Source organism: Varanus komodoensis, unplaced genomic scaffold (assembly GCF_004798865.1).
Source record: "Varanus komodoensis strain SLA01 unplaced genomic scaffold, ASM479886v1 scaffold87, whole genome shotgun sequence".
Lineage (NCBI taxonomy): Eukaryota > Metazoa > Chordata > Lepidosauria > Squamata > Varanidae > Varanus > Varanus komodoensis.
The window spans coordinates 983,537-1,050,831 of NW_025336565.1; the positions used below are offsets into that span (position 1 = coordinate 983,537).

A 67,295-nucleotide genomic window follows, 5' to 3' on the forward strand; every position below is an offset into this window, starting at 1 on the left:
CGTGGCCCAGAGCGGCCCGGGGGAGGCTCCCGAACCGGCGAGTCCACGGAAGAGGCTGGCCTCGCTGTTTGAGCTGGGCCTGCTCCGCCAGCGCCCCTTCGCGGTCTTCAGTGGGGCTGGCTTGCTGATCACCACGGGGTACTTCATCCCCTTTGCCCACCTGGTGCCCCACGCCAGAGAGACGGGCTTCGACGAATACCAAGCGGCGTTCCTCGTCTCCGTGGTGGGCGTCGCGGACATCGGGGGGCGCGTCGTGGCCGGCTGGCTGGCCGACTGCGGCCCCCTCCGGCTCTCCCACAACCTCACCATTTGGACCCTCCTGACGGGGGCCGCCCTCTTCGCGGTGCCCCTGGGGGGCAGCTACAGGGCGCTGCTGGCCATCAGCGCCTGCTATGGGTTCCTCTCCAGCGCCGTCATCCCACTGAAGTTCTCCAGCCTGGTGGAAATCGTGGGCACGGGCCGGATCATGGGGGCCATTGGACTCATTCACCTGCTGGAAGGCACCGGGGCCTTGGCGGGACCCCCAATGTCGGGTGAGGAAGGGAGGCCTCTGGGAGGACGCTGCCTTGGGCCTGTGTGGCATCCGGTGCATATGGAATTCAAAAGCAGGGCTGGAGTTTTTCAACCCAGCGACCTGCCTATATAGGGTTGGGAAGGGGCTGCTTTGGCAGGTCTGATGCCTGGAAAAGGACGTGCGTGTAGCCAGGAGGGCTACAGAGCTGCAGCGAGGTAAGAACAGGCCCTCCGCACATGCTCGGGTCTCCTGTTAGCTTCCCTTCAAAGCTCGAGGGGGGTGGTTTTGTCCCGATACCCTTGAAAGCAGGGACCCTTCTTTTTCCTATCTTTCTTCGAGTCCCTCCTGAGGAAGCTCCTCGTGACGGGTTTGCTCGTTTCAGGATGGATCCGGGACATGACCGGGAGCTTCAGCGCCTCGTTCCTGGCAGCCGGCTCCTTCCTTGTGGTGGGTGGCCTGGTTCTGATGCTGCTGCCCAGGTTCTTCGCCTGCCAGGCCCGGTCCCCAGAAGGAGCCACGCGGGAGGTGCTGGACCCGAGCCAGCCCAACGGGGCGTGCCCTGCGTGACAGAGGTGGACTCCAGTGCCCCCTCCCCAGGCCAGGCAGCATCGTTCGGAACGGGGGAAAATGGGGCAACAGTCAGGAATGCACCAAGCAACTGGTGGGCAGGGGAAACATCGAAACAGAGCGAGTCAGAAGGGGCCTCCCGGGCCATCTAGTCTGACCCCCGGCTCCAGCCGGCTTCGCTCACAACATGCCCACCATGTGGACGTCCAGCCTATCCTTGAACACCCGCACCGATGGGGCCTCAATGACCCAGAAGAGGGAGAAGAGGGGTGGCTTGCAGGAAATCCTAGAGGGCCGGAGAGGGACTGGGGGGGGGGGGGCAGAGTTGGTCCTGGGGCCTGTGGCTGTGCCAGGGTGAATTTGGGAAACAGGGGCCAGGGATGCTGCAGTGCCGCCCCCCTGCTGGGCCCCTGTTGCAACAGCCCCGTTGACCGGACTTTCGGGGACCCGCTTCCCAACCCGGCTCTCCCCAAATGTCTGAGGTGGCTGGGGATGATGGGAGCTGTGGTCCTGCACTCCTGGAGGGCACCAGACTGGAGGAGGGAACTAAGGAACGGAGGTTTTTTCGCAACCGCGAACAGCCGCTGTGCAGGGGGGCAGGCGGCCCGAGCTCTCTGAACCCGGGAGTAGAGCGGTGTCGACAGCCGCGGCAGCCGGCAAAACGATCGGGGAGGGCGAGGAAGAAGGTGCCGGCACAGAGGACGAAGGCTCCGCCAACCAGGGATGAGGTCTCCTGTGACCCCCTCAGCGGGCCTGCCCAGAAACGGGAGGCGGGAGGGGGCCCCTTGCGAGAGGCCACGAGGGCTGCCGCTTGCGTAACTTCTGACAAGGAGGCACAGACATTGGGTGCATTCCAGAGGAGGAGGACTACAGTTCCCATGATTCCTGCTGTGCAGGAGCGGGGTGAGAGGGGATTCCTTGCACCCTTGTCCTGTCACAAGCCGGCAGGTGGGGATGGGCAGGGGGACCGATGGCAGCGAAGGGGGCTGAAGAGCTTTTTCAGCGGCGGACCCGGACCGAAGAACAAAACCAAGCCGGCCTCGAGGAGCGCAAACAGCGGGGGTCGTGGTCCATCTCTTTGGGGGCAGCAGCGCTGCGAGGCCGGGGCGTGTTCCGGCAGGGAGCTGAGCTCGCCTCTGCGAGCGGCTCAAGCGACGCGGCACCCCCGGTTCAGCAAAGGGTGCCCCAGTCTCCAAAGCCCGCTCGGGGGGTCCGTTCCTGGCCGGGGCGCCCCATCCAACCGGCCTTACAGATGGAGGGTCCCTGGCAGGAAGAGGCGCGGCAGCCGGAGCAAGCCCACCTCGCGGGGCAGCGGGCGCCCCCTCCATGTGGATGGCTTCGTAAGGGCGCAGCCCTGTGCCCACGCCTGCCTGCCTGGTCCCAGGGGCACGTACTTCGCGCCACGCCAACTGCCAGGCCCAACGCAGCGCCCGGTCCCCGCGCAGGGCCGGTGGGCAGGGGCTCCGCAGAGCCGTGGGTGGCAGCCGAAGCACCGAGCAGGGCGTCCGCCAGGGCCAGGAACGGGGAGAGGGCGGAGGAGGCGGCCAGGCCGTTGCCCACCAGTGCCAGGCCCGCCTGGGCGAGAAGCACGGCACGCGGGACGAAGGCCAAAGCTCAGCGCAAACCTGCGCGGAGACAAGTGGGTGGATTCCTGTGCGCAAGCCTGCCAGTTCTGCACGCCCGCATTGCGGTGGCTTCTGCACATCGTTCGTGAGGATGCGCTGCAGGGGTGGGGAGCCCCTTTCACCCCAGCGCCAGAGGCGCTCTTGGGGCCACGTCCAAGCCGCCCGACCTGGCACTTTTCAGAAGTGCTGGACTACAACTCCATCACCCCGAGCCAGAGACGGCGGGAGCCAAACTCCAAGGCGACTGGCAGCTGCCCCGGCTGGGAAGGGTTCGCACAGTCCTCTGTAAGAAAAGGGAGGATAGCTGGGCATTTGGAATCGTTTCCTCTCCCCTCCGAGTCCCTTTTTCCTTGAATGACACCTTAGATTGTAATCCTGTGAGGGCAGGGACTGTCTATACGTAAGCACCTCTTGCCAGACTAAAAGCAAATTCCCTTAAATCCTTACCTCTTAGGGGGTTTATTACATTTGCACAAATAAAGAAATTGAATTGAATATCAAGTCTGTGTGGGGTCAGGCTGGAATTTGCGTGGGCGCGTCTGCCCAGAATCCCAGGGAGAGACCCCTGAGCTGAATGGGGCCCCAGGGCCCCCAGATTCCCCGCCCCCAGCCCCCGCCGGCAAAAGTCGAAGCAACTCTGCCAAGGCTCCATTACCTGATGGACATGGCGCAGGCACTTTCGCTCCCACGCCACGTGCCCCTGGGCCACGGCTCCGGAGTGGCTCCGCCACCGAGCGGGGAGGAAGGGGGGAGAGGCGTGCGAGGCAGCAAACTGCAGGGCCACAGACCAGTGGCCGAGGTCTGCTCTGCTCTGCAGGTGCACCTCCAGGTAGGAGCGGGAAATATCCCTCCCAGAAGCCCGAAAGAGAAGCCCCGGGGGCCGTTCCCGCAGGGTCCCCCGCCAGAAGGGTCCCCCCCCCCCGACCCCAGCACTGCCGCTTCCTGCACTCCCCGCTGGCTTTCTTCTCCCTGCGCAACTTTCCCGCAAACCAGGTGCGTGGCCATGAGGCTCTTCCTCTCCCGATTCCGACACAGCGGAGCAACGGGGAAGGGAGACGGGCAGGGAAAGGGCACCCGTCCGCTAGAAGCTGGGATGGGTCAGCAGAGAAAACTTCCGCAACCCGCCGTGCCGTGTGACCAGTTCTTGCTTTTGCGTAAGCGCCACTCCTGGACAGCATCTCACATGCTCCGAAAAACAGAACGACATTCCAGGTTGCTTTTCGGTGCAAGGAAGCGCAAACCTGGTTGGTTCCCCATGAGATGCAAACTGAAGAGACGTCTCCTACCCGTTCCCTCACCCCGTACTGGGGCGACAGGGTGCAACTCCTGGATTTCTTCCGGTGGCTCAGCTGCTAAAGGCCCCCTGCCAGCGACCGCTTCATACAAGCTCTTCTTTTCCAGCCACGCTGTAAATAGGATACAAGCCAGCTGTGCTTCCGGCCCGGCCGTTTCCCTCAGCAGAATGCAAGATCTAACCTGGGATGCACCGAGGCTCAAATGCAAGCCAGGCGTACCAGCAGTGGTGAATACAAGCTCTGTGGAGCATGTACAGAGTATCCTCATTTCATGATGCTGGAGCAGGGTTCAAACTTTGCCCTTCCCTTTGAAGCTGTCGCCGGGCGCCCCTGACTCTGGCTTACTGGGTCCCAGGCCTTTTTCTTCCCCAGTTTAGCTGGGATGCTCAGAGGCGAACATGGGGCTTGATGCAGCCAAGAAGGGGCTCCAGCCCTGACCCACGAAGCCCCCATGCCTTAAAAATAAACCACAGCCCAGGAAAATTAGGTACGGCACAGAAGGCGAGCACATGGGTACTTGGATACATGAACTCGTAATTGGGTTTGGGAGCTCTGTCTACAGATCAGCTTAAATTTTAGGACTCTGCCGGGGCCTGGCATCGATGGGACGAGGTCTGCATCCAAGGGAATCTGTCTGGGAAGCCTTCCCACCACAGCTGCCTGCAGCGTCGCAGCCACCGCAAAGGACCCCTCCCGTCTCGGGGCTGGGTGTCTGCAGAGCACGTGCGCACACACAAGGTGCCCCACTGAACACAACCGGTTTATTGCGTGTCCTCTCCCACGCATCACGTGCCGGCACTGCTGTGCCCACCCAGCCCCCCTGGGGAGGGGCGGAAGTTAACCGGAGCTGGATCAAAGGGGAGGAAAGCACGCCGCCCTTTTCGTATCCGTCCAGTGGCCACAGCCGCGACGCAGAGCGGGCGAAGCCCTCTCCCAGGGCAATAAATTAAAAAATGCGGAGGTGCTGAAGGGTCCCGAGTGATGTGCCCGAGAGGCCGGTACTTCAGCCCTGCTGGGCTCTTTTGCGCTGCGCAGTCTCCCAAGCAGGGTAGGAAGGAGCAGATCTCGGCGCCTGGTCCCTGCTGTCCCCACGGCCCACACCAGACGGCAGCTCGCTCCTGTCCCCAGAGGTTCTGCAAACCAGCGCCTCCGAGAGGTGTCTGCCCACGTGTTCCCATCCGTCTGGGGTCCGTGGGGGCTTCACAGGGTCGTCAGCTTCATCAGGTCTCCGCTTCGCCGAGTCAGCTTGTCCGGGTCGTTGGACGCCATGAGGGAAAAGTCATGGAAGATGTCAAGGTAGGTCTCGTCTCCTGGAGGAAGGGGATGGCGATGTCCAAGACTGTGGCAGAGGCATCATGGGGCACCGCTCCATGGGGGAACGGCCCCTGGCCCGGCCCGATCCCACCCCACCCATACCAGGAACCACCCCTCCAAAAAAAGCCCCCAACGTACTCTCAACCTTGCAAGTACAGCTCTGGGTGGGAGCGCATGAAAATGAGCCGTCAAAAAACTGGCATTGTTACCCTAAAGCAATCTATGGCTGGCATCAGTCACCCTGAGAATGTGCACATTTCACGGATGGAACGAATGCCGGCTCAGGAATGGCCCCGGGCAGGCCGACCCGCTCCACAGCAGCAGCGATGTCAGCTGCCTCATTTCCCCATGCCTGGGGCGGAGACGCACCCCCCGCCCCACTCCCCACGTTCCAGGGCCACCTCTCCATCCCCAAAGCCAGGGGACTCACCCGACTGGCCCTGGGCAAGCTCCGATTCACGCATCTTAGCCAAACGCAGCCTTCGACACGGGCAGCAAGAGACAAGGAAGAGAAAACAGTTGTGCGTTAGAACTGTTCCGTGATTATTTTCATTTCTATACCACCCGCAGCTGCAGCTCTCTCGGTGGAATACAAGAAATGCAAGAAAAATAAAAGACGAGAGAGAGAAACAGTAAGAAATAAAATGCTAAAATAACACAAAAGGACGTTGAAAGACAAAAGAGGATTAAAAAGGCCCGGCCAAGGGTGAGAGGCGCCTGGTGAAGCCCCTGAATGACCAGGGGGGGCTTGGAAGGCCGCCGCAAAGGGGCTGCCTTAACCTGGTGCTGCAAAGACGGCCAATGTGGTGCGAGGCAGGCTGTTCCAAGATGGGGGGCCCTCGCCCTCGTTGCCCCCCTGCGAGCCACCCAAGCAGCTGGGGGAAGGAAGGGCTCGGAGGCTGAGCAGAGCATCCAGGTAGATCAGGGCTCGCAGAGCCACTCCGACAGGTGTTCTGTTCCTGGGAGAGGCAATGTCACCCTTTCCGGATGTGGAAAAAGCTGCAGGGAACCTCGGACAGCACCAAGCACTGGGGGGGGGGGTGCAACGCCAGATCCAAGCCTGAGCGCCAGCACCCCTGAAGTCAGGGGAGAACCATGGAAGGGAGGGTGCAGACGGAGTGGGTGGGGGACTGCCAGGGCTGCTTCCTCATCCCAGTCGTTCCAGGATATTCGGTGCTCCCCACCCTGAGACCCCCATGCCCCAGGGGCTTTCCCTTCACTCGCCCCACGGTCCAGCTCTTTCCCCCCAGGCCCCCGAGAGGCACGGCCCACCCCGTGGCGCTCTGCTCTTGGTGCCCGGCCGGGAGGCGACAAGGAGCCCGGCCGCACTCACAGGGTCACGATGTCCGCGTTGGCCAGATCGATGGCGATGCTGAGCGGATCCTTGCCGTCCCTGTCGACCGCGTTCATGTTGGCCCCGCGCTTGAGGAACAGGCAAGCCAGGCTGGCGAAAGGGAGAACGGGAATGAAGGGCACGGTCCTGCAGGCATTCGGAAAGGAAGGCAGCCTGCCATTCCCAGCACTCCCCAGCCAGTCCTGCAACTGGCTGGGGAATGCTGGGAGCTATAGCAGGCTGGGGAATGCTGGGAAACTGTAGCAGGCTGGGGAATGCTGGGAGCTGTAGCAGGCTGGGGAATGCTGGGAGCTGTAGCAGGCTGAGCACACTGCTGCTGCGCAGCCTTCATGCAGAACCAGGTTCATTCCCCCTCCACCCCCAGCAAGGGCCAAAAAAGACACCCTGTGAACCCCAGAGGGGGGGCTGCCCGATTTCAGCCCTTCTGGGCTTCAAACCCACCTTTAGTTCAAAGCTACATTTAGGGGTCCACTTCTTAATTTCAAAAATGCCATTTAATCATGCCTAATTAAATAAAATTTTAAAAAATAACCTAGTATTAATATTTATTTAATCATTTGTAAACGATTATTGATTTAGTCATGGGTTCTGCCCATCGGTTGATGACATGATGTATATTTCGGCATTTACTGAACTGGTACCCCGTTTTTCCATCAAGAAAACGACACGCATGGGGGCTTGCATACAGAGAAGCCGGTCCCACACTTAAATGCCTGATTAAAGAAAAGCACAGAAGACAAGCCTAAGACGGAATTTGACATGGTGCTTGTGAGGGGGGAGCAGCAGGGTCCCTTCCAGATGTTTGGGACCGCAAGGCCAGTGGCAAGGGACAGCGGGGTCTTGCGTTCACAACATCTGGCTGACTTTTAAGAGTGCTGGTCGCTCATGAGCCTTTCCCATTGCAGATCAGGAATGTTAAATGAACAAACAGAAAGACTAAGAGGCCAAGAATATGTGTTGAAAGGGACAGACGCCAAAAATGAAGTAAGAGCGAGGAAGCGAGAGCCTGCCTGCCGAAGACTCCAAAAGCCCGGGACCAGGCAGGGACCACGAGCGAGGGAGAGCGGGACGGATGCTCGGGAGGCCGTACCCGGTATGGCCCAGGGTGGTGGCGTGGTGCAGCGGCCCCCTCCCCCTGCTGTCCGGCTGGTTGACGCTGGCTCCGTTTTGCAGCAGGAATTCACAGGCCAGCAGAGAATTCTGGGCAGAAACAGAGAAGATTTTTAGAAAGAGCAGCCGGGAAGGTGGGACGGAAGAGCTCTAGCACATCCGTGGCACGAGCCCCCATCTTCCAGACCCAGACTCACTGCAGCGACCGCCTGTAGCAAGGGCGTGCGGCTCTCCTGGGCCATGTTCACCCAGTTGACGTCCGCGCCGTGGGCCAGAGCGTCGGCCATCGTGGGCAAGCTGGGGGGCGCAGCGGCCGCACGGTACAGCAGGGCCCCCGGGTGCAGGCTCTGCAGGCTTTCCGGAGGGGGGGTGGCGCCCGGAGACACCCCCTCCCGCTGGCCTGGGAGAGAGAGATGGAGCGTGTCACTCAAAGCACACCGCTCTACAGCTGCCACTGTTGCCTGCAGGGTATTTAAAGGTGACCTGCCCTTGAATTACACTCTTCTCGCCAGCCAATGGTCAGAGCTGAGGGAAACAGGCCACATGCGGGTCTCCAGGGGCTGCTTCTGGCTTCCCACCCCTTGTCCCACAACACGATGAGCGAGCGATGCTGGAGAAAAGCACGACTTTCGCAAGAGCTGATTTTCTAGTAATCTGGCCTGTAGATTCCGCAGATTCCGCAACGGGGCGGATTTTTCTGAGTCACACGGATACTGCAAACGTGTGAACTGGTTTTTCAGGTCTGGAGCGGATTTTGTGCCATTTCGAAGTAGCTGCGATGCACACAAGCACGACCCTGAATGGATTAAAGTGCACCCTGCTAGCGTGGACGAGCAGAGGCGGAGTGGAATTCTAGATTAAAAGGAGAACGTTCTTGCCAAGGAGCAGGCGACGGAACGGAGGAGGCCTGGCAATGCAGGAGACACGGGGCGACGGAATGGCACGTCCCTCCGTCTGGGGTGCAGCGATCCCCAGAGCGGCCCCCCGCCCCCAGGCCTGCTCAGATGCGCCCGGCAATTTGCCCCAGTACAAAGGCACGCTACTTCAGCAGTCCACCTGCTTGGGACAGCAACTCCCAACAGCCCCAGCCAACAGTGAGGGATGATGGGCGTCGTACACCCAAACATCTAGAGGGCCACAATGGCCATTCCTCAAGGGGAGCCCCCAAGGAAAAGCCCGCAAATGCCCATCAAACCAGGCTCCTTGGCGGGGCCCTCCCCGGCCTCAGGACCCCCTCCCCACCCCATAGAGCCAGCAGGGGTGCAGTACCTCCAGGGGCCACACCGGAGGGGGGGCTCACACGGCGGGGACCACTGCCTGAAAAAGACGAAGCAGTGAGACGGAGCCACTTCGTATTTCCGCTGTTTATCTTGCCATCCGCAGCTACCGATCCGTTGCCCCGTATCCCACAATGACTGCTTTGTCCCGTGCCGTTAGCCACCCCGAGTACATCATTAGAAGACTCTGACACACACATTATCATTAATATTATACTGTAGTTAGTACCTCTCAGATTTGTTAATCTAGTAAAACCTTCTAAGCAGCTCACCCTAAAACGCATGGATAACACAACAGAAAAAAGAGATTCTGTAATAACTGATGGAAAATATTACAATTAGCAGAACGATCAAACTGGGCAGCGATGCTGCTGGAGGAAGCCCAGGCAAGTATGTTTTCCAGAGGAGCCTGAGGTTGGCCGTGGTCACCGCACCTGTAACCACACGTGCAGGGGGAGGCAGTGCCAGACTCCGGGAATATCATCACTAAGGCCCTAAGAATTGCAGGATCAGACAAAAGGTCCCTCCGGTCCCACAGCTCCTTTCCAGCACCCCCCAGCCAGATGCTGTGGGCGAGCCCCCAAGCAGGGCCTCCCCGGGGTGGCTCCCAAGCAGCAGGCGCCTGCCCCCGAGCACCGCTGAAGCTGGAGGCTCCAGGCTTCCAAAGATTTGCTCCGCACGCATGCGGGACGTTCCAGGGGACTGGAAGTCTGGCCCCGTCCGATAAGCCCCGTGCGGAAAGGAACGAGGCGCCCCCGGCCCACCTGCATTCCCGCGGGCCTGGTGCGGAGGCTTCGGCTTGAGGAACGGCTTCGGCGGCTTCTCGGGGGTCCGGACCTCGCTGCCCGGCATGGGGCGCAGCCCGGCCTTGGGGAACTTGGTGATGAACTTCTTTTCCACGTACTTGGCCCGGATCCAGGCTTCCTTCTCCAACCTGCGACGGCGGGGAAGAGATTCAGGGCACTGATGCGTCTATCAAGCAAGTAATGTAGAGCAGAGGTCCATTTTGCACGTGCTCAGAAACACCCTTTCCTGGGCATGGAAGGTGCAAGGAAACTCATAAAAGTAAGAGGCCAGCTCCGGCGTGCAAATTTTGGGGAGGCGGGAGGGGTGCCGCAGGTGCGGTCCACCCAGCAGCCAGAGCGCACAGCTGCCACAACAGCGCCACCCCTTGGGCAGGTGTGGGAACAAACTTATAATACGCATGTAACATGGAACGCGCTCCCCAGAGAGGTCCGCCTGGCGCCGTCGCGACTTGTTTTTCGGCGCCAGGCTAAGACCTTTTTATTTAAACAGTATTTTAATAACTTTCAATATCATCTATAGGTTTTAATTAGCAGCCAGGGTGAATCTTGATTCTATTTGTATCATTCGTATTGTGCTTCTTTATGTCAGCCGTCCCGAGGCAACGCAATGGGACGGCATACAAAAATTCTAAATAAGCAAGCAAGCAAGCAAGCAAACATTCCTCGGCCAGGTGGACGGAAGCGAGTGAGGGTGGGGAGCTGCCGGGTGAGGGGCGCACGGCCGAGGTGCTGGCGGGGAGGGGGGGCCCTTACCGTGAGCTGCTCGGGTGGGGCCGCTTCATGTTCATCTCCTCCACCCGAGCCTCGTAAATCTGGTTGATCACATGATTCCCCAGTTCGCACATCAACTGCAGTGGACAGAGAGAGTCAGCCACGCCGCTGCCCCCCCCCCCCCCCCCCGATTCTCCTCTCCCGCAAGCCCAGCTGCCTGGAACCCAGGATCTGCGGGCACAAGGCGGAGAGGAAGACATCTTTGTCCCTTGAACCCGGGGTCACCCCATGACTGATGGGTGGGAGAGGAGGAGGAGGGCTTCACACAACACAGAGCTGAGCTGCTTGGGATTCTCGCGGCTGCCCCGAGGTCGAAATGGCCCCCTCTTTGGAGGACGTTAAAAGGGGGCTGGACAAATTCTCGGGGGAGGAGGTGACTGGTGGGACTAGCCCTGTGGCCAGCCCAGGACCACCCTTGGCCCCCTTCCTTTGGGGGGGTGTCAAGAACCAAGCTGGGCAACAGCCCGACTCTCTGTGAGTGGCCCACAGTTTGGAGAAAAGCTGCAGCACAGGCATTATCCCCCCACCCCTCACATTGCCAGCCACTGTTAATACCCATCGTTACCATTTCTAAGGTTCTAGTCCTCACTGAGGCAATGCACCCACAGGTGGGCTGCACCACTTCAGACTGTGCTCAGAGACTCACATGACCCAATGCCTCTAACACAGGAAAATACTCCCTGCACATAGAGTCTAGAACAGCTTTCCCCCGACTTTCCAGCTTTCCGAAGCAGAGTTTGGCTTTGCTTGCCACAGAAGAGCATTCTGCTGCAGCCAAGACGCAGCTCGACCGCCTCAGAAGGAGCTCTGCCGCATTTGCTCTGCCGTCTAAGCTCGCTTATCTTCCCCACAAAAGCTCGTGAGGTCGCCCCGCCATCCCCATTTCACAGACTGGAAAGCCGAGGCTCCAAGACAGCAGCTTCCCACACTGCGAGGGGGAGCCCCCAGAGGCCATGCAACTGCCCCACGGGCGCAGCTTACACCCCGCGGACACGACCTGCACCCCTGGCAGACAGGCGGCCCCGCGGCCTCGGCGGCCCCTCGCAGCTCCCCCATGCCGCGGCCCCCTCAGCCCGCCAGTCGCCGCCCCACCTGCCCTCACCTTGACCAGCTCAGGTTCCCAGGAGTCGAGCGTCAGCGATCGTACCTTGGAGAAGTGGACCCCCAGGCTCCTGCGGGGAGGGCGAGAGAACAGGCAAGGGGCCGCCGGACGATTTCCTGGGGCGGGGGGAACGGAAGCCCCTCCCAGGCGCTGCACAAGCCCCACCCCTTGCCCCTGACTCCTCCCCTCCCCTCAAGCCCCTCCCCGTGCTGCCTTCCCCCATCACCACAAGCCCCACCCATTTCTGGTTCCTCTGGCACAAGCCCCACCCCTTTGCCCCCAAGCTCCTCCCTCACTCCAGGCCCCACCCCTCCCTGGCTGCTCACCTGCGCAGCCCCATCGCCTCCAGTTTGAAACTCCACCCCTGGGGTGCTGAATGCCCCCCCCCCAAGGGCTGAGCCACACTGCGGGTGAAAAGGGGGCAAGGCCAAAATGCAGGCCCCGCTTAGCTGGGGGCTCTCACCCCAGGCATTAACCTTCAGAAGACGCATTTCCGCTGAAAACAGGAAAAGCACCCGGAAGTGGGCCTCCAACCTCCGTGGGGCAGTGTATGCACGCCGGGTTTCAGCCCGACCCGTCCCCGGTGCCGAACCCCGGCCTCCAAATCGGTGCAGCGCCACGGACAGCTCCGCTGGGACAAGCCCCATCGGAATCCGCCCCTGCTTGGCCCCGTCTTCCAAAGGGAGCTGACGGGAGGGCCGGGCAGCAGGAGGCCGTCTTCCCCTCGGCCGCTGCAGCTGGTGCAGCAGGGGGTCACGCGGAACCGATCCCTGGCACGCGCCCCACCGACGCGCGATGCCTCGGCCAGGAATTCCGACTCTGGGCCGCTGCCAGGCCGCATGGAGCCCGGGCGGCCGAGCCCTGGTTCCCAGCCCCGGGCGGACCCTCACCTCGGAGGGCTGGCTCTGGCCCCGGCCTGGGGTTCGGCACCCCCGCCCCACCCCTTGCGCCGAGTCCCCTTCGTTCGAGCCCCCCGCGTGGGCGGGCGAGGCCCCGCAGGACCCCGGCGGCAGGGCCGGCTCACCTGTGGATGCCGGAGCACTCGATGCAGAGCGTGACGCCCAGGTTGATGCTGGCCCACTCGGGGGCCGCCTCGCGGCAGTCGCAGCACTGCGCGTTGCCCTCCAGGCGCTGCAGCTTGTCCACCACGTGCTTGTCCACGCCGCCCCGGAGCTTCCGACTGGTCGGGGACCGCAGTCCGGCCACGGAGAGGGAGGCCGTCCGTTCCAGGGGCTGCGGAGAAGCGAGACAACGGCCTGCATCTCCGCCACCAGACCGGACGCTGGAAAGGTGCACCAGGCAGGGAGTTCCCCGCTCTGAGAGGGCCTGCCTTTGTCTGAAGGGCAGCAGCCAAGTTCCTAGCCCTTATGAGGGTGCAGGCAGGCTGGACAGGAAGAGGGGCAAGGCCTGTGGGGGGGGCCACATTCAGCTGAACAGCCCCCTCTGCCCTGGGAGACGAGAGGGAAGGCAGGGCCTTTCCACTCCTCGTCCCCCCTCACCCCTATGTCCTCATGTGCCGTGTCTTTGAGATCACAAGCATGCAGGCAGCGGCTGATTTTTGGCTGACTGCGGTTCCTGGCTGAGAAATGAGATAAAAATCCCTTTACAATTTTGGCTCACACGGAACGTTTCCAGTATCAGAATACAAGAAATAAATACTAAGGGCTTATTTAAAGCTTAGATCATGTGCCTCTGGCATTTCGTTGCCACCTACCTAACCCCCCCTCCACACACACACACACACACACTTTACACCAAAACACACACACCTGTAAACTGAGAATGACCCTTCACACAAACAAGAGGCGTCTCATCCACGTAAACTGATATTGTACTCTCGCCCCCTCTAATGGTCCTGACACCACAGGGGTTAGGTTCAGACAACACGGAAAAGCCAGCGAGGTTTTTTTCACCATTGTTACCCATTGTGTTACTTGAACCCAGTTGTGCGACTTCACCGTGGTAAGACTGGTCTTTAGAAACTGGTAAAAGCAAGGTTTGTTCTATGGGTTCTCTATGCCACTGGTGGTGAACCTGTGGCACGCGTGAAACGGGGGTCAGGCAGAGCCCTCTCTGTCGGCACGCGAGCCAAGTCGGCCCCGCACCGCCCCAGCAGCCGAGCATCAGGTAACAGCGCACACAGGGGCCGTGCGCATGCTTGGAAAGGAGTAGCGGCGCCAGGCGATGACATCACAAGGCACAACTCATTAGCCACGACTCATCCGAGCTTTCGCATGGCTGGTCAGTGCACTGCCAAAGATATATATCTTTTTTATTGTTGTAAGCCACCCCGAGGCTTTGGCGAATGGGGCAGCATAAAAATGTTTTAATAAATAAATAATAAATAAATAAATATCTTTGCTTGGCCTGGCTGTGAGTTGTTTTTTCTAGACTAAAACCTCAGTTTTCAGGTTTGATTGCAGTGTTGGTACTTTGCGATCAATAAGTGGGCTTTGGGTTGCAGTTTGGGCACTCGGTCTCTAAAAGGTTCGCCATCACTGGGTTAGGGTTAGGAAAACGAGGCGTCCTGGCAGGGTTTGATGTGTGGAACGTGTTTAGAATGGGCAGAAATGATGAGCTGCGCAGAAAAGGCTACTCAGGGAAGGCTTTTTCAAAATTGCCGTATTTTCAAGGGAACTTCTGCCCTATTTTAGGGTTAGGGGTGTGCACCAGGGTAGGGTTAGGGTTAGAAAAACGAGGTGTCCTGGCATGGTTTCGATGGTTGGAATGGGTTTAGAATGGGCAGAAATGATGAGCTGCGCAGAAAAAGCTACTCAGGGAAGGCTTTTTCAAAATTGCATTATTTTCAATGGAACTTTTGCCCTCTATTAGGATTAGGGGTGTCTATGACGGCAAACCTATGACATGCAAGCCAAGCAGCCCCAGCATCCCCCCCGCAGTCGAGCATCGGATAACAGCGCACACAGGGGCCATGCGCAAAGAAGCAGCGGTGCCAGGCAATGACGTCACAAGGCACAACGCATGAGCCACGACTCACACGAGCTTCCGCATGGCCGGTCAGTGCGCTGCCAAGGATATCCATATATTTGCTTGGCCTGGCTGTGTGTTGTTTTTTCTGAGCTGAAACCTTTGTTTGCAGGTTGGATTGTCCGCCATCACTGTCCTGTGCCATCGTGGCTTGTCGTGCCACCTGAATGCAGGTGCTCACGGAGTGGTTAAGCGTGTGGGACTGGGACTCAGACAATCCGGGTTCGAGTCCCCGCTCGGCCATGGAGCCAACCGGGTGACTTTGGGCCAGTCACAGACTCTCAGCCCAACCTACCTCACAGGGTTGTAGTTGTGAGGATAAGATGGAGGAGGAGAATGATGTAAGCTGCCTTGAGCCCTTTGTAGGAAAAAGGCAGGATATAAATTCAAAAAAAAAAAAAAAGACCGGCCAGCCCTCCAACGTGTGTGCCGACCCAGGAGCAAGAGGCCGGCAAAACAGACAGGTGTGTCGTGTGAACGCAGCCAGGTTCCTGGTTGTTTCTGCCACAATGGCCTAACAAAACTACTTCCCCTCTGCCTGAAATGGGAGTCGAGGTTTATCATCTAAGAAACCTAGGGTGAATCTGATTTATATACAGGGGAATTGATCTGAAGCACGTTGATCTGCAGTTGTCTTGTACTTCAACTCCCAGCAGCCCCTGCCAGCATGCACAGTGGACAGGAATGCTGGGAGCTGCAGTCCAGCCTGAGCTAAACAATTACCCCTTTTCATATGACCCCCTCCCCGCAAGCCCATCATTATATCATCACATTTGATGCTTTCTGAGTCAACGAGACTCTGAGTGGCAGCACTGGCGCATACATATTAAAGATGTGGGGGGAAACGCAAACAGAACAGCCTCGGGGGCAGAGATCTGGGTGGCCACGGTTTGGACTCAATTTTCTTTTGGAGTGTTGTGGCCTGACCTGTCCCTGGAACTCCAAGCGGTCCTCGCTGTAAGCGGAGGCGATGCTGTTTTGAACGGCAGTGACCCAGGCGTTCTGGTGCTTCTCCGAGTCCGCTTGGAGGAGGCAGCTCCTGCAGGGAGGGAGAGCGAGCGCTGCACTCCCGGATCCGTGCCGTTCTTGCGCGCGCACCCCGTGGAGGCACGCCAAAGTCAGAGCTCAACACTCCTCCAGAAGCAACTTCAGCGGTCATCGTACGCCAAGCGACGTTCTGGTAGGGACAGGCCCTTGTGCCCAGACCCAGCTGCCTTTCAGAGGTGTGGGACTACCACTCCCAGCTGGCTGCATGATGCTGGGAGTGGTGATCCCACACCTCCAGAGGGCCCCTGCTGGGAAAGGCTGCCGGAAAAGGATGGGGGATTTCAGAGGGGAGCGGGCTCACTTGGTGGGCGACACCACCTCGAAGCAGAAACGGCGCTCGTGGTCCGGGCAGGGCTTGACCGTGCAGAGCCGGAGGTCCTCCATGACCACCGTCACAGCGACCTGGACACGGACGTGGCGAGAGGAGAGGAGAGGAGAGGAGAGGAGAGGAGAGTGAGGCTGGGAGAGGGAACAAGCTAGCCGGGGGCGGGGGGGGGCATTTCTCCTGCCTTTGTCCAAGCCTGGGCAGAACCACACCCTGATTTATTAAGGAAATAGTCCCCAACACCGTTTTCATCCCGAAAGGGACTTCATTGTGTATAAAGTGACCCTAAACCAGTGCAGTGAAGTACGGAAACACCTTGAGCTGCAGGGTCAGAGCTAAACGTCGGGAAGGGGCGTCAAGAAGGGGCGTCAAGAATCACGAAGCTATTTCAAGCCTCTCCGAAGGGACACGCGCTTGAAGGTTCGAACGAAGGTGAGGCGTTCCCCCCCGCCTCCGCGACGGGGGGCTGCACGCAGCCCCCCCCAAAACCCTGCCCCACCCCACACACAAGCACCCAAAAGCAAATCCATCCCCACCTTGGCCTTCTTCTGGTACACCAGCTGGTTGCTCTGGATGGAAAACCAGCGCCTGCGGTTTTAGGAGAAATCACACAAAGGACGGGGCTGAGGAGCTGAAAGCAGCTGCCGGGGGGGGGGAGGGGGGAGGCAGCACCGGGGGAGCGCTCGGCACAACCTCCTGCTTTCATTCGCCCCTTGACAGGTCTGGCTGGAAGAAGTGGGGCTCACGGGGCCCCGGAAGTGCCCCTCTGCCAGCGAGCAGGACTTCAGCCCCGGCAGGAACACGGACGGCTCCTCCACCCATGGTGGAAGCCGAGCAACGCAAGGCCAGGTGCTGGAAACAAGCTACAGCAGGTTTCCCCCTCTTCCCAGGTCGGTAGCCACAATTACAAGCCTGTAAGAATGACCTGGGGAGGAGACTTCGCAGCGGCTGCCCCTGGGCCTTCTGGTTGCAAACACCTTCTGAGGACTCAAGGATCGGTCCCCCCACAGAGCCCCACCAGGGGCTGCACCCCACCACCAGCGTTGCCCCCAAAACTCAGCGGCACGAGAGCAAACCCGGCCCCCCCCCCCCTCAACCCCCCCCCCCCCGTCCAGCTCTGTACTAGCCCGGGGAAAGCGAAAGCAGGGGTGGGGGCACAGCTCACCTGCTCCACGTCTTGAAGGCGTTGCTGGCCCGTTTGAACAAGTACCCCTCCATCACCGCCCTGCCTGGCTCTGCCCGGGCTTCGGGAAGGACGTCCTCCTGGGACAGGTCCTGGGACGAGGCGGGAGGGACAGCAGGCGGTAAGGACCATCTCGACTTGCCCGCAGAGGCAAGCAGAGGGGAGCCCCCCATCTCTGCCCCTAGGTCCTAGACCCCTCCCCATTGGAGCCCCTCTCCGTCGTCCTACCACAAGCCCCTCCCACACTCTAAGCCCCACCTCCTCACCAGCTCTCCTACTAAACCCAGGTCCCTGCACTGGAAGCTGTCATTTTTAGCAGGAAAGCATCGGGGTGGGGGGGCAGTTCCCGGCTTCCCCGAGCCCCCCCTTCTTACACACGCCACCTCACAAGCTCAGATCCCTGCCGCCGTTCCGGGTCCCCCGTGTGCCGCATATTCCAGGCACGGCCTCGCAAGACAGCCCCCCATCGCCGCGGGGAAAGCCCACCTTTTGCTTGATCATGGTGTGACGCTGCTCCATCTCCCGCTTCTCTCGGGCCGACTCCAGGACCAGCTGATGGAGCTGCAGAAGAGTTTGGGAATGAGGCTGGCCGCCCGGGCTCCTCCCAGGATAGCGGAGGACAAAGCCCGTCATCTCTGGGGCTGTTTTCCCGAACCTCAGGAACCCCGCCTGATGTTTCCCTTGCCAACAACGGGGCTGCGAGGCCAGATGTGCCCCGCACCAGCCACCAAAACACAGATCGGGGTCGCGTTGCAAGGAAGCGGGTCACTCCGGATGGGAAACGGCCGGGCGACATTTGAACTCTGCATTGCTAGCTGGACGGCAGGGCGAGGTGGTTCCCGCTCGCTTGCCAGAGCGAAAACACACGGTCAGGGACTGATGCACAGGCAAAAACACACCCACACCAGCATCCTGAGAAGCCCCGGCGTTTCCCCTTGAACCAGCCCTTCCTTAAGCTAGCTTCCCTTCCACATGGGTTGGGCTGCAAGTTCCATCATCCCCAGCCACCATGATGGCGGCGAGGCAGCTGACACATCCGAAGGGACTCGTGTCTTAGTCCAAGCAGGGAAGTGTTGGATTTGAGTAATTCGGAAAAGACACTTAAAGGGATAAGCAACCCAAGTTCCTGTCAGTTGTTGGTCTACAACTCCCATCATCCTCAGGCACTGGACACTCAAGCCGATAATTAAAAAACTGGATGACTTCTAACTAACATGTTTAATCGTGTCCACCCAACAGCAACCTCACAATGAAAGAGTGACTTTGTGAGAATGACAGCTCTTCCTTGACAATGGAACTTTTAAACACGAAACACAAAGACATTTGAGGCCCATTGCAGATCCCGTTCAAAAGACTTAGCAGCACTGATTTCGTCCAAACGTTGATGCGAAGCCATTAACAGAGCGGTTCCACATGAGCTGAGACAGAAAAATGGCCTTTTTTCTGCCTCAATTTGCACAGATTGTGCTCCAATTTATTAATTTTATTTTTTTCAATATTTCATTTCAATTCTGCCCAATTTCCCAAAAAGCTGCACAGCAGTTTAAAACAAGCCCTTTAAAGGCATTAACATGACTCGGACTGAAAGATGTAACCTTTTCGGCCACAAAGTGGAAGCAAATAACCACATACCCTTTGGTTTCAGCATGTGAACATTTTGGAGAAGGAAGCGATCCCTTGTGGGTTACGAGGCAGCTTCTTACCTAGCCCTTTAAGTCAAGCCTTCATGAGGACTGACCTCTTAAACATAAACTCGCAGCCCAATTAAGGAATCTCTGCCAATCTCCAGAGCAGCAAAAAGCATCCGAATTTCAACTTTTCCTAATCTCATCCATGTCTTCACACGCGCTGGTGACTTCCCGCCTAGACTTCTGTAACGCGCTTTACGTGGGGCTTCCCCTGAAGACAGTCCGAACACTTCAATTGGTGCAAAATAGAGCTGCCAGGCTGCTGACGGGGATGGGGCGTTATGCTCACATGACTCCAGTCCTCCGTCAGCTTCACTGGCTTCCCATTGAAGCCCGGGCCCAATTCAAGGTGTTGATTATGACCTACAAAGCCCTAAACAGCTTGGGTCCTGGCTACCTGAACGAGCGCTTACGTCCGTATATGCCCGACCGCCCTTTGAGATCTGCGGGAGAGTCCCTTCTCCGGGAATCCTCCATGAAAGAAATTAGGAGAGTAAGTACCCGGAGGAGGGCTTTCTCTGCGGTGGCGCCCAACCTATGGAATTCACTCCCCAAAGAGGTCCGCCTGGCACCGTCGTTACTGGTTTTTCGGCGCCAGGTAAAGACCTTTTTATTTAAACATCATTTCAATTGTTAAAACATATGATCTGGCCTGGGCAACTTCTTCTTCCTTCTCTTTCTCATCCTATATTTTTATTTTATACTGATAATTTTAATTTTGTATTTGTAAATCAATGTATTTTTTGTATTGTTATATTTAATGGTAATTTATTATGTACTATTGTATTTCAATGTATTTTATCATGTTGTAAGCCGCCCCGAGGTTTTGGCAAGGGGCGGCATAGAAATGTTATAATAATAATGATGATGATGATGATGATGATGATGATGCTTCTCATGAATGGTGAAATCTCAGAACTGGGAAAATACTGAACTAAAATATTGAACTTCCCAAAAATTCAGAGGGGCACTCAGGGAATTTAAAGGGATCCGAGAGATCATCCAGCCACACCCCTTGCCCACAACTGGCTCGGCCACACCGGGCGCAGCTCCAGCAGCCTGTCCCAACCGGGATGCTGCCAGATGTGCTGGACTACGACTCCCATCATTCCTAGCCAGTCTAGCCGATGGCTGTGGCTGGAACTATGGAAGCTGCAGTCCGACGCATCCAAAGGGCACGGTGCCGGGGAATTTCCTGCACGGCACGAGATCCAAATGCAGCATCCTGCCGGGCCAGGCCGCTTTCTTTCCAGGCCAGCACCCCTCTGCTGCTCTCCCCTTCAGTCACCCCCCAGGGCCTCCCATTTTTAGGGGGGCAAAGCCCCAACGACAGAGCTGTGCCCGTCCGTACCTGCGCCGCCAGGTCCTTGCGATACTTTTCCAGCTGCTTGGTCACCTGGGCCCCCTGCTCGAGGAACAAGGACTGCGCCTCCATCAGCGTCAGCATCTGGAAGCAGAGACGGCTGCTTCAGCCAGACGGCAGCTGCGGGTTCCTTGCAGAAGATCCAAGAGGGGCTGGGCGCATGAAGGTGCCCCCCCCCCGGGAACCGCAGGCCCTGCTGGGCAGGGCAGGTGGGGGTGACAGGCCGGCACATCTGGACACCCCCTCGCTGCCCACACCTGAGCACAGGCCTCTGGTTGTGGCTAAAGGGGAAACCTCTGCAGGTGCTCAGATGCAACCTTATTTGATAAATGAATGCAATCGATCAATGAACAAGCAAATACAATAAATTTGCCTCATGCAAGTCTGAGGGGAGGGGCTGGAGGCAGCGCCAGGGGTGGCAGCGGGGCTGTCAAACCCACGGCACGGGGCAGGCGTTCAAAGGCAGAATGGCCCCCCGTGCCCCCCCAGAACCTGAATCAAGGGTTGATTCAGAGAGAGACCCCAACATGCAAACCACATGCAAAGCCTGGACCCTGACAGAAAGGAGGTCCCTGGAAGCCCCCCCACCTTCCAGCTCTTTTGGACTACAGTCCACACTGGCTGAGGCTGATGGGAGCTGTATTCAAATACAGCTGCCTGCCCTGGCTTCTGGCATCCGAGAAGTGAGCAGAGGCAGTCGGCATCGGGAGCAGGAGAAGGGTCAGGCTGGAAATGCGCTCTACGTGGGGCTGCCCTTGAAGACAGTCCGGATACTTCAATTGGTTCAAAATAGAGCTGCCAGGCTGCTGACGGGGACGGGGCGTTACGTTCACATGACTCCAGTCCTCCGTCAGCTTCACTGGCTCCCCATTGAAGTCCGGGCCCAATTCAAGGTGTTGGTGATGACCTATAAAGCCCTAAACGGCTTGGGTCCTGGCTACCTGAAGGAGCGCTTACGTCCATATATGCCCACCCGTCCCTTGAGATCTGCGGGAGAGGCCCTTCTCCGGGAACCCTCCGTGAAAGAAATTAGGAGGGTATGTACTCGGAGGAGGGCTTTCTCTGAGGTGGCGCCCAATCTATGGAATGCGCTCCCCAGAGAGGTCCGCCTGGCGCCATCGTTATTTGTTTTTCAGCGCCAGGCGAAGACCTTTTTATTCAAATGTCATTTTAACTGTTAATAGCATTTATTTATTTTATTCTTTGGCCAGGGTGACTTATTTTATACTGTTAATTTATATTATTTTAATTGAAGTTATTTATGTTGTGAGCTGCCCCGAGGCTTTGGCAAATGGGGCGGCATAGACATTTTCTAAGTAAATAAAAATAAATAAATAAATGCCCTCGTTCAAATCCGTTGCACAACACTACGCCAATATCCCAGAGCTCTGCAGCAGCCGCCTCCACCCTGGCGTCCTCCAGACGTGTCCGACTACAAGTCCCAGCAGCCCACCTGCTGGTTGGGGCGTGCTGGGACTTGTGGCCCGACATACCTGGGGCGCCCGGTCGCGGCAGCCCGTGGTGCGCCCCGCCACCTTCCAGAATCTACTCACGAACTTCAGGATCTCAAACTTCTTCTTGGACTGGATCACGTTGATCTGGAAGGAGGCGAGAAGAAAGGGAAATCACGCAAGCTTGCGGGGCCACATCCGTCCAGTGCTTGTCCCCCAGCCCTGGCCGGGCCCCGCCGCACGCACCCGCAGGACGTAGTCGAGGGCCCGGGCGCAGAAGGCGGTGCGCGCAGACGTCAGGGCCGCCGCGGCCTCCTCGGCCTCGTGCTGGCGCCGGCGGGGCACCTCCGCGTTGTGCTGCAGGGCGCTGGCCAGGTTCTCGCTGCCGCGCTCGAACTCCTTCCGGACCTCCTTAAAGTGCTTTATGTCTCTGCAAGGCAAGGGATCGATGCCAAAGGGGCGCTGCACCCCAACGGCCAAGAGCCGCCGCGGCAGCCCCCCACGCGGGACCGGCCGGCCGGCCTCGGCTTGGAAAGCCACCTCCTGCGGCTCCCGGGGCCGCCGGGGTAGCACTACAGCTCCCAGCGCCCCCGGCCGGCAGCGCGCAACTGATCCGGAGGGCTTGGGAGGCAGAGAGAGGCTGAGGGGAAGCGAGAGAGGCAGGCAGGGGCTGGTGGAGGAAGTCCCGATGCCACGCACGCCCGAATGGGATGCGAGCAGGGCGCACACCGCCTGGAAAGGGATCTCGGGGTGTCACCTGTCACTGGGCTAGCCAGGCATCCTGCCCCCTGTGCGGGGCCCTTCCCGTACCCTGAACCTCCCCTGCCCGGAGCCATGAGACCGGCATGCTGCAAAGCGCCCCCCTGGGAAGCCACTGCCCCCGCCCAGCCCCAAGCCCCGGCACACGGCCCCCGCCACCACGCACTGCCCCCCCCCGCCCCGGCTGGGACGCGCCCCTCCCCACAATCAGGGCACAGGCTTACTCCTTCACCAAACTCTGCAGCTGGTACTTGAGCGTCTGCTGCGTCACGTCCAGAAATTCCTGCCACAAGCAGACGGTGGGGCACGTGAGCAGGATCCCACGGGGCCGTTTCCTGCAGGCACCGGCACGCGGGCAGCAGAACGGGCGGCTGCCCCGCGGAAGCGGAGCGCGAGTCCGGGGCTCCTGGGGAGACCTCGACGGAGGACGGGGGACGGGTCCTCACAGCTCCCGCGGGGGCTCCATGACCCGTTTTACCCAGTGCAGAGGCCTGGTGTGATCTGGGCCCCCCAACAAGCTGGGCCCCCCACCCCAGCAGTGCCCATCCCTGGAAAGGAAGCTGGGGACCCCCCCAGATTCTGGGTCTTCCGCCCAGTGGGGCGCTGCCATCTCAGCCTCCATCTCCCCTGGGGAACCCCAGAGCAGCCGTGCACATCTGGGGACGGGGGGGGGAGTGGGGAGCTGGCAGGGTGGCTGGGGGTGCCGCTCACCTCGTGCTTCTCGATCATCTTGTTCAAGCTCGAGGAAAATTTCTCTAGGCACTCCTGGAAAGCAAGAGGAGAAAAGGCGCCATCAGCTGAGGCAGAGTCTGGGGGTTCCCAACCCCCAAGCTGCAATAGGGAGACGCTTCAGACGAAAGCCCAACTTACCAACGCCTTGTACAGCAGAGCATATTTTAAAAAATCAAGTTTCTCGATCTCTTGTTTTTAAAAAGTTCCCACTGCTCACTGCGCATTGCTGGGAAACGCGGGGAGCACAGCGGCGGAATAACCGGGGAGGCACGCAATTCCTAGCAGCTGCTTGCCCGCCGCGGCATCTCTCTTCTCTCCCTTCCGTGCCTCACACCCAGCCCCGGTCGATACCAAGAGGTGCCACAGACCTTTGCCCAGCTGTGCAAACACATCTTCTGGGGGACTCTCTCTCTCTCTCTCTCTCAGCCCGAGCCCCCCTCACAGGGGTGTTGTGACAACGCAACAGAACCCCGGACAATGTTGCAAGCGTCTTGGAAGAAAAGGGACCTCAATCGTAGCTTGGAAGCAAAGCTCTGCTCCAAGGCGGGACCCTGCTTTGCAGATCCCAGCACCCAAAACCCTACCGTTCGAGGTGGGGGGGGGGCCTCTCTAAATGTGGGCTGCCTGGAACTCCCATCAGCCTCAGCTTGCACAGCCCGTAGAGATGGGAGTCGTGGTCGTGCAAGTCTACAGCAGCAAAAGCCACAGGGAGTTTCCTCACAGCACCCTGCAGATCAACCCGTTCGTTCTGGCAGGAGCTTTCGTGGGCCCTGGCCGAGCCCAGGTGCGGCAGGAAGCGCCACCGAGAGCCTCGCTGACGTGCCACGGAGCGGGTCCGGGAAGCGAACAGCCCCCCGGCCGGGTCAGGAGGGCAGAGCACATGGCGGAAGCGCCCACGCCACGAACCCTGCACCCAGAGCCCCGGGCAACGCGCGCACGCCCGCTTCCAGCCCCACCGACTGCCTTGCGCCACCACCCCTTTCAGGTCCTCCGAAAACTCTGGAAGGCGCCCCGCACAAGCCCAGAGGCGCCACCACGAGGGCCAAGCCTTCTCTTTTACGAGGGCCAAGCAAGGCCCTGAAAAACACAGTCCCGGGGCAGGAAAACGGCTTCAAGCAAGCTCCACTCCCAGCTTCCGTCCTCAAATAAAGCAGCCATCTGAGCACTATTAAGGACAGCGGCCGGTCAGCTGCGTGGAGAAGTCGCGGCTGCCGAGCTGACACACGGGCCAAAGGGCGGTCCGCCGGGCCAGCGTCTGCTCGGCACGACCTCCAGGCCACGGCCAAACCGGCCTTTCAGGACCTGTCGCTCCCCTGGCGGGCCGACTGGAAGGGCGCTCAGAGCCAGGGCTCGGACCGCAGCCTTTCTGCAGCACCCAAGAAGATGGCCTCCACCCCCCGGGCCCCCCATTTATTTATTTATTTATTTATTAAAACATTTTTATGCCGCCCCATTCGCCGAAGCCTCGGGGCGGCTTACAACATAGATTCCCCATCCCTGCCGGGGAAAACTCACGCTCATCATGGTGTCGCCCGGCGAATTCTGGGAGAGCTCCTGGATGCCGGACAGGAAGCTCTTGCTGTGGGTGCAGTACTGGTGCCCCGAGTCCAGCATGGTGGTGCAGAGCTTCAGCAGCTGGCCGGCCGGACAGAGCCGGAGACGGAGACGGAGACAAGGGGTGGTCAGGCAGGAGAGAGGAGCAGAGGCAAACGGCCGAGGAAGCTTGCATCGCAGCTCCTAATGCGAGGGGCACCCCATATACCGGGGAGCGCCTCCCCAAACACCTGCATGGCTGTGCCCCCCCCGACCTGCTGCAAAACTCTTCTCAAAACCCCCGTCCTGCGGAGCTTCTTAGCCCCCACACCTGTTCGTAGCTCTGCCTAAACATCTCTGCTCCAAATTAATTAATCTCTCCCCCTCCAAGGAACGTAGGGTGGGGTGAATGGGGTGCCACGTCTCTGCACCTTCTTATCCTCACAACACCCCCATAAGGTAGGTCAGGCTGAGGGATGGCGAGACCAGCCCACGGCCCATTCAGCCAAATTCATGGATGGGCCTTGACGTGAAACGTGGAGCAGAGGGTGGAACGCGAATGCTGCCCCACCCCGGATCTCAGCCTAGGCCCGCCTCGCAGGGCTGTTGGAAAGCAAGCTCAAGGGATGGGGAGAATCATGCAGCGGCTCTAATTTCTCGGGGGGAAAGGGTAAGAAGAAGTGCGGGGCCTCCCCTGCCCCCCGCAGTCTCCCCCGCTTTGCATTTTGGATCGCAGGCCCCACCTCCAGCGCTCCCCAAAGAAGCTTTTGCACCCTTCGTGGTGAAAGAAGAGTCCAACGACACTCTGGACCTCTAAAGGGTCCAAAGCGCACCAGAAACATCTTTGTCCAGCGTTCTTTCCCCGCCTGCCCCTGCCAGGGCTCCGGGATCCTCCGCCAGGAATTGCATGTTTTCCGGGCAAGCGAAGGTGCTCTGCAGAGCTCTCCACGCTGCCCTGTGGGGACCCTCCAAGCAGACCCCCAAGCGACAGGACCCGAGGCCTCGCCGCGAGCCGACTGGCCTGCAAGGCACCGGGGAACCCCCAGCCCCAAATCACCCCTTACCTTCTCCAACTGCGTCTCCAGCACAGACACGTCCGTTTCCACCGTCTCAACGGCAGCCCTGGGGGTCGAACAGGGTGGGGGCAAGTAAACAGTGGCGCTCAGCGGGGGCCGAGTTTTGGCAGAGGAAGTGCTGGGCTCCAAGACAGGCTGCGGGGCTCAGGGACCGCCTCAGCCACGGAGTCCCACACAACCGGGGCAGCCGTCCCCGCTGCCTCCCTTCCCGGGTGGCCTGCAAACAGCCTCCTCTCAGCCCTTCGCCAGCACCTGGAAGTGATGGACGCCGGCAGGTTTGGAAGGCGGGGGCAACCAGTCCATCACCTCCCGCGAAATGCCAGACTGGTGATAAGACAACCCGGTGCCCTCCAAATGCTTCAGACTACAGTTCCCATTATCCCTGGCCCTTGGCTATGCTGGCTGGGGCTCATGCAAGGCGTAGAAACTCTGCACTCACGAAGGATCGGCTCTGCCTGGGTCCGCAGGGCCGTTCCTGCTGGATGTGCAGCTGGACAATCAGAGCAGGGCAGAGGAAGAGGGCTGGCGTCTCCCCCAGGTCATGGCCGGGGGGAGACGGCAGCCCCCCCAGAGCATCCGTAAGCCCACTCTGCAGGGCCTGGCCTGGCACCGAGAAGAGCACCAAGTGATCAGTCTAACCACGCTCTCAATTACCCATAATGCCCTGACCTAGAACCACTCCAGGGCATTGTGGGAAATATGAAGGGTGGCGAGGCCTGCGGCCTATATTTTTTCCAACGCAGGACCAGCCCTTTCATCACACAGGAACAGAAGCCAAGACTTCACTGAAGTGGGTACGCACAGGGCAACCTTCCCGCACCTGCTGGGGATGATGGGAGTGGCTGCCTAATGCACAGGAGGGCACCCGGCCAGGTGCGGGGAGGCCGGTGCAGCCGAACCAGGAACCCCACAGCGGAGAGGGAGAGGATGTCGCCGAACCCCCTCGTCCCACCCTCCTCCCCCAGGCCGCTCTTGCGGTCTCCCGACAGCTTCCTGCCTCTCGCAGCGATGCAGCCACTTCCTGTCTGCTGCCTGGAACCTCCTGCTGCAGGGCTGGCGGCTTTCTTGCCATGCACACAAGCCGGAGGAGGAGCACTTCCAAAGTCACCCGTGACGTGCCGAAGCGCCGGCGCACTATGGCGAGAACACGTGGCCGCCACAAGCGGCTGGGCATACGGCTGCCCAGAGGAGCCCTCAGGTGCCACCTCCTCCGGCTCTTCCTCTAGGTGCCGGAACCGCCAGTTTGGATAAACCGCTGGAGATGCGGAGCTGTTATGCCGTGTGCTAGGACGTTCCTTCCCGAAGATGCGCCTGGGCCCCGGCTTTTCCAAGCAGCCGGTGCCACACAGCGTTGCCACCGATTCAAGATGGCCCCACCACGCACATCCTCCAAAACGAACCGAGACTGCAGCGCAGTCAAGAGCGCGCAAGAGAGAAGTTGTTCAGAGCAGGAAGGAAGGAAGTGTCACAAAACCACAGAAGTCAGGAGAAAAACCCACAAGTAGGGAGGAAGCCGCCAGAGAGACACACTCGCCAGATTCCACAATACACAAACATCATTTTAATTGTTAAAATATATGATCTGGCCAGGGCAACTTCTTCTTCCTTCTCTTTCCTCCTCCTATAATCTTTATTTACTTATTTTATACTGTTAATTTTAATTTTATATTATTGTATCTCAGTGTATTTTTTGTATTTTTGTATTTATTGGTAATTTATTATGTTCTATTGTATTTCAATGTATCTTATTGTGTTGTAAGCCGCCCCGAGGCTTCGGCAAGGGGCGGCATAGAAATGTTATAATAATAATAATAATAAATAATAACAAAGAGGCCAAGGTGGGGGAGACGGGAGGATTAAAAGCCTTCCCCTGGACTCCCCAGCCTCGGAAAGAAGTGGCAGAAATTTGGCAAGCAGAAAGCTGCAGCTCTCGGAAACGATGCATCACACGTTCCAGCACGGGGGGGGGGGGGGGGCGCCCGGCCACCCCCCGGGGGGGCCCCCCGGGGGGCCCCGGGGCCCCCCCCCCCCCCGCCTGCCTTGAACCTTCAGCCTTGTTCCATTACCACTTCCTGTCCTCGCGGCCCCAGCCACATAAGTCTGCAGCACGAACACAGGCTTCGAGGGTACCCCCCGGAAACTCCCGTGGGCAGGTGGGCGGCTGGACGGGGGAACAAGGCTACTGACGGCCACAGGTTGGGAAGGAAGCAGGGCCTCCTCATCTTAACCCCCCCCCCAAGTCCACCCCGCTGTACCCCGAAAGATCACAACAGCCTTGCAGAAAGGCAGGGCCCAGGTGGGGGGCAGGAACTGGGCTGGCCTGCTCAGCAACAGGTCCCAGCAGATCAAGCGGGGTCTGGCTCACAGGGAAAGTTCACCACGGGGTGAAGCCCAGACCCTGCACTGCAGAGAGAGGCGAGGGGGCTGCTGAACAGTCGCTGCTGCTCTCCAGCCACCCCTCCATACAGCCACCTCTTGCCTCCACTGCCCCGAGTGCAGCCCTCCCCCCCCTGCCCCAAACGCCTCCCGCTCTCAGCCAGCACAGGACTCCCCAAAGGGGAAGGCAGGGCCGCCCTCCCCTTGGGCAGTGCCCTCAAGGAAAGGCGGATCTGGCCCTCCCTGGCGCTGCGCGGCTTGTTTTCTCTGAAAGGCCAGGATTTGGGGAACAAGTGATTCACGGCGTGAACACGCTGCTCCATTAACTCATATGTCTTCCATCATCTCTCAAAAGCACCGCCGCGCAAGGCCCGACGCGGGCTGCCCCTCGGGTTTCCAACGCCTGGGCCTGCGCGCGCCTGGTCCCACCACTAGGCCCCACTTCCTTTCCTCTGCCAGGAGCAAAGCCCGGGCGAGGCTTTCGCAAAGGACGGCACATAAACGTCTTCCATAAATAACGAACCCCCCCTTCTTAATTTCCAGGCCGGGCCGCACATCGCCTCCAGAACCCGCAGGCTCGTCCCCCGTCCCCACGGTCCACGACGCGGAGGGGCCGCGAGGCAACCCGGCGGGCCGAGCGCGGGGGAGGCGAGCGCGGGGGGGGCGCCGAGCACCAGCTGCGGCCGCGTGGCGGGACGGGCCGCCTGCCGCCGCCTGGCACCGGCCGCGGCGGGCGATGCGTAAAAACCCGCGGCGGGGACGGCGCGCGGCGAGCGCGGGGACGGGGCTGCCGGGCCCACCTGAAGCGGGGCGAGTCCTTCAGGCACTCCTCGAAGTCCAGCTTGACGGTCATCCTGCCGGCGGCCCCCGGCTCAGCAGCGGCGCGTCGTGGGGGCGCCCCGAAGCGACGGCGCAGGAACGGCGGCGGCCGGCGGCACCTGGACCAAACTTCGGAGCAGCTGCGGACGGACAGGAGGAGCCCTCGGCGCGCGGCGGCACAAGGAGGCGCTGCCGGCCGCGGCTCCCGCTCCGCCCCGGGGCGGAGTGCGGGCCCGCCGGCGACGCCCGCCGGCGGAGCGGCCATCCCCCTTGGCCCCGGGGACGGCTGGGGCGGGACGGGGCGGCGCCCCGCGGCGCGGCGCAGAAGAGGCCGGGCGCACAGCGCCGCCTGCAGGGCGGGCAGCGGGCGGCGGGCGGCTCTGAGCGCAGGTGCGTCTGTCGCGCCCATTCCGGTCGGGGCATCAGGGTGGCTCGTGGCATGAAAAACGTATGCGATGAACATTAATCCACAAAGTCAAAAATAGGATTGAAGCAGCTAGTTAAAAGCTACAAAATTCCCAGTTAAAATTACAGCGGTAAAAACAACGCGTCAGCAGAGCTAGTCCAAGGCAGCCTTAGAAGTTCAGATTCTTCCCCAAGGCCTGCCAGGAAGGAACAGGGTCTGCTTCCTGCGGAAAGAGCAAGAGAGAGAGCGCCAACCCAGCCTTCTCGGCAGGGAATTCCAGGGCCACCGAGAAGGCTCCCTCCCCACCGGGTCCTCCATCCTGTGAGGGAGGTGGGACCCACCAGAGGGCCTCCCCTGAAGGGCTCAGGGTCCCGGCAGGCTCAAGGGGGAGAGGGCCAGCCTGGACCCAGCCATGCCGGCCTTTCGGGGTCACCAGCAGCACTTCGAATTTTGCCAGGAACCAGAAGGTGTGCCCCAACACTCTTTCCGCACAGGACTCCCGTGCTTTCTGTCAGCAGCCACGCTCGAGGGTTTGCCAGCGGTCCTCTGAGCCAGCTGAAGTTTCCGGACACACTTCCGAGGCGACCCGACACAGCACGTGTCACAGTCGTCCCCATGGGGTGTGACGAAGGCCCACGCCCCCATGGCGCAGCTGCTGCACTAGTCTTGGCCGTGCAAACGCACTCTCACCCCAGCCATGACCTGCGTGTCCAGGTGCAGGGGTGCATCCAGAAGTACACCTGAGCCGGGAAGCTGTGTCTTGGCGGGGGACCCCGTCCGGCACAGGTTGAATCCCAGTTCCTTGACCCCCGTTCTGACTGGCCGTGGATGAGCCACCAGAGTCCCAGCCTGGCTCTCAGCCGCTACGGCAGTCAGTTGTGCTCCAAGCGGTACGGAAAAGGCGTACGTTGAATCGAGAGGTCATCGGGCTTCACCGTACAATGTTTCGGGTGCTTACAAACTGCTCCCTTTATGGAAAACATCAACACTGCCGTCAGTGCAAAGCATACGTGTTGGCAGGGAACAAACCCAGGAGCCGAAACCCTCGTGCCACCGTTCATTTGCACAAGGGTGCAGGACCTCCTTTGGGGTACAGCCAAAGCACCCCAGAACAGCAGCACATGTAGCTTAAAGCTCCTTTCCTCCTGGCCCTCAGGAGAACAGTTCGAGCCTTTGAAAATGTGGAAAACCCTGCAGAGGAGCTCGGAGAGCCAAGCAAGGACGGGTGGTGGGAGAAGGGGCTGGAGAAGGGGACATGGCCCTCTGAGGGAGGGCTGGGGCCCTAGGGGGCCACACTGGGCTCCCAGACTTGCTGTTCTGCACCCCTGCTTCTGTTACGCTTGATATCTGAAAATCTCTGTGGTTTACATCAGAAATACATGAAGGCCATAGAACCCTAAAACATATGAAATAGATGGAAGCACATTGGTTTAATACGCAGTGCAAGGTGACGGCCAGCACTCCTCCGGATGCTGTTGGGATGGCAATCCCCATCAGCCCCAGCCAGCATGGTGAATGTTCAGGGTTGATGGGAACTGTAGTCCAGCAACGATGGGGTGACGTGCCAGGTGTGATGCATGCGGTTACTCCCAGTTGGTTTTAACCTTGAAATATGGCTTCCCACGCCTGGTGCCTGCCAGAGCTGTTGGGCTACAACTCCCATCATCCCCAGCCCAGGCATCCATCAGTTGGTGTGCTAGTCAGAGGGCCGGACTGCTCAGCCTGTCCTACCTCACAGGCTTGTTGTGAGGATAAAATGGAAAGGTAGAGGCCCATGCAAGGAACCTTAGGTTCTTTGTAAAAGGAAGACATCCAGGATATAGATGTCCCAAGTTTTAATGTAGTCATAATCTATTTTAAAGTCCCTCTGGAGGGCACCAGGCTGGGGCACCTCCCTTCGCCTTACCTGCTGCCCACCTGAGCAGAGAACCCCCTCCTTTAAAAGGCCACCTGCCCTTGTGGGCAGGAGCCGAGCATTTCGCTTTGCAGGCCCCGCATTTCAAAGCTGCCTTATCGAACTCGAAGTCACAAAGCCGCTTTCATCAGGCCGGTCTTCATTTCGTCATCTCTCCCCGACACCCCAGGTAGAAGTTCAGCTCTGGTCTGTTCACCCCTTTCTCCCTTCTCTGTCACGGCAAGAGGTTTCCGGGGTGGGGGACACCCCGGAAGAGGGACCTGCAGGGAGTTACTGGTATTTCAAGACATGCCTCAATGGAAGCGTATGTAAATGGCGGCACGCCTTTTAAACCAGTCTTCCCCAACCTGTCTGGACTACAGCCCCCAGCACTGGCAGTGCTGGCTGGGGATGATAGCCACTGTAGTCCAGCAAACCTGGAGGGAGCCCGGTCGGAGCAGCAGCCATGGGGCTGCACGGCTATTCCATGCCAGCGGCGCTCCAGCTGTGGAGACTGGAGGAAGGAGATGGCCCTGCCCCCTGGCTCGTCAAGAAACTGCCTCTTTCTCTCCCCTCCCTCCCTCCCTCCCTCCCTGCTCTCCCTTCTGGTAGAGGACGACACACCCATCCTGGCTTCTGCGTACACAGGAGCACTCCTGCTGCCGGAACAGATGGCGCAACCATCTAAGCTGGCTTCTGGCTTCCTCTGGCGGGCAACCACATGTCCCCCAGGAAGTCTGACCGCAGCGCTCGAAGGAAACAAGCTCCCCTGTTTACCTCCGGTATCGGATCCATCCAGGTAGACTGCCTCAGAAAAGGGAGGCTCTATTTAGCTAGTGGGGCCAATGGCCACCCATAGACCTCCTCATCCTCCATGCATGTACCCCCCTCTAACAGCCTCCCCCAGCTTGGTGCCCTTGGATTGCAGCCCCCTTCATCCCCAGCCTGGAGTCATAGTCCAGCACATGTACAGGGCACCAGGCTGGGGGAGGCTGCCCGAAAAGACCCTAGGAGCTCGGGGTCTCCTCTTGCCGAGATCAGAGGGGCACTTTGACAAGCTCGGCCACCGTGCCCGGGCTTGCAGGCCCCTCCTGCCCCGTCCTTCTGCATGAGGGCCTTGCAGGGCGACCATCACGTGTTCCCCCGGCTGCCCACATACCTGGCGGGGCTCACCTGAGTATGACGCAGTGGCCAGAGGGTGAACGCCACCCTTGGCTGCATGGCCAGAAGTGTGGCTTCTAGATCGAGAGAGGTGTTGCTGCCACTCTATGCGACTCTGGTGCTCCCACAACTGGAGTATTGTGCTCAGTTTTGGGCCCCTCCTTACAGAAACGATATAGCCAGGTTGGAGTCAGTGCAGCGAAGGGCCACAAGGTTGGTGGCCGGATTGCAGGGGATGCCTTATGAGGCGAGACTGGGGGAACTGGGCCTCTTCAGCCTGGGGAAGAGGAGACTCCGAGGGGATCTGTTGGCGACATACAGGCGTGTGAGGGGGTGTCACACGGAGGTGGGGAGAGACCTGTTCTCCCTGGCAGAGGAAGGCAGGACGCGCGCCAACAGAGCAAAGCTCAGGGAACTGAGGTTCCATTTGGATGCCAGGAAGCAGTTCCTGACAGTCGGGACCCCGAGGGTGTGGAATGGGCTTCCATGGGAGATGGTTGAGGCCCCATCGGTGCGGGTGTTCAAGGATAGGCTGGACGTCCACATGGTGGGCATGTCGTGAGCGGAGCCGGCTGGTGCCGGAGGTCAGACTAGATGGCCTGGGAGACCCCTTCTGACTCGCTCTGTTTCTATGTTTCTATATTTATTTATTTAAACAATTTCTATGCCGCCCCATTCGCAAAAAGCCTCGGGACGGCTTACAACATAAACAATTACATAATTAGCCTTAAAAATCCAGAAACATCTCAGCACGTACCTAAAAACCCAATAAATACAATCAATAAATTAACAATTAAAATAACTATATACTTGATTCCCACCTATTTGGTAACTCATTTTCTTCCCTCCGCCAACACAAAACAGAAATCCACAAAGTCTAGCTTTTGTCCAAAACAGTCTTTATTATGTACAAAAAATATCAATTCCCAGCAACATACAGACAATTAAACAATATCCACATGTGCACAGAAACCCTTGTGGGTTTGGCTGTGCTTTAAATAAGGCAAGGTTCTCTTTGGGAATGCCTCTTTTCCTGGCCCAGCCTTCAGAAAATCCTTTTCCAACATCCTCTTCCCCGTGCAATGAAAACATAGTATGATTAAAAATCTATCAAGCAAGCAAATACCACGACGTACAGAAAAGTTATCTAAACATGATTTGAGGTGAAGGCACGGGGATGTCCTGGGGAAATTTCACACCTGGATAAGGGGGTCTTTTATCACAAGGGGCCTGTCATCTCTCCTCAGGTACACCCCAGAACCGCCACAGGTGGGACTGCCTTTTGTCTGTGTGTGACCCCCAAAACAGCTCTGGGAGGGTGCAGAATGCAAAGGTATATAAATCATCACCAAAGCTTCAGGTGGGATCTCCCCCCCCCACCCCTGAAAGCCCCCCCCCCCGGACTTGTCCCCCAAATGAGCATGTCATAGCCTCGTTCATGTCTGTTCACCCCAAATTTGTGCCCCTGAGGGGAGTTCTGGCATTCCTCCCCCCACCGCCATAAAATGCCCCACCGTGGGTAAATGAGTAAACAGTCAAGGAAACGCAACTACAGAATTTGGAGTTCCACTCACTGTAATGGATGACTCGCTCTTGAATATTTGGGGCCACGGGGGCCCGTGTTTTGGATCTGCCGCAATTTTATATGCGGCGGAGCACAATGTGAACTGCGATTAGTTCCACCAGGAGGGCAACAGCTAAAACTCAAGAACACGGGACAGAAAATTAAGATCCGCCGCCTTTCTGTCCGTCCAGAAAGCGCTGCATTGGGTGTGACAAAACATCGGTTAATCATTCATCGAATTTCTCCTGAGTAAAATACGCTTCCCCCATTATAAAAAAGCACACAAGACAGCCTGAAGAATTACAAGATTAAAAAAACCGGGATCATGTAAAAGGCGGCAAGAAATGAAGAACGCTAATAGCGTCTCCGATGGTGCCGAAGTGGTGCTGAAGTCATTTCAGAGAGTCCAGGACCCCCAGGATGGGTGCGACCGGCTTGGGGGCATTCCAGGCGAGGGTGTCGGAACGGAACCGGTGCTTCGGGCCAGATTACACGTACTCCTTGTTACTGGGGGGTCCGGAGATGGGTTTTCCGGCGGGGTATGCGCGATTGTTGTACCCCTGGCGCGCATTTTCTGGGCAGGAGCACGAGAGGAGGCCTCCCCCAAGCAGCGCTAGCAAGGAGCCGGCCCAGCCAAGGAAAAGGGCTGGCCCAAATTCATACCTGAAACAGAAGGAGAGTGAGAGGCCTTTTGGGCTGAGAAACCGTGACCGGGCTGCAGAGCAGCTCGCCTTCTCCCATATTGGGGTTTACAAAGGGTTCATTTCTGGGGGGAAGAAGCTTTCGGCCAAAGAGGGGGATCCTGTCCTCTGCCTTTGGATGCACCCCTCACTGGGGTGCAGGCCCCAGAACCTCTCTGGCCATAGCTGGCCCTCACATGACACGCCCTGCACCCCAGTTTAGGCGGAGAATGTGCTCAGACAGCTGCCTCTCCATCTACAGACCGGCAAATCAATGCAGCTGGCGGGGGGGGGGGGGGGGGGTTACACTGGACTCCCTCATGGGGGCCTTGTGTGGGGCTCTCTAGGGTGGCAGAGGTCCAGACCTCGGAAGGAATCCTCCGGTGGGAAGTCCCACCATGAAAGCACCTTCGAGGCTTCAAAGCTGAGGTTCGCTGCGGGGGCAAGGCAAAACTCTGCTCCCATGGAGGACTCTGGAGCCCATGAGAGAACCTGCCTCCTGCCCTGCCCACTTCCCCTCCATCCCCAAGTGCGGATTCACACACAAACGTCACACTTACCTGGAGTTTACAGCCATGCCTGTGCCGTAGAAATCCCGGACGACCTGGTTCGCTATCCAGGAGCAGGCGATGAGAGCGGCCAGACCTGAGGGGTTGCAGCACAGGGGGAGCCCACCTTAGTCCTCGCGTGTCTGGGGTTCCTCCTCCCCTTTGCTCTCTTTGTGGGTGAATTTCAGCCATGGGGAAACGTTCGACTTCGGAGCTCAGAAGTTCTGGATCCTTGCCGGGGGATCGCCCCGGCTTTGCAACGCGAGCCAATGCGGTGCCCCGGCTGAGTGCTGGGCTGGGTTTTAGGGGACCCGGCCTCAGTCTAGAGGCTGTGCGGCTCCCTCGCCACCTGCTTGCAGCCCGACCCACCTCGCAAGGCTGTTGTAAGGTGAAAACTGAGAGGAGACAGGATGGCGCACGCCCCTGGGCACCTTGCAAGGTGAAGGCCGGGAGAGAAGCAAGGGAATTGCCCTGCAGCCACATCTGGGGCAGCTGTTCCCCCTCCCCGGCTTAGCATGAGCCACTAGCCCAGCCTGGGGCTCTCTGTATGTGTTAGCCCGCAGCTCCCATCACGCCCAGCTACGAGGGCAGTGGCGTCCGCACATCTGGCCAGCACCAGCCCGGAGGAGGCTGTGGGGCGCGGGGTGTCCAGCCCGTTTCCGCCTTGCAGGCCCGCTGGGCTCCAGGACAGGTGGGCTTTGGGACCGACTCACCTGCCACCAGAAAGATGATCCCTCCCGTCATGGCGATGCGCGCCTTCTGCACCCTGTCCTCGGGCCCGCAGCGGGTGCACTTCATCCCCATGACAGCAATGCCCATGGCGATCAGCCCCAGAACGATGGAGACCACCATCAGCGCCCGGGTGGCTTGTAGGGCGGCTGGAAAGAGAGCAGGGCTGAGTCAGGAACGAGCGCCATGCAGTGCTGCCCCGAGCCCCGGCCTCCGTTGCGCGAATCCCCCGGCCGCCGTCCCGCTCCAGGCGTCGGCTTCCCTCCCAGAGCACCCAGCCAGGAGTGGTGCCCCGGGTGAGCGTGCCAGGGCATCCGCCAGGCGCCCCTGACCTGCTGGGGTCGCCGGCACCAGCCCCGGAGTTGCGACTCCCCTTCCGCACTCCGCTGGCGCTGACTGATCCTTGCTGGCCCAGGACAGCAAGAGATGCCAAGCCGCCTCGCCCCCGGCCCGCCAAGCCACTGGGAGCCACAGCGAGGAAGAGGAGGGCCGCCCGAGGGCGTCAAAACCCAACTGCTTGCACAGAGCTCAGCTCCCCGCTGCGTGTGCAGACTTTTCCGTTTCTCTAATCCCTGCTGAGAGATTTCAGGTTTATTCTAGTGTGGGAAAAATCCAGGAGAACACCCACAAGGCTCGGGTTGGTCCTGGGCTCGCTTCCTAGAAACACCAGTGCTAAATCTGAGCTGAGACACCTTTCATTGGAGGGAAAGCACACAGATTGAAGGAGTTTTTGAGAAGCACAGGTGAAAAGGGGCGAACCGGCTCAAAGGCGGTTCTGGAGCAGCACGATGTGCGAAGCAAGAGGGGAGCCAAACCCAGGACGACACTTTAGCCGGAGAAAGAGGGACTCGGCTCGCCCTGCCAGACAGGGTGTTCCTAAATACCTGCCACAAGGAAGAGGGCTTGGGCTTGGGCCTTTCCATCCACCCACACCCTTTCCTTGTATGTTGTATAGTTTGATTGTAACAGATGAGTAATCTACACCCTGCAAGGCTGTGCTAATTTCTTCCCTTCTCCCCGAGCCCCAAGTTAGCTCTCCTGTTGCCCCAGATGGAGGTGCCAGACAAGGAGGTGGGTGCAGAGGAGGGGGAGGCGCCTGCGGTGACCAGTGACCTCAGGAAGATGCCTTGGAAAGGGTCACTGAGTCACCTGGGAGCATTCCAGTGTAAACACCCCGCACGGAAGTACCCGAAGAACTGGGTGGGGTAACGGGGCACGGTGGAAGGGAGCTCATCGAAAGCATGAACGGAGCGGGCAAAATAAATAGGCATTCATCACTGCCTTGAAACTCCAGAAACGCAGGTTGCAAGAGATCGGAGACATCCAGTCTCACCCAAGACGCAAACTTCCACAAGCACACCCTTCGCCACCACGACCTCTGCTCACGTGGCAGTGGGATTAATCCGTGCAGAGTAATCCCTCGATCCCACTTCCTCTTTTTAAAATGGCCCCTCCGTGTTTAGCGATACGCCCTTTCTGCGCACGAAAACGCAAGCTTTCTGCCCTGCCCTGCTGGGGGGCGAGCACTGGGCCCAGTACAGCTCCAGCCCGGTCTGACACGGCATTCCCCCGAAGCCCCCCTTTTGGTGCAAGGGTGCGCAGGGAGCAAATTTGCCCTCTGGAACTGTTTCAAACCTGCCTGAGCAGTTCCAGAGCAGCCAGCTGTTCTCCAGGGAAAAACGGCAACTGCAAAATTTAGCTAGTGAATTGAGGCTGCAACCCTACCCCACTTTTTGGGGGGGAAAGCCCCTGAAATCAGTGGATTTCTAAAAAGGCGTGTATGGGGTTTCGCCCGGAAGCAACGAAGGCGCAGCCCTAGGTGCGCTGATGCACAGCTGTGCCCCCGAAGGGTTTTGACCTTTGCTTTTCCAAGCACGACTCAGTCAGGCATTCCGGAACCCTTTGAAATTTGCTTTTCCATTCCATCTCACAGCCAGTGATTATGCGAAATGTACCCCTCCATATACGCACTGATCAAGCTGGGCTTTCGCCTTTGGTTGTACACAAAGATTTGACAAAACCGTCGCACTGAACGCCATTCCAAGAGGCCGGGGCCTGATTTGGATGCGAGGGTCAGCCCCAGCAGCCCGCTGAAATTCCCATGAAGGTGGTGGCAGCGGCCCCCCTGTTGCCCAGTTCAGTTGTGCCAAACTATGCCTCCCATCATCCCTGTCAGTCTCAGTCGTGCCGACTGGAGCAGAGAGCAAGGCTAGCCCATCAGGCTGGGGAGGAACAGAGGCTGAGCCGGGCCCTGGGAGCATCTGGAGTTTCTCTCCAGTCTACGCACCCTTTCAGGGAACGGGGCTTGGGTTCTGCATGGAAGCCATGCCCTGCGAAAGGGGAAAGTGAGGCAGGAGGCACTGCTGCCTTGCCACCTCTGGCCCAGTGCCGAGGCGCAGCCAGGTAAAATGCAAAGTCTAAAGGGTTTGTTAGCAGGGGAGCAATAAAGCCACACCTGACTTAACTCTTTCTGGATTCGCAACATGGTTGGGGACTCCAGGGCAGCGCCTGCCTCTAAGTGAGGGAGAAGAGATCCCGGGAGAGAAGGGGCTCTCGTGAAAGCGAATCCCAAGCTCCAGGGCTCCTGAGGTCTTTTCAGCTCAAGGAAGGAACCCCAGGCAGTCACGGAGGGTTCCCTACGCCCCACACCTTCTTCCATGTGGCCCCAAATCTGGCCCTGTTGTGGAACCCCCCCTTCGGGCACAAGTTGGCAGGGCAATGCAGCTACAGCAGAGGGGGACGCCTGCCCCCTGCCAGCCAGCGCTGCCCCCAAATCTATCCAGCCTTCTCCCAAGCTGGCCCCTCCAGATACGCTGCACTGCAATCTCTTTTCTCCCTTCCCAGCCAGTCTGGGGATGGCTGGCTTTGTAGTCCAGGCAGGTCTGAAGGGCACAAGTTTGGGGAAAGGGCAGTCCCCAGAGTCCCTGGGAGAGGGGCCCAACCCAGTCGGGGCAGGAGGTTAACCACAGTCCCTGCCTGCTTAAACCGCTAGAAAGGAGTTTACACATTTACAAACCGAACAATCAAAAGCCTCCCTTCAGCTTCCAAACACTGTTCAAAGTCAGTCCTAGATCACCCAGATATTAAATTAAATACACAGGATGAAATAAATATTGGAAGACGCCCTCCAGGAATGAACTGTTGGCTCCTTCCATCCAGGGCGGCACCCTCCCCATGGACGTGGGGCAGCTGGCACGGGGGGCTGGCGCCAGGGAGGGCAGTGAGTCTTTGGAGAAACGCACGGGGGTCCCCACAGTCCGGCTGTGCCCCCGGGGAGGGGAGGAGGCTGCCCTTCCAGTGCAGTGCTGGAGAGACCCCCAAGAGCCGGCCCGGGGGGCTCCGGAGGGCAGCATCGCGTTCCTGAGAGTGCCCCTTCCCAGCATGTCTGCGGGAGCCACGCCTGGGACTCGTCGGCCATCGTAAAACCAGCGCCGGCCCAATTCCTGGCACCTTTTGTGTCTAAACGCCTTAAAGGAAGGGTCACAGGAGCCAATCCCATCTGGCTGCCCTCCAGGTGTGGCAAAGACCCTGCTGGCTGGGAGTGATGGGAGCTGTTCTCCAACCCACCTGGAGGGCACCCGGTTGGGGAGGACTGAACTACAGGAGGAATTCTGGGGTCTTTCCCTTGCACTGACATGTCCTGTGGAAAAAGGTATGACCCCCCCCCCCGCCGCCCCCAAGAGGTGAAGGGCAGGAGCAGAAAGACCGTTGCTGCCGCCTGCTTTTTGAAACAACCAAGCGGAGAGCCGCTTTGGGCCCACCCCAGGCACCGCGATGGGAAGGAAGGAAGGAAGGCTCTGATCGTGGTGCCTTGAAATGGGCGTCCCTTCAGAGCAAAGCTGGTGTCATGGCTGATCGAAAAGCACCACCCCCTCCCTCCCTCCCTCCCCCCCTCCCCACAGGGTGTTGAAGTGACATCAGCCTTCCCCCAGGACAGGTGTGCTGAGTGCGGGCGGGCAGCCATCGCCAGCCAACCCGCGGGAACAAACAGCGGAGTTTCGCTGAAACTGATGTGGGCAGAGGGGCCCAGCCCGGGACGGGAGGGGGGCAGGGGGCTCCTGACAGGGGAAGGGAATTCCCTCCATTGCTTCGGGGAGTCCAGGCGCCCGGCCTGCTCATTCATCCCTCTGGGCAGCAGGACAGAACTCATTTCAGCAAACCTTTTCAGCCGGCTGCCCTCCTGCCAGCCCCCAGACTGGGCCAGAACTCAGACGCCTACCCGCTGCCCTCTCGTCACCCTGATCTGCCAGGATGCGCAGCCTCCCTCTGCCCCGATCTAATTTCGTGCAGTGTTCAGACAACACAAGACTCGGCCTCATTCATCCGGCCCCAAGCCTCGGTCCAGCTTTTCCCTGGCCGTGGCTGAACGCCATTGAAACAACACCCTGTTTGATATCACGGGTAATCGGACTGTCTGAATCCAGTAGCGAGCCACAAGCAACGGAAGAGAAGCCCTGGTTTGTTGCTGGATCGTGATCCGATGGTTCATCATGGCTTGTTATCCTGGCCGGGTTCAGAAAACATGATAATCCGCGGCAACACAAGCAACCCCTGGACAACACCGTCTTCTCTTCCTTTTCCAGAGAAGCCGGAATACCACCTCCATGCAACAAGGTCTGGGAAAAGCAAAACCCCCACCAGGGGACCAACGCAGAGCCAACGGTGAAGCTTAACTCTGAGCTCTGCTCCCCATGACCCCTGCGGTTGCTCTAGGCCACCGGCAAGGCCAGATTGTTTTCTCAAATACCGAGGCCCGATAAGTTATCACGCACCTTTGTAGCCTCGCCTCGGTTTTATAAACAGCAGCAGGCCATGGTTTCCGGGTGTGCAGAGAGAGCCAAAGCATCCCTTTCCCGGCCCTGGCAGGAAAAACCCAGGCGAGGGGAGACCCACACGTAAGAAAGCAAAGCAGCGACGTCTATCCAGGCTCAAAACTCCTCTGGCAGCCCTCGTTTCAGGCTTGCCCAGCCTGCCTGCTCCAACTCTTCTGAGGCGGGGAAGACCCTCTCCAGAGGACCCCTCGGAGCCGTTGGAAAGGAACAGAGCAAAAACTAAAGGGTTGGGCGGCGGGAAAGGGCCTGTCAGCCGAACGTCTACCTTCAGAAAAGCCTCAAAGGACGTGGAAGACGGCCCGTGGCTGGGTCGAGGGCTTTTGTGCCCAGTCCTGAAAAGAAAGCAACCCCCCCTCATTTTTATGGAGGGAGCAAAGCAGCTCTCACAAGCAGGGGAAGTCGTGGAGTTACGGTCCTTAAGTTGGTGTGTAAGAGAAATAGGAAGCAGGACAAAACTGAGCCTGGGAGCCATGGAGGCAACTCTGTTTTGCTCGGAAGCCGGAACACGTTCCCAGGCCAGGGCTGAGGCGGCGATTGCACTGGAAATGATGCGGGATTTCACCACCACCATCAGGCAAGAGTCTTTCCTCCTTCAGCACTCCTCGCCCCCGCCCCACCAGGATCCTTTCTCTGACATCAGCTGCTGGGCCCCAGGAGGTATTTCTGTGGCCCAAGCCGGTTAGACGCTTCAATTACTGCTTATTAATAGTATGACTCTGAGCTTGAATTTTTTGCCGTGATGTGAGGAGAGTCATGGCGCTGGAAGGCAAGGACTTCAGGTAGTCCTTCTGTTCTCCCCCACAGGCTCTTCTAATTGGAGCCGCCTTGGAGGCAGAGACCTGTGTGGCTCTGCTGATAAGACACTGAATGCCACCTCCAGCTTCTCCCAGTCTCTCTCTGGCCTTCCTCTTCAGAAAGCCAGCCGCCTGGGAGGGCCCCAGGTAACCAGGGGTGACAAAGGGGGAAATCCATCAGCAAAGTCCTTTGTCATGCTTGCCCGAGGGTGGGGCCTGAGAAGGGAGGAGGGAAAGACCAAAGGAACTGACCCAACCTGCCGGGTTGGTTGCAGGAAGGGAAACCTGCAAAAGGAACTAAGAGAAAAAGCCAAGGAAAGATGGGGAGGGGCGGGGGGGGGCTTTTAAAAGAAAAGAAAATTCTGACACCTGCAGCAAAGGAGATCACAGGGGGAGAAAAAGGGAGAGTCAGGGCAGGGGGTTCCTAGCCCCCCCCCCCAACTCCCTCCCCACACGCAATATTTGAAGATTGGGGAAGAGCGCCGGCTGCCCTCCCCACCCTCCTCCTGTTTGGGGAAGGAGGGGCAGCGCCGCGGTTGAAACAGAGTGTGCTTTTGGCTTCCCTTGTTTTGCCTTCCAAACCCCACAAATCCCCATTTAAGGCCGCGTCAAGCCGCGCGGATTTAGGCAGACTGAGCTAAGCCTTCCTCGGAAAAGCCCCTTCGGGGTGCAGAGAGATAGCAAGGTTTACTCAGGCTGCGAAAACAAAAACGGACTTCTACAAGTGACTCCCAGCAGCCTTTCCCAGCGTGCTGGCTGGACATGATGGGAGCTGTGGTCCAATGCACCTGAGGAACACGGGGGGGGGGGGGCCAGGAAATTCAGCTTTCGATGCTTGCTCAACCTCGGCCTTCCTGTTTTTCCTTTCATCTTTGTCAGTTTCCTGACCCATCGCTAATTCCTCGACACTCCACCACACCCCGCAAAGCGCCGCTCCTTCCAACAAGTTTACTGCGATTATTAAAAGTTAAGGACAGCAATGAGGTTGAATTCAGATAAGCCCAGAAGCGACCCTCTGAGCATGCCTGAAGTGTTTTCTTTCACTGAGGAACCACAATCAACCCGCACTAAGTCAGCTTTCTTTTTAAACTGGGAGGGAGAAAGAGGCTTCCGGGTGAGAATCAGAGGGCAAACACCCCTTGAACCCCCTCCTGCTTCCCTGTCTGTACATTTTTTAAAAACTGGTTTTTTTAAAGGCTGGCCGGGGAACGCTGGTTGTCGCAACCCTTTTTCCCCTCCGAACGCGCACCTTAATCCGAAAAGGGGGTTGTGCCCAAAGATTCTGGAAATGCCTCCTCTCCAGCACACACGTTTCACCGGCCCCGATCCTTTCCAACACACCGCCGAGCACGCAGCGGACCGCGGGGGGGGGGGGCGCTGCTCGGGGCGCAGGGCCCCTTCCAGCCCCTCCGAGTCGCCGCCGAGGGCGCAGCGCTCCAGGGCGCGGCCCGAGGACGCGCTCCGGGAAGGGCCGCCGAGGAGCCGCGGCGCAGCAGCAGCAGCCGCGGGGCAAAGGGCGGGCGGGCGGCCGAGCGGGGCGCCCTTTCCCGGCCCGGTTGCCTCCGGCTTCGCCCGCGGCCGCCCCTCCGACCCCGGGAAGCCCCTCGAGCTCCGCCGCCGCCCTCCTGCCGGGGCGGCCCCCGCCCGCCAAAGCTCCCCCCGGCCCGCCGCCCCGTGACCTTCGCCGCCGCCGCCGCCCCTGCGAGGGCGCTCGCCCCGCAGCCCCCGGCCCCGCCTGTCCCGCAGCCCCCCGTGCGCCCCACGCCCCCCCGCTTCCGCAGCCCCCGGCCCTGCCCCGCGCCTCTCGAGGGCCCCCCTCGCTCCGCCCGCCGCTGCCCCACGGCGCCCCCTGGCCCGAGGCCCGGCCGCACTCACGGGAGAGGCCCAGGATGGTGTCGTAGACCTTGCACTGGATCTGCCCGGTGCTCTGCCACGCGCAGTCCATCCAGAGGCCGCGGTAGATGGCCTGGGCCGTGATGATGCTGCCGGTGGCGTACGACGACACCTGCCACTGGGGCAGGAAGGTGGCCACGATGGTGGCAAACCAGCCCAGCAGGGCCAGGGCGAAGCCCAGCAGCTGCAAGCCCGAGTTGGCCATGGAGCGGGAGCGCCGGAGGAAGTGTACCTGCGCGCCAGGTGAGTGCACCTGTATTTATGCGCTAGCCCGGAGGGGGAAGGGAGCGTGACATCAGGGCCTGGAGTGGGAGGGAGCGTGTCAACAGAAACTGACATCCAAGGCTACTCTGGCTTCCCGGGGAGGGGCTTTCAGCCGCTGCCCCATCCTCCCCGTGCCCCCTTTTCGCCTTCCCTTCCTTCCTTTTCCGCGTGTTGCCCTGAATTACAGGCAGAAATCCTGAAGGTGAAGCTTCCGTGGGCCTTCCCGGCAGTGCCACAAACACCATCCAGGAAGAGACTTTTGCAAAAGGCCGCATGCGCTGACCGACTCGTTTGAATCCTTTCTGAGACCATGTGCCTCTCCGTAAACGGTTTTTCGCTTGGTATTTGTCCCCCCGCCCCCCGCTTGACTCTTTGGAAACTGCCCAGAGCACTTCGGCTGTCCCGTGGCAGAGAAAGGGTAAAGGGTCTCAGCCCCATGCCTGTTTAGACAGAAATTCGGGCCCCACAAGTCCCGGCAAGCCGTGCCAGGAAGTTGCAGGGCTTCCCCCTAGTCTAAAGGGGCACCTGGTTGTGCCCGGCGGAATTAAGGAATGGCCCTCAAGCACTGCGCCAAAGACACAAGTTTATTGTGGCTGGAGGTACTCTGTGCTGGTGCCTGACCTTGGGAAACTGTGGGAAGAGTGATGTGGGCCTCTTGATGGGGGGTGCGGCCATTTGGGGAGGTCCTGAGACAGGCAGGATGTGCCCCGGGGCAAAATTCAGGGCATGACCTGAGGCGCGCAAGAGTTAGAGCAAAATCCCATCCAAGGTCCGTTTAGACAAGAGGTCTGTCCACTCCCACCGTGCCCCGGCAGCGGGGGCATGTAAGCAAGGAAAAGGGGAAATGCACTCTGAGTTCTGCCCTCCCCACTCTAAAACATCTCTGGTTCGGTAAATGTCACCTTTTCTGTGCTTTCCCTAAAAAGGAAGTCAGTTTATGGAAATGCGCCATGTGCGATCGATCGGCCCCTTGTAGAATCAGAGCAGTAGAGCTGGAAGGGGCCAAGAGAGCCACCGGGCCCCAACCCCCTGCTGGTTCAGGGCACCAATTTTTACCACCCCACTCAGAAGGCTGTCCGGTCCCCGGTGTGGGAGAGCCCCCCACCCCTCCAGGCAGCTGGCTCCACTGTCATGTTGCTCTGACACTGAGGAAGCTCTTCCTGACGCCCAGCCTGAATCTGGGTTGTCGTAACTTGGCCTGGTTATTCCGCGTCCTACCCTCTGGCAGCAGCAAGAAGAGATCTTGGCCTTCCTCTCTGTGGCAGCCTTTGAGGTCCTTCTAGAGGGGTACCGTGTCCCCCCTCAGTCTTCTCTCCTCAGGGCCGAACATGCCCAGTTCTCTCCGTCTCTCCTCACAGGGCAGTGCTTCCAAATCCTGGGTCAATTTTGTTGACCTCCGCTGGACCCTTTCTAATTTTTCTGCATCTTTCTGAAATCTTGGTGCCCAGAACTGGACACAGTATTCCAGGTGAGGTCTGACTAGTGAAGAGTATGGGGGAACTACTACTTCTCATGATTTAAAAGTAATAATTCTATAAATACTTCCCTATATATTGTTTGTAAGCCGCCCCGAGGCTTCGGCGAATGGGGCGGCATAAAAATGTTTTAATAAATAAATAAATAATAAAATATAGCCTTTGCCCTTTTGGTGGCTGCATTGTTGGCTCATATCTAGCCGGTTGTCCATGATAACTCCAAGACTTTTTTCCTTTTCGGTATTGTTGAGCTACGTACTCCCCATCTTGTATTGATGCCTTTGCTTTCTCTTTCCTGGGTGGAGGACTTGGCACTTGTCCCTACTGAATCTCGTTCAGTTGCTTTCAGCCCAGCGTTCAAGCTCATCAAGATCTCCCTGGATCTTCCTTCCGTCTTTTAGGTTGTTTGCTCTTCCACCCGGTTCTGTATTGTCTGCAGATCTGATACCGATTTCCCTTGCACTTCCAGTACGTAGCCAGGCCCAGCCTCGCTCACCATGTGCCACGGTCGTGGGATGCAAAAGCAACCTGGCACCCACGCCACCGGGCGGATGCCTTGCGCTGCCCTTCCCAAGCTGCCCCACCATTCCCATCATCCTTGCCGGCCGCAGCCCCATGCCTCCTCACGCCCCGTGTTGGGGAGGGCTAGGCGACTGCGCTGGGATGCACGGCCCCTGCGTCGCCCCAGGAATGCCCAGTGGGTGCTGCGGGCCACTCGAAGGCGGAAGTGGCGCAGGTGCTCGGGGTGGCGCAGGGGTCCAGCCGAACCTCCCTTCTGCAGCAGCGCAACTGGAGTGCCCACCGGGAAAAGCCGTGGGAAAATAAACGGAGGAGCAGCGGGGCAGAGGCTTCCGACTCCTTCCCTCCTGGCACTGGGGCCACCCACAGGGAAGCCGAGCGCCCACCCGCCCTCCCAGCCATACCTCCTGGGGGCGCGGTGCAGCCATGAAGAGCGATGAGCGTGCCCCCCCCCGCTCCTCCCTGAACCGGTCGGTCGGAGCCCCCTTAAAGCCTTCCACGTCGGCGGCAGCAGCATCGGGACCTGTGCGAGCAGGTGGTCCTTGAGTGCCCCGAATCTCCCGCCACTCAACAACTTTCAACCACCCCCCTGGTTTAGCATGACGAGGGAAATTCTCCTTTTCCCACTGTCTCTGCAGGCTTTGCAGGGCTACTCGGCTGTCCCCTGTTGGAGACAGCGTACTCTGCCTGATGACCTGACCTAGCGGTGCTCTTCTCCATTTCTAATAAGGTGGATTAGGCAGCCCCGAACAATGTCTTTTTTAGAGGTTAAACCTTGCCAAGTTCACGCCTGTGCTCAGTACTGGAAATGAGTGTAAAGTCTGGCAGGAAAGAGGATATCTTCCCGCCTAGACTTCTGTAACGCGCTTTATGTGGGGCTTCCCCTGAAGACAGTCCGAACACTTCAATTGGTGCAAAATAGAGCTGCCAGGTTGCTGACGGGGATGGGGCGTTATGCTCACATGACTCCAGTCCTCCGTCAGCTTCACTGGCTTCCCATTGAAGCCTGGGCCCAATTCAAGGTGTTGATTATGACCTATAAAGCCCTAAACGGCTTGGGTCCTGGCTACATGAAGGAGCGCTTACGTCCGTATATGCCCGACCGCCCTTTGAGATCTGCAGGAGAGTCCCTTCTCCGGGAACCCTCCATGAAAGAAATTAGGAGAGTAAGTACCCGGAGGAGGGCTTTCTCTGCGGTGGCGCCCAACCTATGGAATTCACTCCCCAAAGAGGTCCGCCTGGCACCGTCGTTACTGGTTTTTCGGCGCCAGGTAAAGACCTTTTTATTTAAACATCATTTCAATTGTTAAAACATATGATCTGGCCTGGGCAACTTCTTCTTCCTTCTCTTTCTCATCCTATATTTTTATTTTATACTGATAATTTTAATTTTATATTTGTAAATCAATGTATTTTTTGTATTTTTGTATTTAATGGTAATTTATTATGTACTATTGTATTTCAATGTATTTTATCATGTTGTAAGCCGCCCCGAGGTTTCGGCAAGGGGCGGCATAGAAATGTTAATAATAATAATAATAATAATAATAATAATAATAATAATATATCTGGGCATGCGTGGAGTATGTTTCCCTGGTTTGTTTATACTTGCACTTTTTGATTTGAAATCTGAACAGTCCCATTTTCCCTTGCACGAGAACCACATGAAAGTGTTGTGCACAATCTGTGCAGTCAGGCCATGAGTCATGGTTCTACGTCATCACGTCAGCTGGGCACAGGACCGGACGGGTGATCCGCAGGCCGGGCCCCAAGCGGCCCGTGTGTCTATTCTCATCCCGTATCATCCAGTGCTGAGTCACCGGATGGCAAAACCAGGCCCTGGGTCAAGTGCTGATGAGGGAGCACTCTGCACATGTTCAGAGTTGCCCTTATTTGCTCCAAAGCATTTAAACTATACTGCAGTCCGGGGAGCCCAGGGGCTTCCGGTCCCACCTGCATGTGAACTGCAAGAACATCACCCCCGCAAGCAGAAAGGGCCTTGCTTTGAACAGGCGCACGCGCAAACGGCCCCCTCCCGCAATCACACCCAGGCTCCCATCGCAGGGCAGTCCTCGCGGCGCATGCGGCCGGTGGAGGAGCAGCTTCCGCATCCAGCCGTGCCGTATAAGGCCACGGGTTCCTGCCACACCCTGGGCACGGATCCAGGCCCGGGAAGTGCCACCCCCCCCCCCGGCCGGGCGGCATGACATGCCCGGGAGCACTCCGCCCTGCCATCCTTCCAGCGCTCTGGGCTCACTTTACAGCTCCTTGTTCCCCGGAGGCGAAACTGAGAGAATGATGGGCAGGCCACCGGCCCTGGGTGACTTTTGGTCTAGAGGGAGGGAGAGAAACACGGTGAAATCCAGCCAGGAAACGGAACTAGGCCGACTCACGTATCCCCCCCCCCACCTGCCACAGGCATCGCTGCCTCAGCTCCCCTTCTGCTCGGTTTTGGATGCGCCAGTTTCTTGCCCTCCTTCTGTGCCACTTCATCACCTGAAAGCTTCGTGCTGCCTGCATCGAAACTCCTCTGACACGGTGGGGGCCCCGGGGAGACACCTGCAGACACAAACATTTACGTAAAAATAAACCTCGGAGGTGGCTCTGTAGCTGGGAGGGGTCTTCCGTACAGGTGGCCAAGGTGAGCTTGAGCACCTGAGCTGCTGCATTTTGCGCTTGCTGCGGCTTGGCTTCCGCACCAGGCGCAAGGAGAGTCCCAGGTCCTGGTCACCTAACTGGGAGGTCACCAGGGCACCGACCGCTAGGCCGGGCTGCCCCTCGCCTGTGTTTTCCGCTTTCCCTGCCTGCACCACTCTATTAGCCATCCAGCTCAGCTTCCCCAGCCTTCTTGGCTGGCCAGGGATACTGGGCATGGTGGCCCAGCACCGCTGTAGGCTGGTGGAACATTCCGGAGAATGCCAAAGCTCGTTCGGCTGCCACGGCCTGGTGCTCAGGGTGCAATTTCTGGGTATTTCTCGCTGCACAGCCGCCGCTGCCAGTCAGAGCCCGGTGGCAGGCTGGGTGGCCACGGCTCTGGCTCAGTGTCCAGCGCCCCTCCTGTTTCGTGACTCCTGGGCTGGGCCTCGAGGGCAGGCCGGGCCGCCGGCACGTAGCGGGTCTGGGGGCTGTTTGCAGGCCCGCTGTGCTGCAGAGCCAGCTGGCACCTGGGCGGACTACAAGGCCAAAGCGCTGGCTCTGGCTTTGGGTGGAAAGAGGAAGGCGGCTGTGCAGGTGCCTTCCTGGTTCCTTGCAACCCCGCAGCCTCCTGCCGCAGACGCCCCGGGGCCTGGGCCAGCCACCCCCTTCCTCCCCCTCTTTCCGCCCCTTTCCAGAGGAGGATCTCTTTGCCCCCTGCCCTCAGGGGGCGAAATCGCAGGTCTTAGCCCGGCTGCATCTCTCTGCATTGCCCATCTCGGGCTCCCAAGCGTTCCTCACTATTCGGCTCCCTCTGTGTCTTTGCCCCTCTGTGGGTCTGCGATGGGGAGCCCCCCCACCTGGAAATGCCCTTGAGGGGCCTGGGCACCAGCAGCAAATGCCCAGTGGTAACGGATGCGGATTCCGCTCGGCTGAGCCGGTGGGCTTGCTGGGCTGGCTGAGCGATGATGCCCTGAGCCAAGTCAGGTGTGGCCCAGCCAGGGCAGGGCCCCAGGTCTCCTGGGGGAGGCTGGGGCACACCTTGAGTGGATTGCAGCTGGCGGGGGGGGGGCGGGAGCTGCTTACCCCTTCCTTTCCCTGCTAGAATCTACTGCTGGTCACCCAGGGCTCTGGAAAATTGTTTTGGACATCTCTGACGCTTTGCTGCATCACACGCTTGCGCCCAAGTCAGCGCACAGCCAGTGCGAAGCCCCCGCTTTATTCCCGGAGTCGGGCTGGTACTACTATTTGAGTCTGCGCATGTGCAGAGGCTGCTCCCTTTTTAAATCGGTGCTTGCAAGCCCCGTTCGGTTTTGTTTTTTGCTGAAACTTCAGGAATGCAGAAGCAGTTCTCAATCCTGGAGAGGGCTGGAGAAAGATGAACGAGGTTAGTCAGGTACTTGAGAATTCAAGTGTTCGGTTCAGTCTCTGAAGGGTCAGGGTGAGGCTGTTAAGTCCAACGTCTCAAATTCCCTAGCTGTGCCAATGAAGCTCACAAAAAGTAAACTAGGAAGGGAGGTCCTGTTCTCCTGCTTGTTCAGCGTAGGCTCACATGGTCACACAGGCAGAGGAAGGGTTCTGTGTGACCCAGAAGCTTGCACGCCAATTCTAAACTACTGTGGACTCGCTATGTCAGTACGTCTTTTTCTGTGGGCCACTGGCCATCAACTCAGCGATCTAACGGCCAGCGTGGTGTAGCGGCGAGTGCATTCGACTGGGGACGCGGGAGATCCGGGTTCGAGGCGCCCTCAGCCCATGAAGCTCACTGGGCGCCTTTGGACCAGCCATTCATGCTCAGCCTCACCTACCTCACAGGGTTGTTGTTGTGAGGTTAAAAGTGACGGGGGGAGGATGATACAAGTGCACAGCTCCCAGCATTCCTGATGGCTGGCTGGGGCTGATGGAAACTGAACTCCTGGCCCTTGGCGGGCACCAGGTTGGGAAAACCTGCCCTATGGCCTGGTTTATTTATTTATTCATTTATTAAAACATTTTTATGCCGCCCCATTTGCCGAAGCCTCGGGGCGGCTTACAACATTAAGTTAAAAAATATACAAACATTAAATTATAACATTAAATTAAAACGTTTGTAAAATACAAACATTAAGTTAAAATGTAAAAAATAACAATATAAAATATATGTGCCAGGACAGAATATTCCTGCTTAGTCCTGCAGTCTAGCAGGCAACGGCTGATCAGAGCTAAAGCCCAGTAGCGTGTCATAGTGGTTAGAGCACTTTGACTGTCAGCCTAGCCTTCCTTGCAAGGTTGTTGTGAGGATGAAATGACGACAAGGCGGACTGTGTACCCCGTCTTGGGAAAGACGCTGAGATGCCCGGAATACTACGCAGACAAGCTGAGCTGGAATCACGCCAGCCAGGCTGAGCCCCAGAACCTCTCCAGCGGGAGGGCTCTGCCCTGCGCCGCAGCAGGGGCCCGAACGCGTAAGAAATGCGGGCGCCGAGCATGTCCAGAATCCCTTCTCCTCCCACCACGCCGCTTGCGCGTTGCCGGCCGCCGGGCCGCATTTTCCTCATTTGCTTCGCGCTGCGGCGGCCCCGTTTTGTTCCCCCGCCAGGTTCCGCCTTCTCCTGCTCCCGCTCCCGCTGCTAGGAAAAACTCCAGCCCGGGATTTCGGGGCGGCCCACGCACCTGTGCCCGGAGCCTCCTCCACGGGGCGCGGCGGCGGCCGCCAGCAAAACCCGGACACGGGTCCCGGGGCGGCGCTTTCCCTCGTGGGCACGAGGGGGCGCCCGCGGGCGCTGGGGCGCGCGGGCTCCCCCTGCCGGCGGCGGAGGGCGGCGCGGTCGCCCCTGCTCCGGGGGTCCGTGGCACGGCCCTGAGGCCAGGGCTCCGCTGCTTCGGAGCCCGTGGGAGCGCGCCAGGGCTTTGGACTGCAGCCCCTATCATCCCCGCCCATTTGGCAGCGCTGGCTGGAGCTGGGGGGTGTCGGAGTCGGGCCAGAGGAGCCCAGAGCACGAGTCCCCCGCTCCCGGGGGGGATTTGCTTTTTTGGAGGTCTCTGTAGACATTCCCTTTTCTATGTTGGAAAAATGAAAAGTATTAGAATGAAAGAAGGAAAGAAAGAACAGAGCATTCCCTTTTCAAGGGGTCAGACTGGGGAGGCCTGGACTGGGCAAGCCCATGCGGGGGGGGGGTCCCCAATGGATGATGGCTGCAGTTGCTTATTGGTAAGGGAAGAAAACACTTTGCACGTGACCCGAGGGCCCTCCCTCTTCTAGTACTTCGCACATTCCAAAGAGGAGATGCGGCTTTTGAATCAAGGGGCCAGTCATCGGTGGGGGATTTAGGATGTCCTCAAACGACCATCTGGGGAAAGCGGCTGCTCGGGAGGATGAAGGTTCGCGACAGGTGCCGCGTCCCCCGCCAGCTTCATACAACCCCCCCCCCGCCGCGCAAAGGGATTGGATTCCAAGCACACGCGTGCGTCTCGGCGGTGCCAGCCCGGCTCACGTGCCGTGCCTGGAGCTCGGATCTCTCGTCCTGTGAGAAAGGGCTGGCAGAAGGCGCCCCAGCCCAGCTCCGGGGCCCCCGGCCCTTCCTGGGCCACGTGAGAAAGCCAGCCGGTGGCCTTGTCCCAAGAGTGCCATGGGCCGCGCCAGGGTTTTCCTGCCCATCCAGCTTTTTATCTAACTTTTTTGTTTAAAAAACCTTTCTTTCTCTCTCTCTTTTTTAGACTGGGGAGCTGGTTTTCTTCAACATGCAGGGCTGGCTACCAGAACTGTCTCTGTTTGTGTCTGAAAGCGTAGTTTCCTGTTTTGGAACCGACCCCCATCCCCACTTCATGCTTACCACACAGACCAAATTAGCTTTCTTTCAGTTCCACCGGTGTGCTTTCTGGGAAATGAGCTTGTCGCGACTGGTTGTGGGACCCACAGTAGCCATTTTTAAATGGGCAAGCTCACCTGCATGACGGCCGTTTGGTGAGACCCCGCACAGCCCCCTCGCAGAGTCCCAAGAGCTTGGGGGGGGGGGTCTGCAGTCACTTTTCTTTGCTTCTTTTAGCATCTGTAACAAGAGGGGTGCTGCAGGGTTGTCCTGGGCCCAGGGCTCTGCGATTTTTTAAATTAATGATTTGGATGAGGAAGCGTGAGGAACAGTTCTCAGACTGCAGAAGACCCAAAACTGGGTGGGAAAAGTAATACTCTGGAAGACAGAAGCCAGATTCAAGGTGATCCTGAAAGGCTGAAGTGCTGGGCTGAAAGCAACAGGCTGAAATTTGACAGGGGCAAATGCCAAGTTCTTCACCTCGAAAAAAGAAACGCACTGTAAAATTATGGGGAATCCTTGGCTCAGGATCTCGCCGATCACAAGCTGAATATGAGTCCACAATGTGAAGGGGCTGCAAAAAGGACAAACGCTATTTTGGGCTGCATTAAAAGAAATGTCACTTCCCAGTCATGTGAAGTGCCTTTTCCCCTTGACTCAGCACTGGCGGCCCTCCTCTGGAGTTCCTGTGTCCAGTTCTGGGCATCACAGCCGAAGAAAGATGCAGACGAGCTGGAAAGGGTTCGGAGGAGGGCGACAGGAACGATCCGGGGACTGGAAACCAAGCCCTACAAGGAGAGATGGAAAGAACTGGGCATGTTCAGCCTCGAGAAGAGAAGACGGAGGGGAGATGCAAGAGCACTCGGCAAGTCCTTGAAAGGCTGTCACAGAACGGAAGGCCGGGATCTCTTCTCAGGCACCCCAGAGCGCAGGACATGGGATGATGAGCTCAAGTTACGGGAAGTCCGATTCTGGCTAGACATCAGGGAAAAACTGTTAGAGCAGCGCGAGATGTTCCCATGATGCAGCAGGGAGATTGTGGGCTCTGCCACCCTGGAGGCATCGGGGGGGGGCAACCAGGCAGCCCTCTGAGAGGGGTGGTCTTGCTGGCAGCCCTGCACGGAGCAGGGGCCGGACCCGGCGGCCCGCTGGCCCCCTCCAGCCCGCCTATTCTGGGTCCTGGGCTTTTGCTCGACCGTACATGGCCAAGAGAACTTCCCGGGTTTCTTGAGGGGGGTTAAGAATAAAGAACGGACTGCATAAAGGCGGAAGAGGGAGTTAAGAGCACAAAACCATCATCCAGCAAACGGTGCGTGCACACACCCGTCGGTGTCCAGGGAGCCGCGATCGAGGCCACGAGCGCAGCATGGGCCATGTGATATAACAAGGACGAGTCCTGCCTCCAGGTCATGCGCTCAGGTTGCGGAATGGACTATAAACAGATCACGAAATAACAGTAGTCCAAAGCTGAGCAAATGATGCCTTGTACAGCAGCCCGCCCCCCCCCGCCCCCCCCGGCCCGGTAAGTATCCATTGGCCCTTTAAGTTCTTTTCCTCCGTATCTGAAGCTGTTCCAATCCTGTGCCCTCCCACCCCATTTGAGGGAGAAGGAAACCCAGCACCTATTCATCTTTTAACCCCCTAATTACATGGTGGGGGGGTGATCGAGTGTGTTTCTGGGTGTTTGGGGTGAGCATCTTTAGTTGCTCACTTGTGTGTTTGACAAACCGTATATCATTCTGCACGGTACACCATTCTTCTGAGGCTTCCTGGCAAACCTCTAGATGTGTTGGATTACAGTTCCCATAACCCCCAGTCAGTATTGGCCATGCCAGCTGGGGATGCTGTGGGGTTGCAGTTCAGCACATCTGGGGGGAGCTGGACTGAGCATGGCTTTTGGGGGGCTTCAGTGCTTCCATTTGAGACTGTTTTGCAATCCCGAGGTGTAAGCGGTTTATAAATGCTTCCAAATAACTTATTTGGGGACCCTTCGCTAAGCTGCCACTTTTCTTATGTAGATCTGAGGGTCCCGTTGGCCCCCAGACCCTTTTCTCACCAGAGCCCCCAGGTGGAGACTAGGCCAGCCACAGCTTGATTGCTGCCCCGGCATGACTCCAAGCTGATGGGCCCTCCTGCACACTGCACAAGCCCAGAGGCACAGCAGCCCCTTGGTGATCTCCGTCTTTTTGCAGCTCAGACCTTCAGGAGCTGTGGGGGGGTGGGAGCTCCCTCCGTGACTCATGTTTAACTTGGGACTTTCCTCCCCCCGCAGCCCTGGCACTGCGAAAAGGTGAAGGAGCTGGAGTCAGGAGTCCCGCTCACGTGCGCGCTCGCTTGACCCCAGTCCCTCGCGCCTCGGAAAGGCCAACCGGAGGGTCAGCGAGAGCCCCCAGAAAGGGAAAGGGCTTACGACACCCTCTGCGGCCGCCGCAGCCTCCCCAGAGGCCGGAGAGCTGAGATCGCATGCGTCTCGGTCCGCTGCCTGACATTTGAGCCGCCTGAGGGATGAGGGCAGGCTAAATATACGCACCGCCGGCCACCCGCCAGTCGCCTCCTTGCCCCCTGCTCCGTGACACACGGCCTCATGCGAGGCCCGCTTGCCGCCAGGGTTTGGAACCGGCTGATGTGCCTTCAGCCTTCCTAAGCCTGCAGCCTTTCAGAAGGACCGTGCTCGACTCCGAGCGATCCCAGCTATGGGAGGTGTAGTCCAGCCCATCTGGAGTGCCGCAGATCAGAGGACCCTGGCTTCAGGCCTTGCTGCTGATTTCCCCTTTTCTCCCTGCTCTTGCAAAAAAGAAAAAAAAGTTTTCAAAACCAAGGCCTGCAAATGTGCCTCTGAACATGTGCAGATTGCCAGGTAATTGGGAAGCCTCTGGCTGCAAGACCCAGTGTTTCAGAGATTTATTTTGCATGTTGCATCCCTGTAATCAAAAGTTCTCAGACAGCTCATGTAGTGAAACAGGTTAAAAAGTCATCAGAAACAGGTATAAACACACAAACAGAAGCTCCGGCACTCCGAGTGTATCTCAGGTGCCTCGCACATGGTTTATCTGCCACTCACCAGCAGGGGGCGCAAACAAGAAGATGCCAGAGGCAAGTGCCCCCCCCCCACCAACTTGGAAACCAGCTTGCTGGGCAGTGCTGGCGGTTTTGGCCACTGCCCCCTCCCCCGGCTCTGCCCTTCGTGTTCTTCATTTGACCCCGTCTCCTTATCAGAGCACGTGCCCAGGAGAGCAGCTGAAGACCGTTCTCTCTTGCTTTTGTAGGCTTCCTTGGCTTTGAGGTTCGGGGCTGGAGCCCTCCCCTCAGAAGCCCCCCTTCTGACCCCAGGTGCGAGAAGGTGGCGGCTCCCCCATGGAGCTGACCGGCCAGAGATGTGGGACCCGCAGAAGCCGCCTTCACACGGCCCAGCTTGGAGAGCGCTTGGAATCCACTCGGCAGCTTCCGTGGCTCCTGGTCCTCGTGGCTAAATGCTCCCTCCAGCCTCAGAGGCCATGTGCCTGCGTCCTCAGCTGCTGGGGAGCATGGGCAGGAGGGCACTGTTCCTGCTTTGGGCTCCTGGAGGCCGCTGGCTGGCCCCGGTGGAAGCAGGAGCCAGGCACATGGGACTCGGATCCAACCCAGTGTCAGAACCCGTGTGTTCTTGTGGCACTGGAATGGCAAGCTGGGTTTTGCTCACGGGGCTGGCTTCCCTCCACCCTCTGGTTCGACTTGCACACTCATTCTCTCTTTCCGCCGAAGCAGAGGGCCGCTTGCAAGAGGCCGTCCCCGCGGCTGAGCTGCCCCCATATCGCTGCACCGAAGCATCCAGGGAATCGGGCCCCTGAGCAGCCCTGTCTCCCCTCTCCCCCGCCCCAAACACCTCGCACCCCCGTACTTTCCCTGGGCTGATCCGGGCATGGGGGAGAGCAGTGGGTCCCCCAGCTCCATGGGGTGGGGAGCTGTGGGTCAGGGTGGGTTTCGAAGCAAGGGAGGAGCCGTCCTGTGGCGTGGCTTGAGCTGGCGTGGCCTGGAGGCCGTGGTGCCCCTGAGCCGCTTCAGACCCCGCTGGGAGTGGGTGCAGCCGGCCGTGTCGCAAGCTCCGTGCCGCGCTTTGGAATCGCGTGGATGCTTCCCTTGCGGCGCTCTCAGGTTGTCCGCAAACCCAAGCTCCGGGGCGCTCCAGTCCTGCGTGTCCCCTCGGGGCAAAGCAGCTCTGGGGGTCCTGGGGAGGGGGCCGAAGCATCAGGGCCGGCCCTCCCAGGAGACAGCCGCCCCCTCCCCGACAGCTGCCGTGCCCACCTCGAGGGGACAGCAAAGCGGGGCAGCGCCACGGACGGCCTTGCAGCCCCATCGCAGGGAAGGGGCGGGGGCTGCTGGCCTTTACGGCGCTCCTCGCGGGGGGGGGGGCGCAGTTGGCCCTGCTGCTCAGGAGGCGAGATGCCTCGGCGCAAAGGGCGCAGCGCTCTCCGAGGGGCACCGCGGGGGGCGCAGGCGCGGGACCCGGGCGGGCAGCAGGCTTCTTCCCCGCCGCCCCCACCTGGTGTCCCCCGGCTGGCGTCGTGACCCGCATCCCAGGGGGGCAGCTCGGGCGCTGGGCGCGCCTCCGCCCCGGTCCCCCAGCGCGCCTGGCCTCGCCCGAGGGGCACCGGGCGCAAACCGCCGCGAAGCCCCGGGCGAGCTGCCCGAGTCGGGAGTCTGGACTGGAGATGTGAAGCCCGGCGGGGGGCGAGGGAGAGGAAAAGCCGGGGGGGCGGAGGCGAAAGGAAAGCGGGGGGACCCTCGTGGGGCCAGGCCGGCAGGGGAGCGACTGAAACCGGCGCGGCTCCCTTCGTGCCTCGAGCCCGCCAGCGCAGCGCGTCCCCGGAGCCGCGGGCCCCGTCCGCAGCCCTGCTCCGGTCGGCCTGGCCGCGGGGGGCGGGGGGGCTCCGCGTCGAAGTCGGGCCGACAGGGAGGGCCGTGCGGGCGAGTCATGGCGCAGTCCCAGTCCAGAACTGGAGAGGGAGCTGGGCTGGGCGCAGGCGGCCCGGGCTCCAGCCTCTCTCGCCCTCCGTGCCGCTCCCGGGTGACTTTGGACCCGACTTGCGGCCAAGCCTACCTGGCAGGGTTGTTGTGTGCGCAAAGGGGAGGCGCGCTCCCCCGCGCTGCCCGCCCCAGGGAAGAATGGAGACGCGCGGAGCCCGCGGAGGAGGAGGAAGGGGGCTGCCCAGGGGCTCGTCCGAGGGTGGGCTCCCTGCGCGCGGGGGGGCCACGGGGAGCCAATGGCAGCGCGCGGGCTCCGAGGGGGCCCTGCGCCAGCCCCCGCCCCCGGTCCGCCCGCCCGCCCGCTGCCCAGCGCCCCGCACGCCGGCTGCGCGCCGCAGTCCCTCTCCGCCTCGGCTCGGCCGCCTTCCTCTTCGCGGCCCCGAGACCCCGCGCCGCCCCTCGCCTGCCCGGCAGCCTTTCTCCCCTCCTGCGCCCTCCTGAGCGCTTGCCTCCGGCCCCCGTTCCCTCCCCATCCACCCCCTCCCCGCCCTTCCTCCCCGCAGGGGAGTCTCGCTGCCCCGCGGACTTCGCCGCCGCCCCCGCACCTCGCCTGGGATTTAAAACTTCTGCCAAGGGAAAGGAAGCGCTCAGGCGCAGCATCCCTGCCGGCCCGGGATCTGAACTCGCGACCCTCCGTCCAGGGAGATGCCTACGGGGTTCCAGCAGCTGCGGATAAAGGAGGACGAGGAGAACGAGGAGGAGGAGGTAACGGGCTGGAGAGGAGGAAGGGGGCCTGGGTGTGGGGCAGGGCGAGGGTCTGTCGGTGAGCAAAGAGCCACGGGGGCAGTAGATCTGGATGGATAATTTCGGGCTCTTGCCCTCTGGACCTCCTGCCTGCACTGATGCCATTGCTGACACATTGTTGATATTTAAAGGTCCCGGATTTGTTAGTAGACGTTCAGACTCGGCCTCCGTGGTGAGCTGTGCCAGCACCTATTTTTACTCACTCCGCGCTCGGCGTGTCCCTGGTTTTGTGTCATGTTGAGGAGCCACGTGGGTGGGTGGCCGGGCTGCTCGGGCGCATGGGCGAGGGGCTGCCGCGTCGATTGCGTATTTATTTAACTCCATTTCTGTGCTGCCCCATAACCCGAAGGCGCATGGGAATACCTCAGCTCTGGCCCTGCTTCCACTCCAGTTCTGCTCCGGATAAACTCTCCGGGGGTCGCAGCATTGCACAAGACATGCGGCCCACACGCGCAGAGTGCAGCCCGACACACACGTTCTCGAAATGTGGTGCCACCTGAATCGGCTGCCGTCACGGGATGGCAGTCCCGGCGGGGCCTGATCTATGCGGATTCCATAATGGAGGGATTTACCAACACACCTGGATACCTTGCCGTGTACCTCCGGGGTTAGGGCGCAGCCCAGTGCGTGCTTAGGCAAGAAAACAACGGCCGCAGCGCTCGGCGCGCTAACGCCAACAAGCCCCAGTTCACAACTGGGCAATAAACCACGGATTCGCTTCCTGGGTTGGCTCTGGCTAGCAAGCAGGGCTGGGAGCCCAGCTGGGCTCTGGGGGCACGACAGCCCATGGATTACTCCCCCCTCTGAACCAGATGTGAGCCGCCCCCAGCATTTCCCATGGGTCCTGGCCAGTTTTCTGTTTCAGTGACGGGCAGCCGAGGCAGAGCAGTTCTGGCTCTTCTGAGCACCTTCAGGAACCAGGTGGCTGTTACGTGGGAATTGGCCACATACGCACCTGCCTGTCAACCTGCATCCTTCCATGCAACATAGGAACCATCCACAAAAGCACCGGCCTTCTGGACTCCTCTTACCCCAATAGGCACTTGTTCAGAGAACAGACGATATAATGCCTCAGTTACTCAGGTTAGGTAATATAATTTCTGGAGGTGTTATAATTAGGGAAGGCGCATGACCAAACCCGTCCATCACCATTGGTGACATAAAAGATGCGTATTTGTTCCAGCATGCCTTAAATTCATGCCGCACTTCACCCCTAGGATGTATTTAGACACATGCGAAAAGGTTTATAATTGTGCTGAACAGTACAGGAAATTACTGTTGTGCCCACTTTCCAGGTGGGAGAGTTGAGGCCCAGGAAGAGTGACTTATCCAAGGTGGCATGGGAAAAAAGACACATGGACCCAGAGGGCCAAAACCCACACTCCCCTCTGGCTGTGTGGGATTACAGCCCCCATCAAGCCAAGCCAGGATGGGTGCATGCCAGCTGAGATGATGGGAGTGTAGTCCAAGCTCTGGGAACACTGGCCCGGCAACCGGAGCACGCTGGGTCACGGAAGCAGTGGCTGGCGTCTTGTCCCTTGCCCTCCTCCTTCGGCTTCTCCTCCTCAGGGCTCCCACCTGCTTCCCCCCACACCTCCAGGTGTTCTTTAGACATGCACAGGTGAAACCTCTCGCACAACACATCGCAGAGGCCTTTGCACCGTTGTGCTGCGTGTTGTTCGGATGCGCACGAGTGTGCTGGGAATCGCACGGCTTGTGGAAAGGGGGGAACCGCGTGCGCTTGCAGCCTGGGCTTCAGGGAGGGCTCCAAGCCCTGGTGACCCTGTTACCTGGGGCAGCATGAGCACCGAGCCTGTCCTTTCTCCGGAGCTTGGCTCATGTGCACGTGTCGGTGCGTCACGCCCGTGTTTTACAGTTTCCCATGCACGAGCTCCACAGGTCCTTCCTGTAGTACCCAGAGCAGCGGCGCTTTCTCTGCGTCACAGTAGAAAATTCCTAACCTTTGGCACACCTTGCATTCTAAAAGCTTTTATTATTGCTTGGGGGGCAGTTTCTGAATTTAGGCATGGGCGAATCTCGCTGGGAGTTACTGGTCTGGAAGCCACAGTCTGTTAAAACTACTTGTGTCCAGGAATCCAGGGGGTTGTGCACTGGTGAGGGAAAAAATGCACTCTTTGCATGCTCAGGAGCACCAGCATCTTTCAAAATGCGACTTCATGTGTTGTGAGTACACAGTAGTGGGTAAATATTCTGGCAACATGGTTGAGCATGGCTAGGACCTTAGAACTAGGGGAAGGAAAGGGTGCCCCGATTTGGTCCCCCCCAGGCGGTTTCAGCCGCAACTCTCATCCTCCCCAGGGGTGCGGCCAACGATGGGAGCTGTAGTCCAGCCCTTCCGGAGGGCAACAGCTTTGGAAGGGCAGGCCCGAGGTGTCCAGAGAGTTCTGTTGCTGCGAGGACCATGCCAACGGAGACCCGAAGGCGCCCCAGGCAAGCTGCAGTCTGTGCAGGTCCTCGGCTCCTAGCCGCTCGCATGGCCTTCTCCGGAGCCCGAGAGCCGCTGGAAGCAGCGCCAGCTCCGGCACAAAAGCTGCCCTATTTGGTTGTGGCTTTGTCACAATTGCCCCGATCTCCCTTTCCCCAGAGTTACAGAGGCAGAGTGGGAGACGGGGGGGGGGGGTCCCCAGGGCTGCTGCCGGCCCTTTAAGAATGTGTGGAAAGCTTTCTGCTCACGGTGCCCACGAGAACAGGTGGTGCCCAGAGGGGGGGCACGGATGGGCACGGAGGCCGACGGACAGACGGCCAGCCCTGCCTCCCTCTCCGTTTTCACCCTGGGGGCATGGGCAGCTTTCCTTTTTAAAGGATCGTGCTCAGTCAGAGATGCTGGTCTTGTCTGTGGGACGGGCAGAGAAGGGGAAGGAGGAGGCGCAGAGTGCGGGGACATGGACAGCCCCCTTCCGCAGATGGAGAGCAAGGACGGGCCTGGCCTTGCCCTCATCTGCCGCGTCCTCGCAGATCCATGGCTGGCTCCCTGCCCCCTGCGGACCGAATCTTGGCTGTTCCAGTCCTGGGAACAGGCGGCCTTTGGGGACTGTGACTCTGCCCGCGTGTGCGGGGAGATCCCTTTTCATGCCCTCAGGTGGGCGTGCTCCTGGCCCCCCACCTGGACAGCTTCACAGGGGAGCAGCCCAAGGCCTGGGAGCAGGGAAGGCAGGCTATCGTGGATACTAGTCCTGCTGGCTGCAAGCCACCCCCCTGGCCAGAGTTCCTGCAGCCGATCACTTAGTGAGAAGCTTAGGGGACTGTGAGGTGAGGTCAAATCATGCGCTTGACGCGCCGGAAGCCATACCATGGAAGAGGTAACAATGGGGAAAGAGTACCTCTGAGCACTTGCAGAGTGCCTTTTAACTAACCTGGACTAGCTGGCTCCAAGGGGCAACCTTAGAATTTCTGCAGCCTCCATCCCGCATTTCTTTTATTCATGACATGCCTGTAGCCGAAGCTCCCTGGGCGGTCCCCCCCCGGCCCCCGATTTCAGCCAGGCCCGACCCTGCTTGGCTTCCAAGATCAGGCAGGCTCAGGGACTTGGGGCTCTGGGGAGGCCACATGGCACAGCCGTCCCTCTTCCTGTCCTTTCTGACACCTTTCCGAACCCTCTGGGTGAGGCAATCCAGCTACAGCCACATCGACGGCCCCAGCGCTTCGCCCGTGGGTCCCGGCAGGGCAGGGCAGGGCATCGAGTGTTTCCCCTGCTCTGGCCAGTTCCGCCCCGTGCGCTGCTTCAGAGTCCAGGTTCTGCTTTGCCCACCGTGGTCATGTGGTTGGGGAGTGGCTGGATTCGTGCGATGCCGGGAGTCGAGGGGTCCCACCTTGAGGGCAGCTCCGGCGCTTCAAAGAACACAGCGACCGTCTATTGCGACTGGTGGGGCGAGTTTTGTGTGCGTTGTGCTGAGTTCCAAAGGATTCCACAGGCCCCCGGGCACATTTCGGCGTTCTGGCGCATACCTGCAGAGATCTAAGTGGCTGGGGACCCAATTATCTGAAGGTGTGTCTCTTCCTGTAGCAACCTGTCCGGGCTGTTAAGACCGTCTGCAGCAGACTTCCTCCAGCTGCCTCTCTGTTTACGGAGAAACACTCCGGGATGGGCACGGCGGAGGACGGGCGACTGGGCCCATCCGGCACTGTCAGGCCATGCTAGCGTCTCTGCCGTCGGCACGGGCAAAATGGCAGGTTTGGGGGCCCAATCCCACGTTTCCGTCCTTCAAAGCCTAGGTGCCTTAGGGTGCATTGCCTTCCACCTGTATCTACGCACCTGGGCCCCAATGGCATGCCCTCTGCAAGCGCCCCGCCAGGATGGCTCCTTAAGTCGGGGCCTTTTCGGTGCTGGCACCGCCCGGGGAGCCCTCTGGCACAGCTTCCTTTCTGCTGGAGCGTCACTTGTGCTTCCTGAGCGGCGAAGCTGCCTCGCTGCCGGTTTCACGGTGTGCTGTTGCATTACTGCTCTCTTGTCATTTCATCTCTCCTATTTTTTAATTTTAACCCTCTGTACCATCCTGAAATCATTACTATGGGGGTGGCATTAAAGCCTAATGAATCGCACACGGATCCTTCTGTGCCCAGGAAAACCACGGTTTTTCACCCAGGCATTTGAGCTTGCTGCAAAGTTTTTCACGTTTAAGGACTTGCTTGCTGTTCTGTGGCTCTGCGATCTAATTCATTGTAATCCCGATAGGACGGAGGTGGCATATTAAGGTTGCCACTCTATGCATCTTTAGATGTGGGCGGACTCTCCCTCCCACCCTGCTCCAGGTCCTCCTCCTCGGCCTCAGTACTCCCCGTCTGTAAAATGGGACCGGAAGCGCTGAAGGAGTGAGGCTGAATCGAAAGGCTGTGTATCTTCTGCACGTCACCCCAAGTGCTGGGCCAGCGGGAAGGGTCTCGCAGTGCCAGAGCAACCGGGTGCGACCGCGCTGGGAGAGCGCAAGGACCTCAGTGCCCCGATCCATTTCGGCGGCTTTAGCACAGGGTTGGCCGAAGCAAAATGCATCAACGGCAAAATGTGGCCTCTGTGTGCAAGAACACCTCCCCCAGCGGCCTCTGGGCCGTGCCCCCCGAGGCCAACCGGCTGCCCCCTGGACAGCACCCGCAGGATCTGAGGGCCACCGCACTCTGCTGCCCATGCTCCCCAGCAAGCCGGATGTGAGGACGACTGCCTCTGGTTCTGGAAGCAGCTCAGAGCCACCAGGAGGAGCGGCCCGGAGAGCCACCACCTCGTCCTCCTCCAAGGATGGCTCCAATCCCCTTTTAACGCCATCCAGACTGGCGCCGTGAGTGATGACTCTGTCCTGCATCTTCTTCAGGGGGTGGAGAGAAAGAGAGAGAGAGTGTGTGTGTCTCCCTCTCCACTTTCTGCATGCCAGGCAGCACTCGGGGCCCTCCCTCCGTTCCCCCTTTTCTACCCCAGACAATCCCACAGGCCCCTCCCTGCCCTCCTCCCCACTCCCCAGTCTCCGCTCTGTGCAGCAACGACCAGGGCAGGGTGACACCAGTCCTTGCATTTATTGTGCCCTGCCCAGTTGCTTTTGCACAGCAGCGGCTCACAGAAGCACATGTGCTCGCTCGCTCGCTCGCTCTCTCTCTCCTTTTCTTTTAAACTTTCTTCAGTTTGATCTGACAGGAGACCTTGCTTTTCAACGAAAGAAAAGAAAAACCAAATCTTTCCAGTGTGCTCTCCCATCTGCATTTACCATCTGCGGCAGCAACGGGCCGAGGCAAGAGGAAGTGTCGTGCCGCATTTCTGTGTGTACGAATTCCTGTGCACGTACACCAGACAGTTAAAAAGAATCTGCCCCCCCCCACCAGCTACAGTTCTGAGTAATCGAGACCAACATGTGGAAATCTGGAACGCTTTCAGCCATGGGTGTGCATGTTAATTTTAAAGGGATACTTCCAACATCTGCCCCAGTTGGGACTGGGGACTGGGGAGGGGCAGGCGCTAACTGGGATCTGGCAAGAGAAAAGAGCACTTCCTTCCTTCTCCAACACGCTGTATTTCCCTTTTGTGCTGGAGGGAATTCCCAAGCCCAAAACATCAAACCTACAGGGAACCAGAGTGGCTGGAGATGCTGGAAATAAATAGAAACGCTCTGTCAGCAGACCGACGTACCGCAAGGATGGTTCCTCCTGTGGAAGCAAATTGACCCTCCGTGAGCTGTGAGCTCCAGTCGCTTCTCCCAGCGGACTGCTTCTCAAGAAGAGGCCCCCGGGCCGAATCTTTGGCAACAATCCTGTATCCCAACTGGAATTCCACTCATCTGACAGGCCAGGTGGCGGCTGCTCAAAGCATCAAGCACAGGCGCTTTGCATGTGCTCAGAGACACTCTGCCACGGCTTGGCCATCTTCAGGATGGCCCTGGGGCTCGGTGGCGCAGCAAGTTAACCCCTCCTGTCCGTGCTCCTCTGAAGGCGCCCCCAAGGGGCAGGAGGCCGAGAGACTGACCCTCTCCTTCCTGTCCCAACACGCAGGGAAGGCCTGGGAAGCTCCCCGGGTCAAGTCCTCCTGGTGTTTACATTTCTGCAGCTTCCCGGCTCCAGCACCATCTCCTAATATGGTCCTTTCGCGTCTGCTCTCGGCGGGTGCTGAGCCCGGTCGCCTTCCCACGGGATGCGGGGGAGTTCATACCAAATCGCTGGAAAACAAACGCGTGTTTTAGCCACCCGTCCAGGCCGGCGACCTCTGGCTCCCAACAAAGGACAAAGCGACAGCAGTTGCAACAAGCAGCCAGTCGCCTTCCTCTGCCCCCCTCCCGCCCCCCCAGCAGACCTCCTAACTGAGACCTGGTCGTGCTATGGAGAGATCTGGCATCAGAGTGCCTGAACTCCTCAGAAACTGTGAGCAGGGGCTTTCACCTTAAAAACAAGCAAGTCCCCCTCTGTGCCTACAAGAAGCTTCCTGGCAGGCGGGCATTCTGCAGGAGAAAAGCCCCTCTAGGCCAGGTGGAGCTCCACCTGCTGAATCTCCACCTGCTGAGAACTTGTGGAAAGAATCGGACAACATAAGGAGATCAGCCAGAAAGAGTTAACAAGATGGTCAGCACCAACCAACAAAGAACGGGCAGGGCAGCAATTGGACCCCTAGCCACTAGGCAGTGCTGCCTCCTTTGTCATGGCTCCCTTGTGCCTTCTGGCTGCCCTTTTCTGTCGTGCAATTCCTTGGAAACGGCCTCGCCCCGACATGCCAGGCCCAGAGGGGAAGAGGGAGGGACGACTTGACTCCACCGCGCAGCCTGACTCACTTCCCTGGGGGTGGACTTACCGGACGGACGCCTCCTCGTCGCTCAGCAAACCGGTCGTGATGGGCCTTGGAAGAAGAAGGGTATGTGAGACTTCTCTTGCTCTAGACGCCTCTAGATTTCGGCCGGCCGGGCTTCTCGCGGCTCCTCTTCCCCACGAGGCGCCCCAGGCCGGCTGCTTGCGCAGGGCGGGACCCCTCCGCCCGGGGTCGACGGGGTGGAGCTGCGCCCTTCCCAGGCGCGCCCGCCGAGGCTCCAGAGGCAGCTGGCACTGAGGCAGAGCGGGGGTGCCTCCTCCCATGGGGCTGCCCTCCCGTGCCCAGGAGGAGGAGGAGGAGGAGGAGGAGAACGGCCGTCTGGGCAGCGTGTGGACGCGAGCCGGGGCAGCGCCCGTCTGAGACGGCCAGCTGTGGCCCGGAAGCCGTTTCAGCCCCACGGAAGGCAAGACCGCTGAAGAGCGGCCCGGGGCCGGTCACCAGACAGAAAGGGGACGCATCTCCAGAAGGAGGAAGAGGCGGCGAAGGTCTCTGACACGATTCGGAGTCCCGCAGGAAACTGGGAGGACGTTTCTCTGCCGTTGGAGGTCAAGGATGAGGCCGCATCCAAAACGGATTACCGACGCCGGCCACCTTTGGCGCACCTTTGGCACCTCTCGGCCTCCACGCATCCTCTGTGCGCACGCCGCCCGAAGGCAGGAAGGCCGCAGGGGCTCGCTGTGGCGGAGGCGGCGTGCCAGCGGGGACTCGGCTCCCGCGGGCCCGCAGCCCGAGCCGCACGCGTGCCAGGGCGGAGAGGAGAGGGGGGTCTGCGGGCACGCAGCGCGCCCGCACCCCCGCCGACACAGCGCCTGGCCCGCCGCGCGCGCGGCAGGTGGACGCCTTCCCGGGCTGCCAGCATCCGAGCTCCGCGCGTCTCTTCCCAGGCCCCGCTCGGGCGGGCGGGCGGGCGGGCAGGAGGGTCCCGCAGCGTCCTGGCTGTCGCCGGCCCGCCTTCCGCTCCCCCTGGCGCGGCTGGGCGCGCTGCCACTCCGAGTGCGGAAGAAGGCGATAAGGCGCTTTGTCGCGCTGCGGTCAAATATTGACATGTCTCCTTCGGCGAGACAAGGCCGGCGAGGTGTCTGGGGGAAACAGAAGGGCCGGCGACCCCCCCGCCCGCCCGCACGCACCCCCTCTGCGTGCCGTGCCGTGCCGTGCCGTGCCGTGCCGTGCAAGCCGGGCCCCCGTCCATCCCTCACTCGGGGCACCCGCCGTGCCCTTGGGAGCGGGGAGGGCGCGAAACCGGGGGACGCGCTCCCCGGAGCCCCAGCCCGCGTGGAGGGAAGGCGTGCCCGGCCGCGCCCCGCGCCGCCCCGGGGGCTGCACGTGGGCTGCGCGGCTGCCCCGGCCGGGGAAGGGGCGCCTCCGGGCTGCCCCCGCGGCGTCCCGGCCAGGCGCCCCCCGGGGCCCGCGAGCGGAGGCGCGACGCGGACGGCTGGGACGGACGGGACCCCGAGCCGCGGGCGAGAGCGCGGGGCTGCCCGCCTGCCCGATGCGCGCCGCCGATAACCGGGCTTGCTTCCTCCTCCCCCTGCTTGCGCAACGCGCCGGGCAGGGGGTCCGCGGGGGGCTGGGCCCCTGCCGGCCCGCGCCCTTCCTGGCGCCATGCGCCCCCGCAGCCGAAGCGGCTCTCCCGGGGAGGGAGGATGGCCGGAGCCCAGGGGCAGCTGCCCGGGCGCCCCAAGGCAGGCAGGCAGGCAGGCAGGCAGGCAGGCGGGGCGGCTGCCCTCCAGGAGCAGGGAGATGGGCGGTGGGCGGCCCTGAGGGGCTGGAAGGAGGGCTGGGGAGCGGGCTCAGCTGGGGGCCATTCAGGGTTTCTGGAAGGGCACCAGGAGAGTGGCGCTGGGGAGCTGTGGATGCTGCGTGGGGGAGTGAAGGGGTCGCGAAACGGGGGGGGGGGTTTCCTCCCCCGGGGGGGGGGGGGGGGGGGGGGGGGTTTTGTGGGGGGGGGAGAACAGACCCAGGAGCTGCATTCACTCAGATCCACCTGGAGACCCCTTAGT

The 67,295-nt window shown here is 59.6% G+C and overlaps 4 protein-coding genes across 8 annotated transcripts in view; 2 read left to right on the forward strand and 2 right to left on the reverse strand.

Moving 5' to 3' along the window:
• The window catches only part of LOC123016686 (monocarboxylate transporter 13-like), a 3,358-nt gene extending 2,139 nt beyond the window's left edge, over positions 1-1,219 (forward strand). The window contains exons 3-4 of the mRNA XM_044417244.1: positions 1-533; positions 897-1,219. The exon at positions 1-533 is cut by the window's left edge and continues 235 nt beyond it. Of these exons, the coding sequence (XP_044273179.1) occupies positions 1-533; positions 897-1,081 (718 nt within the window). The 3' untranslated portion in view covers positions 1,082-1,219. The remainder of the gene's footprint in view (positions 534-896) is intronic.
• Positions 1,220-3,146: 1,927 nt separating this feature from the next.
• On the reverse strand, positions 3,147-29,201 carry ACAP1 (ArfGAP with coiled-coil, ankyrin repeat and PH domains 1). The gene is made up of 23 exons (XM_044417228.1): positions 29,057-29,201; positions 25,869-25,926; positions 24,787-24,906; positions 23,251-23,304; positions 22,764-22,822; positions 22,027-22,210; positions 21,883-21,927; positions 20,318-20,413; positions 17,765-17,839; positions 17,261-17,370; positions 16,632-16,683; positions 16,072-16,172; positions 15,651-15,762; positions 12,760-12,968; positions 11,736-11,805; positions 10,616-10,710; positions 9,821-9,990; positions 9,049-9,096; positions 7,977-8,179; positions 7,760-7,869; positions 6,649-6,759; positions 5,746-5,795; positions 3,147-5,311 (listed from the first exon to the last, which is right to left on the reverse strand). Exons 1-23 carry the CDS (start codon positions 29,107-29,109, stop codon positions 5,202-5,204), a joined length of 2,295 nt encoding a protein of 764 aa, XP_044273163.1. The 5' UTR covers positions 29,110-29,201; the 3' UTR covers positions 3,147-5,201.
• A 4,733-nt stretch (positions 29,202-33,934) lies between these two features.
• CLDN7 (claudin 7) lies at positions 33,935-43,782 on the reverse strand. Its single transcript, XM_044417209.1, has 4 exons — positions 43,559-43,782; positions 36,042-36,206; positions 35,341-35,425; positions 33,935-34,763 (listed from the first exon to the last, which is right to left on the reverse strand). Exons 1-4 carry the CDS (start codon positions 43,779-43,781, stop codon positions 34,589-34,591), a joined length of 648 nt encoding a protein of 215 aa, XP_044273144.1. The 5' UTR covers position 43,782; the 3' UTR covers positions 33,935-34,588.
• A 14,048-nt stretch (positions 43,783-57,830) lies between these two features.
• The window catches only part of SLC2A4 (solute carrier family 2 member 4), an 18,257-nt gene continuing 8,792 nt past the window's right edge, over positions 57,831-67,295 (forward strand). The window contains exon 1 of one of the 5 annotated variants that reach the window (XM_044417203.1): positions 57,831-57,965. In XM_044417203.1, the coding sequence (XP_044273138.1) occupies positions 57,906-57,965 (60 nt within the window). In that variant the 5' untranslated portion in view covers positions 57,831-57,905. Of the gene's footprint in view, positions 57,966-65,268; positions 65,341-65,758; positions 65,781-65,818; positions 65,841-65,907; positions 65,930-67,295 lie in introns of those variants that run through there. The other 4 variants (XM_044417204.1, XM_044417207.1, XM_044417206.1 and 1 more) reach the window with 4 other exon arrangements.

Excerpts from the sequence above, each read along its gene's own strand:
- CLDN7 (XM_044417209.1), bottom strand. The coding sequence starts at position 43,781 with ATGGCCAACTCGGGCTTGCAGCTGCTGGGCTTCGCCCTGGCCCTGCTG. Across the intron at positions 36,207-43,558 it reads CACCATCCTGGGCCTCTCCC|CCGCCCTACAAGCCACCCGG; the intron begins GTGAGTGCGGCC and ends CTCTCTTTCCAG. Across the intron at positions 35,426-36,041 it reads GATCATCTTTCTGGTGGCAG|GTCTGGCCGCTCTCATCGCC; the intron begins GTGAGTCGGTCC and ends GCAACCCCTCAG.
- ACAP1 (XM_044417228.1), bottom strand. The coding sequence starts at position 29,109 with ATGACCGTCAAGCTGGACTTCGAGGAGTGCCTGAAGGACTCGCCCCGC. Across the intron at positions 12,969-15,650 it reads GCTTGGAGTTCCAGGGACAG|CCCCTGGAACGGACGGCCTC; the intron begins GTCAGGCCACAA and ends GCTTCTCCGCAG. Across the intron at positions 8,180-9,048 it reads CTCCGGTGTGGCCCCTGGAG|GCCAGCGGGAGGGGGTGTCT; the intron begins GTACTGCACCCC and ends TCTCTCTCCCAG.